Here is a 72,089-nt window from a genome sequence, read left to right as displayed (position 1 = left end):
TAGGTCCCATTACACATTTACCAAAACATATTTGTTACCAAAGTAAGTTCAACGAACTTAAAGCATACATTAATAATTTAAACTTCTCAATACAATAATACGTAGTTAAATCATAAACCGGTTATAATCATTATGACCCGACTAGTTACGTTTACACAAAACCGAGCATGGTGATTTGGGACTACGCTACCCAAATCCTAATCGAGTACAAAAAGAAAGATCTTCTAAGCAACCTAGCCAAGATCTCTAATCCCCAAGCTCACCCGAGCCGCCAAGCATGCGAACCTATAAAAATATCAACAACGAGAGGGTAAGCTAATGCTTAGTGAGTGGAAATATACTACATACATATATATGCATAAAATGGGCACGCCACAAAATATCAAATACCGCATACCGGAGCATCCAAGCATAAAGGCAAGCTAATACTAAGCATACCGTACGATCACTAAGCAACGAGCTAAAGATACATCAACAAAATATAAGTTCACCAACGACGATATGAACAGCGCCAATAAGCTACACCCGAAGGTTTAGCTTCACCACAACAATACATTAATATATATATATATATATATATATATATATATATATATATATATATATATATATATATATATATATATATATATATATATATATATATATATACAACAATACGACAAACATCGATGTTCACAACATCCATAGTACTCAAGATCTCATGGCTAGCCCAACGAATGGTATCGTCAAGATCGAACTTAAATCCCATTCGCCTATATTAATATGGTATCGTCAACAAAGAACTTTAAACCCACATATGAGGTATCGTTAACAACGAACTTTAAACCCTCATCAACGTCACTACAATAATCGTATGGCATCGTCAACATCGAACTTTAATTCCATACGTATGAGGTATCGTCAACAACGAACTTTAAACCCTCATCAACATCACAAATATACTCTAGGGTATGGTATCGTCAACATCGAACTTCAACCCATACCCCACAAATAAATAACTCATATACATACATATATAGTTATTCCACTCACAAGCCCATGTGATAATGTACACACGAAGTGTGCACCTCGCAAAAGGTGGTCAACCATAACGCACATCCGTGCCAATTGGACATGTACACAAGTCCATCAATTCCACATATATGTGAAGTGAGCTCTATAACTGAGAACCACTTCACCCGACCCGTACCCATCCTACACATACATATGCATATAGGATATTAACACTCACCTTGTCGCCTTGAAGAAATGCTTCCAAGTAATCCGCAACTCGTCAATGGAAAGTACCTAATCCATTATCACAAATTCAACAACACACTTAGATTGGATCTACAAACCAACCCAATTCGACATTTAGTGCAATTTCGATCCAAATGCACTTCCAAGGACAAACCGCGCCCAAACTACCCAATAATCACTAACACAAGTGATAATGGTCCTAATATGCCAATTAAACCCGAACACAAGTGTTAAACACTTAACGTTCTCAAAATTGCCCATAAACCCTAATTTTGACCCATAAGGTCAAAATCTCACCATTTACAAGTTTTGACACCAAAACATGTTTAACTCGGTTTTATACTTCAACTTAGTCCATTTTAAGTTTACAAACCTCATCGAATCGACATTCGGGTCATAATCATCAACAAACCCTACTTTTGACTCTAGTCAAAATTAGTCAACCACGAAAACCCTAAAAGTCTCCAAAACACCAATAATCACTAATGTTAGTGATTGTACACCATTTACAAGTCTTAAACATGGTTAAATCATTAACCGACCCAAAACCCGCCTTTAACACTTATAAACCCGAATCTTGGTGTTAACCTTCAATTAACAACTAAATGGGTTCTATCTATGAATCATACAATCAAAAGCCCCAAATTTGAATGATGAACACGAAAATGAAATTCAGAGTTAGAGCTTACCACTAGTATCACCATGTAGCTAAGAACGAGGAGAACAAACTAGTCAACTACCCCAAAGATCAAAACCCGCTTCTTCCTTCCCAAAATCCCACTTGAATCACTTGAGGATTTTAAGTTTTGAGAGGAAAATAGGAAAGAAAAGGAAAAAGAAAATAAAGAAAATGAATGAGTGGATGAGGTTAAAGCCTCAAATCTGGCTCAAACGTGAAATGACCAAATTGCCCTTGAACTTCATTTAAAATTACAAGAATCTGGTGCCAGTTCACACTGTATGCCGCGTCGCGGCCTAATTCGTCATGCCGCGACCTATAACTAGGTCTGGGATCATTTTATATCAAGCTTCTGATCTGGATTCTTTCAAAACGCCGCGCCGTGGCTGAAATGTCCCGTTCTTTTTGATTAAAAACGTTCCATATTAATTGATTTCTTTGCGAGGTTTTGACCTCTATATGAGACGTTTTTCAAAGACTGCATTCATTTTTAAAACAAACCATAACCTTTATTTCATAAATAAAGGTTTAAAAAGCTTTACGTAGATTATCAAATATTGATAATCTAAAATATCCTGTTTACACACGACCATTACATAATGGTTTACAATACAAATATGTTACATCGAAATCAGTTTCTTGAATGCAGTTTTTACACAATATCATACAAACATGGACTCCAAATCTTGTCCTTATTTTAGTATGCAACAGCGGAAGCTCTTAGTATTCACCTGAGAATAAACATGCTTTAAACGTCAACAAAATTGTTGGTGAGTTATAGGTTTAACCTATATATATCAAATCGTAACAATAGACCACAAGATTTCATATTTCAATACACATCCCATACATAGAGATAAAAATCATTCATATGGTGAACACCTGGTAACCGACATTAACAAGATGCATATATAAGAATATCCCCATCATTCCGGGACACCCTTCGGATATGATATAAATTTCGATGTACTAAAGCATCCGGTACTTTGGATGGGGTTTGTTAGGCCCAATAGATCTATCTTTAGGATTCGCGTCAATTAGGGTGTCTGTTCCCTAATTCTTAGATTACCAGACTTAATAAAAAGGGGCATATTCGATTTCGATAATTCAACCATAGAATGTAGTTTCACGTACTTGTGTCTATTTTTTAAATCATTTATAAAACCTGCATGTATTCTCATCCCAAAAATGTTAGATTTTAAAAGTGGGACTATAACTCACTTTCACAGATTTTTACTTCGTCGAGAAGTAAGACTTGGCCACTGTTGATTCACGAACCTATAACAATATATACATGTATATTAAAGTATGTTCAAAATATATTTACAACACTTTTAATATATTTTGATGTTTTAAGTTTATTAAGTCAGCTGTCCTCGTTAGTAACCTACAACTAGTTGTCCACAGTTAGATGTACAGAAATAAATCGATAAATATTATCTTGAATCAATCCACGACCCAGTGTATACGTATTTCAGTATTGATCACAACTCAAACTATATATATTTTGGAATCAACCTCAACCCTGTATAGCTAACTCCAACATTCACATATAGAGTGTCTATGGTTGTTCCGAAATATATATAGATGTGTCGACATGATAGGTCGAAACATTGTATACGTGTCTATGGTATCTCAAGATTACATAATATACAATACAAGTTGATTAAGTTATGGTTGGAATAGATTTGTTACCAATTTTCACGTAGCTAAAATGAGAAAAATTATCCAATCTTGTTTTACCCATAACTTCTTCATTTTAAATCCGTTTTGAGTGAATCAAATTGCTATGGTTTCATATTGAACTCTATTTTATGAATCTAAACAGAAAAAGTATAGGTTTATAGTCAGAAAAATAAGTTACATGTCGTTTTTGTAAAGGTAGTCATTTCAGTCGAAAGAACGACGTCTAATGAACCATTTTAGAAAACATACTTCCACTTTGAGTTTAACCATAATTTTTGGATATAGTTTCATGTTCATAATAAAAATCATTTTCTCAGAATAACAACTTTTAAATCAAAGTTTATCATAGTTTTTAATTAACTAACCCAAAACAGCCCGCGGTGTTACTACGACGGCGTAAATCCGGTTTTACGGTGTTTTTCGTGTTTCCAGGTTTTAAATCATTAAGTTAGCATATCATATAGATATAGAACATGTGTTTAGTTAATTTTAAAAGTCAAGTTAGAAGGATTATGTGACGACCCGGAAATTTCCGACCAAATTTAAACTTTAATCTTTATATTATTCCGAAACGATAAGCAAAGTTTGTTAAGTTAAATCTCAGGAATTTTAAACTGTGTTCATACATTCATTATAACCTCGACCAAATTCCGACGATTCACGAACCGTTATATATAAATAGATATGTATATGTATATATATATTATAACTTGAGAATATTAATTAAGTATTAAACGTATAATACTTTACACGAACGTATTTGTTTCAATATGATTTTCGACGAAATTAAAAAAAAATATATTAAATGATTGAATTATCAGAAACATTGAATTATGATTACAAGTCTCTGTTGAGAGGTCCACTATGATTTGAGAAAATCTATTCCTCTTAACGATATTCAGAATAATTTGTAAAGCTATTTATAAATAAAAACAAAAAATGTCATTTACGAAAGTTAGACAAAAGTTAGTGGAGAATTGGTTTCCATAATATTCTATTAATCTATTTTCAAACGTACAAAGACGTTTTCAGTTTAAAAAGAACTTTATTATTAAAATGTATATAACTTTTATAAATATCTAGAATCACTTTTGACAACTCATTACTTAACCAGTATAATAAATATAAAGATATTTATATTTTATTTCATTAAATATATATAATGATTTAAATTAATATTATATATATTTATACGCGTATTATATATACATAGTTTTTATACTTTTACTATACTTTAACTTTACCTTTACTTTACTTTTACTTTACTTTAACTTTAATAATTCACTTTAATAATTCATACTTTAATAATTCACTTTAATAATTCACTTTAATAATTCATACTTTAATAATTCACTTTAATAATTCATACTTTAATAATTCACTTTAATAATTCATACTTTAATAATTCACTTTAATAATTCATACTTTAATAATTCACTTTAATAATTCATACTTTAATAATTCACTTTAATAATTCATACTTTAATAATTCACTTTAATAATTCACTTTAATAATTCATACTTTAATAATTCACTTTAATAATTCATACTTTAATAATTCACTTTAATAATTCATACTTTAATAATTCACTTTAATAATTCAAAAATCTATTATAAATAGAATTCAATAGGTTTCATTATTTCATAGAAACTTGAAAATATATTTCTCTAAACTCTCTCAATCGATATATATATATATATATTTGCTCTGTATTATTTCAAGATATTATTAGTATATATAAAATATTACGACGGAGTGCTGTCCGAGTGATTTCAAAATAGTTTTTTTTGAATGAGTCGAAGCTAAGAAAATTATGGGTTATAGCTATGAAGGTGATGGGTATGGTTCATGGGTATGCTCGTGAGGTCAATCTAGTGTTTATCATCTCCGTTGCGTCTACGTACTTTCCTGCAATATTGAATCTCAATATTGATACGTTCGTGAATCCGAGGCCAACCTTGCACTTGTTAAATGACGTTATATGTATTTTTACTACGAAATACAGTATTGTGAGTTTCATTTGCTCCCTTTTATATATATTTTTGGGACTGAGAATACATGCACTGTTTTTATAAATGTTTTACGAAATAGGCACAAGTACTAAAACTAATTCTACGTGGGTTTAAACCAAAAATATACCCTTAGCTTGGTAACATTAAACTACTTGTCTATGTACGGTAGGCGCGAATCCTAAAGATAGATCTATTGGGCCTGACAAACCCCATCCTGACTATGGGATGCTTTAGTACTTCGAGGTTATTTTAAACACACCTGATCTGGCGTACTTCAGAGGGTAAAACATGAACGTTAAGGCTTGTTACCGAGTGCCTACAACTTATAGAATACTTTTATACACTTGCGAGTGTACATATATTTATAAACGGAAATCTTGTGGTCTATTAATATATTGAAATGATTGTTATGATAAACCTATGAACTCACCAACCTTTTGGTTGACACTTTAAAGCATGTTTATTCTCAGGTATTAAAGAAATCTTCCGCTGTGCATTAGCTCATTTTAAGGATATTACTTGGAGTCATTCATGGCATATTTTGAAAGACGTTGCATTCGAGTCATTGAGTTCATCAAGATTATTATTAAGCCAATTATAGTTGGATGTATTATGAAATGGTGTACATGCCGTCAACTTTCGTTGTAAAGAAAGTTTGTCTTTTAAAAACGAATGCAATGTTTGTAAAATGTATCATATAGAGGTCAAATACCTCACGATGTAATCAACTATTGTGAATCGTTTATAATGTATATGAACGGGTCCTTTCAGTTGGTATCAGAGCGGTGGTCTTAGCGAACCAGGTCTTGCATTAGTGTGTCTAACTGATAGTTGTTAAGATGCATTAGTGAGTCTGGACTTCGACCGTGTCTGCATGTCAAAAGTTTTGTTTATCATTTTTAGTTGGAAATCATCTACTTACCATCCTTAGGAAATTACCTGCTTATCATTCTTAGTCTAGACACGTCTTGCTGCATTGATTGCATGAATAGTGTATAGAAAAAAATTCATATCTTAGCGTATTTGCTAAATCATATTTTTCGTATCTATTACCGTAAACTTTGCCTGACATATTCCGTAAATTCCTCCGTAATCTATGAAATCTTTTGATCTATATATATAGATATTCTATGTAGATAGAATACCACCCGATAGCCGAAAAATCATTTCGTATCGAAAAATCCTTTATCAAATCGTACGAAATAGAATTCGTCATCAGTTCAAGTTCCTCAGATTCCGAAATGGAATCCCACTCAAGCTCCGAAAGCAGTGTGACTGGAATGGATCAACCAATCAGCCATCATCTATTCTGGATGAATTGGGGATGGGTTCGTAGCCTCCTTAATCATTGGAGACAAGAAGAAGGCGATCCTTTCCATCCACCACATTGCCCTCTTGGCAATGAACCTGAAGCACTTACTGGTGAACCTGTTCGAAACACCATTTTCTCTCTCATTTCCAGAGTATCTCGTCATGATTATATACTACACCAAATTCTAGATCTTATTTATCCGCTCGTCCGAATCGACAATCACCCCGGTGTAATAGAAGAAGTCAACGAGCTTCGCGCTCGGGTAGTGGCTTTGGAGAATATGGTGCAAAGGTTACAAACACCAGCAGCAGCACCAGCAACATAACCAGTACCACCATCAACAACATCAATAGTACCATTACCACCACCAATAACAACCGCATCGAAAACCTCAACTTCACAATCTGTCCCATGAGCATCGACGTCATACACCCTGTAGATACTAAGGAATACCACAACGATGAAGTATTGATTCATAACTTCATTGGGAAAACATTCTACGACGATTATGTAATTTCTAAAGTTTAGAAATTATCTATCCTAGCCTTAACCATAAATCAAGTGAGTTTAATTTAATATTAACTCATTAAATCTATATTACATCTGAAGAAATATACACATATATTTCTATAAAGACTGTAATAAAATTCTTTTGTACAAAATATTAATTGTGACATTTTTTAATGGGTAGGTAATACCCGAGAGATATATAAATTCACAATTAATATGTTACATTCTTCGAATCTGATTCAGCAAATCATCCATTATACTCCCTACTTTCACAACAATATACATTCTTTTATAGAAATCAAAACAACCATACTCATTCAAAATCTAATTACATATTCTGATTTTGAAATCGCCGAATTCAATTCAAGTTATAACCGGTATCATCACTCTTAGATTCTTACATCTTTCAAAGCTATACTTTAACTTCAAAACTGTGTTAGAACATCGTATGTATATTAACGATTATAATCTGTGTTCAAGCCCTTCGAAATACCTGAAGACACTTCAAATAATGAACAATCGAGATGATGATCCAACCACATGTTATCCACAGTTACGTACCTGAAAAACTCTTGAAACCAAAGTCATAATTTAACATGTATCCATGTTAGATCTTTTGGCATTTACTAGCTAAAATAACTTTTCAATCCCTTCTAAAAATAGATGGTTTTGTCACAGCTCCAGCAAACCAACTTCAATTGTTTAATTGAATAAGCCTTATTATAATGATTACCCCTTCATCATTATTACCGAGAAACCTTTCATATATCACCACATTAGCAGTAAACTTATTAACAACTTCATTGATCTTTGACTTTCCGAAAAATCTTTATATTTATCAAAACCCCATCATTTACTCATCTGCATCTTGTAACGAGAATTGCCATACGAATCATTGGAAATTAGCAATCAGTATTTTGAAATCTCGTAGCATGTCTACGCCAACAATTATATGTGTCTATCTTCTGGACTTATATACTTTGAATGTGAAATTTCTGAAAAACACCCTAAACTGCGAACTAGTTCTCGAAATACTGATGAAGCAGCAAAAACTATAAATGACCTTAACAGTAAAAGTTTGATGATAAAGAGTAGTGTGTTGGCAAAGCTCAGAAAAAGAGAAGATTTTGTACTGAAAAATACGGATTGAGCAAACCATGAAGAAGGCTGTGGATAAATCACAAGGACGAAATCTACCTTCAAAGAATCCAAATGATTCCGTGTCTACTGAAGTCATTATCGAATACCTTACTCCTGACTCTAAACCCTTACGGACAATATTCTTCATCATCCTCTGATATTAGAAATTTTAAGATATCATCGTATCTTTCATTATAAATATCCTCCATATTTCTGAAGATATTTCCATAATTATTCTTATCTAAAATCATTTACCTCTTCGTGCTATCTGTATTCTATCATAAAAGAAACTATTTTAGTTTCTAAATTCTGAAACATTCGAGTTTAAAATAGGAATATTCTTGAAGAAGTGTTGGGAGCTGAAGCATGAGTTAGTATAATATAATGACATTTGATCAACGTGATTATATTACAGTAATTCATGCTGAGTTTCTAAATGGAACATGATGATTCACAGATCATAACGTCATCATGTGCTATGTTACACAACTCTTGTATTCTCTTTGATCTCTAATTATCAAGAAAATATTTCTTGATGATTCGGCCTTTTTTGAGGTATTCTGGTAATTTGACAAGTCAAGATCGTGCCATTACAATTTCCTTCCTAGAACATTAACAATGCTCATTCCGAAATTTATATCTGCGAATTCTGGACCATTACAAGCGGTGCTTAATCGCAAGAAGAAGAAACGAAAGGACAAAGCTCCGAACTAGAAATGGGAGTATAAACATATCAAATAGAAGAGAACATTAACTGTGGATGACAATGATTATAGAAGAAGCAAGGACTTTGAAATATAAGGGAAGATATAAAACCCAACAACAACCCAGAAATCACAAACCGTATATATCAATGCATATAGCAATATAAAGACACGGGAGAACTAAAAACACTATAAAACCAAGAGTATAGTAGAAGTAAATAGATTCTTCCGGAGGCAGATGAAAAAGAAGAGCGACAGATATGAAAGTGAGGAGTATATCAAGAATCAGCACTGGATGAAGCATATTGACAAATACTTTAAAATATGAGTTGAGAAGGTGTGAGTTGTAAGAAAACAAATGAGGTGGATTTATAGTGAAATATCCGACAGAGAAATCAAAATGGATTATCGCAGTAATTCGAAGAGGATCATAATTTCCTTAATCGCCGAATAATCAAATCCAATATAGATTACAAAGATTTTCTTTTCGGAGATCAATCGTGATGACGCCAAAAGATACGACGAATCACTATTATCTTATTTCATACATTTACGATAACTTCACTCACACGCTTCGAGTAATCGAATTATTTTATCCATTCTTCTTGAACATGATAAAACTCTATAATCGTTATAATAACATTCTCATTGTTAGTCATGACGACCTCTATCAAATTTTGGGGACGAAATTTCTTTAACGGGTAGGTACTGTGACGACCCGGAAATTTCCGACCAAATTTAAACTTTAATCTTTATATTATTCCGAAACGATAAGCAAAGTTTGTTAAGTTAAATCTCAGGAATTTTAAACTGTGTTCATACATTCATTATAACCTCGACCAAATTCCGACGATTCACGAACCGTTATATATAAATAGATATGTATATGTATATATATATTATAACTTGAGAATATTAATTAAGTATTAAACGTATAATACTTTACACGAACGTATTTGTTTCAATATGATTTTCGACGAAATTAAAAAAAATATATTAAATGATTGAATTATCAGAAACATTGAATTATGATTACAAGTCTCTGTTGAGAGGTCCACTATGATTTGAGAAAATCTATTCCTCTTAACGATATTCAGAATAATTTGTAAAGCTATTTATAAATAAAAACAAAAAGTGTCATTTACGAAAGTTAGACAAAAGTTAGTGGAGAATTGGTTTCCATAATATTCTATTAATCTATTTTCAAACGTACAAAGACGTTTTCAGTTTAAAAAGAACTTTATTATTAAAATGTATATAACTTTTATAAATATCTAGAATCACTTTTGACAACTCATTACTTAACCAGTATAATAAATATAACGATATTTATATTTTATTTCATTAAATATATATAATGATTTAAATTAATATTATATATATTTATACGCGTATTATATATACATAGTTTTTATACTTTTACTATACTTTAACTTTACCTTTACTTTACTTTTACTTTACTTTAACTTTAATAATTCACTTTAATAATTCATACTTTAATAATTCACTTTAATAATTCATACTTTAATAATTCACTTTAATAATTCATACTTTAATAATTCACTTTAATAATTCATACTTTAATAATTCACTTTAATAATTCATACTTTAATAATTCACTTTAATAATTCATACTTTAATAATTCACTTTAATAATTCATACTTTAATAATTCACTTTAATAATTCATACTTTAATAATTCACTTTAATAATTCAAAAATCTATTATAAATAGAATTCAATAGGTTTCATTATTTCATAGAAACTTGAAAATATATTTCTCTAAACTCTCTCAATCGATTTATATATATATATATATATATATATATATATATATATATATATATATATATATATATATATATATATATATATATATATATATATATATATATATATATATATATATATTTGCTCTGTATTATTTCAAGATATTATTAGTATATATAAAATATTACGACGGAGTGCTGTCCGAGTGATTTCAAAATAGTTTTTTTTTAATGAGTCGAAGCTAAGAAAATTATGGGTTATAGCTATGAAGGTGATGGGTATGGTTCATGGGTATGCTCGTGAGGTCAATCTAGTGTTTATCATCTCCGTTGCGTCTACGTACTTTCCTGCAATATTGAATCTCAATATTGATACGTTCGTGAATCCGAGGCCAACCTTGCACTTGTTAAATGACGTTATATGTATTTTTACTATGAAATACAGTATTGTGAGTTTCATTTGCTCCCTTTTATATATATTTTTGGGACTGAGAATACATGCGCTGTTTTTATAAATGTTTTACGAAATAGGCACAAGTACTAAAACTAATTCTACGTGGGTTTAAACTAGAAATATACCCTTAGCTTGGTAACATTAAACTACTTGTATATGTACGGTAGGCGCGAATCCTAAAGATAGATCTATTGGGCCTGACAAACCCCATCCTGACTATGGGATGCTTTAGTACTTCGAGGTTATTTTAAACACACCTGATCTGGCGTACTTCAGAGGGTAAAACATGAACGTTAAGGCTTGTTACCGAGTGCCTACAACTTATAGAATACTTTTATACACTTGCGAGTGTACATATATTTATAAACGGAAATCTTGTGGTCTATTAATATATTGAAATGACTGTTATGATAAACCTATGAACTCACCAACCTTTTGGTTGACACTTTAAAGCATGTTTATTCTCAGGTATTAAAGAAATCTTCCGCTGTGCATTAGCTCATTTTAAGGATATTACTTGGAGTCATTCATGGCATATTTTGAAAGACGTTGCATTCGAGTCATTGAGTTCATCAAGATTATTATTAAGCTAATTATAGTTGGATGTATTATGAAATGGTGTGCATGCCGTCAACTTTCCTTGTAAAGAAAGTTTGTCTTTTAAAAACGAATGCAATGTTTGTAAAATGTATCATATAGAGGTCAAATACCTTGCGATGTAATCAACTATTGTGAATCGTTTATAATGTATATGAATGGGTCCTTTCAGATTAACTTTTGTTTGCGAACAAGTTTAGAATTAACTAAACTATGTTCTAGTGATTACGAGTTTAAACCTTCGAATAAGATAGTTTTATATATATGAATCGAATGATGTTATGAACATCATTACTACCTCAAGTTTAGTAGGTAAACCTACTGGAAGTGACAAGAAATGATCTAGCTTCAAAGGATCTTGGATGGCTTGAAAGTTCTTGAAGTAGGATCATGACACAAAAACAAGTTCAAGTAAGATTTTTACTCGAATTAAGATAGTTTATAGTTATAGAAATTTAATTAAAGTTTGAATATGAATATTACCTCGAATAAGAAAGATAACCTACTGTATATAACAAAGGTTTCTTGATCTTAGATGATTACTTGGAATGGATTAGAAAGCTTGGAAGTAAATTAGTAAAATTGAAGGGATTTTTGAAGTGTTCTTGAAGTGTTCTTCCTATGATGATTATAGCTTGATTCTTGAAGTGATTTTTGATGAAGATGATGATTAACTACTGGAAAAATACATTCATAATAGTGTGTGTGTGTGTTGAGAGAGAATTAGAAAGAGAATTGGAAGTGAAATGGAGTGAATGATGAGTGGTAATTGGTGAGTGGTGAGTGGGGTTAAAAGGAGTTCTATTTAGTTGACTAGCTCATGGTAGAAGTTAAAATTGATTAGTCATACATGACATAATCAAGAGTAGAATCCCATGCTAGTTCCTATTGGTATATACTCATAGTAAGTACATTTTGAAGCTGTGTATAATACGGGTAAGAATACGACTAGAATTCTTGATGAAAGAAAAGAATGGGAAAGTAACTGTAACCATTTTCGTTAAGTATGAGTCTTTTGATATATGTCTTGAAGTCTTCCAAAAGTATTTTAATATATCTAAATACACTACATGTATATACATTTTAACTGAGTTGTTAAGTCATCGTTAATTTAGTAGTCTTGTTTATATGTATATAACTCATTGTTAATATACTTATGGAGATACTTACTTATCATAATCTCATGTTAACCATATGTATATCCATATATATATCGTCATGTCGTTTTTACAAGTTTTAACGTTCGTGAATCGCCGGTCAACTTGGGTGGTCAATTGTCTATATGAAACATATTTCAATTAATCAAGTCTTAACAAGTTTGATTGCTTAACATGTTGGAAACATTTAATCATGTAAATATCAATCTCAATTATTATATATAAACATGGAAAAGTTCGGGTCACTACAGTGGCTCCATTTGTCGCACCGCGACACTCTGCTTTCCTTGATTCATTTTTCTCGCGTACTAACTTCAACATGCGAGTACGCCTTGAACCATCCGTAAACTAGTCGTATGCACACTTTACACCTATAAGTCATGTACGGGGAAAACGGGGTGTTACATTCCTTGGATCGAGCCATTATTTATGAATATGAACTGTAAATACCTTGGTTTGCATTCGAAATCACAGGTTATAGGTCAAACTTGGGTGAATCATATGAAAGTGATCATTTCCGTCGTAAAAACAACATCTAGATGATCATTTTTATAAAAATACTTACACATTGAGTTACACCATGAGATTTTTATATGTTAACATATTCATAAGAAATATCATTTTTCCATAATATAAACTTCCAATTCAAAGTTTAAGATGGTTTTTAATTATCCAACCCAAAATAGCCCCCGGTTGCACTCCGACGACGTAGATTCAGTTTTAAGGTGTTCTTTGTAAAATCAAGTTGTATCTTGTTAAGTTAGCATATCATTATGATATATTACAGGTTTTGAAGTGTTTTAAAAGTCAAGTTAGAAGGATCTATTTAGTTTGCGAACAAGTTTGAAATCATTCAAACTATGTTCTTGTTGTTATATATTCATAGTAAGATAGTTATATATGAATTGAACAAGATGATGAACCAAGGTTATACCTCAAGTATGATGAAGAAAGTTACTGAATAAACAAGATATGAACTTGTTCTTGATGACTTGGAAGATTAAGAAGTGAAATCATGAAAAGAAACAAAGGTTGTAAGTAAGTTTATATCTTGATTTAAGATAATTAACTTACATGAATTGAATCAAAGTTTAAACATAGTTTTACCTTGATTATGAAGCTAGAAACTTATGAAGACCTTGAAGAACACTTGAAGGTTGAAGATAAGAGAGTTTAGAAGATAATCTAGCTTGAAAAAAAGTTGATATGAAAGTGTATGTATGTGTATGTAGGCGTGATATATGCATGTATATATAAGGATTTTATGTTTTGATTTCTAGCTCATAAGTCTTCCTAGATGTTAACACTTGATCCCACATGTTGTTGACTAACAAAGGCTATTATGAGCAGATAATTGAGGTCCAATAATTGGTATTTATCAATAGTAAATACATCTAGAAGCTGCGTACAATACGGGTACATATACCCTAGGTATACGTGTAGAAATCTTGAGGAAACGGAACGAGAATCCAAATATAACTATCTTTTGTGAATATACTTATATTGTTTTATGTATTTAAGCCCTTTAAAAGTGATTAAATACGTATTTATACGATACTTGTATAAGCATTATAGGTAATAGGTATATATGTCCAAGAACGTTACATATAGTTACCGTTTTGAAAACTTAAGTTAGTAGTCTCAAAGTATACTTATAACTCAATGTTATTAGTACACAATGATATGTTAAACCATCCTTAGATCATGTTAAATATATATAAATACGTATATGTACACAATCATATAATTATCGTATGTTACATAGTTCGTGATATCATCGGTCAAATTGGACGGTCAAACGTTGTGTAAAACTCTTTTCAAAAACACAAGACTCAACAATTTGGATTGCTTATCATGTTGGTAATGTTTAATTTATGTAAATATTAATCTCATATGTATAAAATGATCAAAAAAATCCGGGTCGTTACAGTAGCCCAGACACCAAACTTCTACTGGATAATTTGTGAATATCTTTGAAGTTGAGATGTGAGAGTCTCTTGTGCCATAACCACTTCAGGTTGTCTACTGCATTTGAATAGAAACAAGTATCAGTTGTTGTGACTGCTGTGTTCATGTCAATTTGATACATGTTTTCATGACGTTTTGCAGTCAGCAGTGGCTTCCCTATCTTATCAAAAATAATGCCAATTTTCCTTCTGAATTGGACTATCTTATTCTTACTTGTCAGTTGGCTTATGCTGAGTAAATTATGTTTGAGCCCAACGACATATGCAACAATTGAGAACGTGACATTCCCATTAGTCAAAGTACCAAAAGCCTTTGTGTAACCCAACGAATTATCTCCATACAAAATAACTGGACCATCCTTTTCTTGATAGTCCATCAGCAGGGACTTACATCCGGTCATATGTCTCGAACAACCACTATCGATATACCAGATTTTCTTGTTTTGAATGTCCTGCAAGGTAGCTAAGAGATTAATTTTTTTTGGGAACCCATCCAAGGATGGGTTCTGGAAGGGTCATCTTTGATGATCTCTTCCTGTCTGCTGGTTTGCTTGAAGAAGCAGCAGCAGATGGGGTTGAGGTAAAAGGACACTGGTTGGCTAAGTGAGACTTGCTGCCACATTTGTAGCATTTTCTCACATTTGGTATCGGTGACTGGTCATACACTGAGTAAAGAGGTGCAGTAAGATCGGGTCGATTTTTTGTTACTGCCTCAATTAGCTGGTCAAACTTGACTGTCATAATCTCAGTGATAGACAGCTCATCATTTGAGTCCACTTTTGCTTTTCCCTTAAGGGCAGCTTACTTCTTAGAACCTGTACCATAGTCATGACGTATTGCTTTGCCTTTATCATTTGACGAGCCAGCGTGGGAAGTTACTGGCTTGTCTACTGAAGCTGATGAGCTAGAGGAAGTTTTTCCTACTGCTTTGGACTTGCCAGTATTACATTTGACTGGCTTGTCTACAGCTACTAGTTTACCAGTAAGTTTGTCATCAGCTGGCTCAGCACAATTGGAACTCGAACACGAAGGGGAATCAGTTGGTTTAATTTTTCTAAGATTATTTTCAGTGATTTCCCTTTTGATACGTCTTTCTTTTGAAGTCATGTAGTAGATTCTTGAGGGGTCAGTAGTCTCATCAATTGAGGTACTAGCTTCTCTTGCTCTAACCTCATCCTCCAAAATCTCTTTAATGGCAGGTGGTGGGGACACAGTAGCAGGTCTAACAAACTTATTTGTCAAGACCTTTTTACCCTTAACTATCTTGGCAAAAGTATTTGGCAAGACAGCTTCAGGATCTGTTTCAAGAATTGGGTCCATGAAAGTAACTTCTGTAATAGCAGCAGCAGCATAGTCACCAGCAAAGAAAGCTTCAACTTAGGCAGGCACCTGCTCGTTAACACACTTTTCTGTGCGTTGAGCAAATGTACACCACAAAGCGACAACCTTTTTAAGATTATCCAGCTAGTTCTTGACTTCTGCTGCCTCAACGTGAAGAGACCTTAAAGCAAAATTTTGTTTTTCAAGTTTTGAAATATCATCTTTCAAGATTTTAATTTCATCATTTTTGCACTTAAGTTTCTCATTTAAAGATTTGTTGTCAGTTTTCAAAATTTCTTCACGTTTGCTGCCTCTACATAAGTCAACTCTTAGGTAGTCAAACATTTCGGCTTTTTCATCATCAGTATAAGTTCGAAAATTATCAACCTTATACATCAATTCAGTTTTCCATTGAGGTGAATCTCTGTTCTGATCAGCTTCCCTCATATCAGCCAAAAACTTACTACCACTATCATCCTCATCAGACTCCTTGACCTCCTTGGCCATTAAACACAGCTTCTTTTCTGGAGCATAACCAGCACCATCATCATCAGTATCACTATCAGAGGAAGACGACGAGTTGGTTTCATCCCAATCATGATGCTCAGCAACTAGAACCTTTTCTGGCTTTTTACCCTTCTTATCAGTCTTAGCACTTTCCTTCATCTGAGCTTTCATAGCTTTGTACTTGTTCTTGTACTTGTCAGCTTTTGAGAAAGAGTTAGCATGTGAAGTTGAAGGTTTCCTGGACATGCATTCAGCAACAAAATGTCCAACCTTCCCACAATTAAAACACTCAGATTTAGGACCCTTGACTGACTTGCTGCTATACCTAACACTCGGTTTCTTACTCCCTTTGTATGACTTGATGGTTCTATTACGATTGAACCTTTTGAACTGCCTAGCCAGCAAAGCCATACCTTCAGCAAACCCTTCTGCATCACTTTCATCATCACTGCTTTCTTTAGACCCAGTACCACTATCCACATTACTCTCAGCTGACTCTTCTTCTACCAACAACTTTTGAACCAGTAAAGCCTTTTGAGCTTTCTTTTTAGCAGCAGCAATAAGAGTAGTATCATCTGTCTTAGAAGATTTTGAAGTGGTGGGGGCAGACCTAAAGTTTTCTTTCAAGTTAAATTCAAATTTAGCCTCTGCCTTCTCATGGTTCCAAAGTGAACTGTAGAGAGAAGACATGTTAAAGTTCTTTAAGGTCTGAGTGGTTCTTAACGGGTCAGTAACAGATTTCCATTTAGTAGGCAGTGAATCTATGAATTTGTTTACTTGTTCAAATTCAGTATAGGTGACATTCAAAGTGATCTGGTCAGCAATCAAGGAGTTAAACCTAATGAAGGTTTGCTTAAGGGTTTCATTCTTGTAGGCAAAGAACATTTCATATTCTCTTTTTAAAGCAATCATTCTGTTCTGCCTAACTTCTCCCATACCCTCATAAGTAACATCTAGATAGTCCAACATAAGCTTGGCATTTTCTTTTCCCTTAATCAGTTTGAACAGAGGGCTAGGCAAAGTTATAGCTAACAAGGTTCTGATTTTAGGGTCAAGTCCAACACGACGTTTATCCTCAGCATCCCATCTAGAAGGGGTGAGAATAACCTCTCTGTCAGGAATAGCAGGAGTGTCAGCTGTGGCAGGAGCACTACCAATAGTCTTAGTGGGTACAAATGGACCATCTGTGGCAATACCAGGCATGAGTGGGTCAATAGACTCAAGGTGAAGCATGAATCTTGCCTTCCAAGTTTCATACTCATCTTCATCAAATTTGGGTGGTCTATTGGATGAGCCATTTTCAAGGTAAGCTGTATTTGAATATGCAGCCATGAGAGAATTCAGATCCAAGATATTGATTATCAAGACTGAAGCTCTGATACCAGTTGTTGGTCCCTTGATAACAACAGGAGTATTGTAGAGGGGGGGTGAATACAATTTCTTTTAAAATAACTTAACAGTTAAATCGATTAGTATTCAAGCATGCAAATAAATAGAGTCACAGGTAATTTTCAACTGTTATTCTTTATTGATTGAATCATAAAGAATTACAACTATCCTTGGCGGAATGATAGTTGGTTGATACAGATTACCTAGATTATAGCTAAGAGGTAAACTAAAAGCTATTACACGTTTTTAACTCTATAAAAATAAACCCACACCACTAGTTATTACAATAGTGGATACAACAATTTATAGTAGTCCTATTAACCATGTAATGATTTTATTGTCCACTGGTACATAGGATGTCTGTACTTGTGGGGACAACAACATCAGAGAGCATGCTCTCTTCTTTCCTCTTTGGTAGCTATTTGCAGGAACACCCCAATTCGGTTTGGCACCACTATTTGATTAAACAAATAGAATGTTCTATTCCCTAGGTGATGACAAAGTATAACCCATGTCTGCACATGCGTTAAACTTCTGCATTCCCACGTGGTCTTGTAAGGTCACTTGTCAGCCGCCGACGCGTGTCCTTTTCTATTCAACTTTGTCTTTGACTTCTGTTGAATAGTACCATTGATGTAGACCACTCAGGAAACTACTATGCTTATAATGGAGCATAGCTGTCTTGTGTAGTAAGCTGCTTTCCAGCTGTGCTGGTTCTTCATTGCTGAGTCACTTCATGTTCTTGAATTGCTGAGTACACATCCTGTGCTGATTGAAGAACACTGTCTACCTTGTGCTGGTAGACTGAGCAGCAAGCTAAATACTCAACACAGCAATATCTACAATATCTGCTGTCTATACATAAACAAACTTGTGCTGACTGCACATAACATTTTAGTGCAAATAAATTACAATTTTGTCATAATTAAATCCTTAATTATTTTGGGGACTCAACACTATCGTTTACTATATATATTCAATGTAATACTCGTTGTGAGTTATTTAAATATCTAATTGTAATAGTTAATATTATAACTTATTGTATATTTTCAAATTAAGTTATTCAAACAAAAACATTTTAATAATCAATTCCTATTGTATCGAAAAACGTTTTTCGCACGATTGAAAATAGATCAATCGAATATTATGAAATTCAATTCCCCACTAACGTTTGTCCAATTTTCGTTATTTGACACTTTGTTCTCATATGTAGATCACTTTACCAATTATTCTGAATATCGTTAAAAAGAATATATTTCTCAAATCATAGTGGACCTCATAACAGAGACTCGTAATCATACAATGTATCTGATAAATCAATCATTTGATATTATCTTCTAATTCCATCGATAATCATATTGAAACAAATACGTTCATGTACAGCATTACACATTTAATACTCTGTTAACTTTTCAAGTTATAACATATATACACATATACATATATACATAAATAATCATATCCATTTATATTTTGGTTCGTGAATCGTCAAAATTTGGTCGAGGTTAAATGAATACATGAACACAGTTCAAAGTTTTTGAGATTTCAACATTACAGACTTTGCTTATCGTGTCGAAAACATATAAAGATCAAGTTTAAATTTGTTCGGGAATTTCCGGGTTGTCACAGTACCTACCCGTTAAAGAAATTTCATCCCGAAATTTGATCGAGATCGTCATGGCTAACAGTAAGAATGTTTTCCTGACGAATATGAGCTGATAAATAGAGTTTTATTACTGTTGAGCTATATGGATAAGATAATTCGACTACTCGAAACATATGAGTGAAGCCATCACAAAAGAGTGAAATGAGTAAATGAAGGTTCGACTTAACCAGTGACGTAGTTACGGTTGATTTCCGGAGTTTAAGGGATTTTAGAAGGAAATCTTGGAAATCTTATAAGATCTGATTTCTTCGGGATTTAAAGAAATTAGGATCCTCTTTAATTAAATGCGATAATCTGTTTTGATTGCTCTGTCGGATATTTTACTATAAATCCACCCCCTTCGTTTCCTTACAACTCACACCTTCTATTCTTTCTCCCCAATTCATAATTTAAAGCATTAATCAATATGCTTCATCCAATTCTGCTTCTTGATATATTCCTCACTTTCATATCTGTCATTCTTCTTTTTCATCTACCGCCGGAAGAATCTATTTACTTCTACTATACACTTGGTTTTATAGTGTTTTTAGTTCTCCCGTGTCTTTATATTGCCATATGCATCGATATTTATGGTTTGTAATTTTTGAGTTGTTGTTGGGCTTTATATCTTCTCTTATATTTCAAAGTTCCTGCTTCTGCCTTCTATAATCATTGTCGTCCACAGTTAATGCTCTCTTCTATTTGCTGCGATTTATACTCCAATTTCTATTTTGGATCTTCATGCTCTGTTTTCTCTTCTATCTATTAAGCATAGCAAGTAATGGTCCAGAATTTGTAGTTATGGAGTTTCGAATGAACATGGCTAATGTCCTAAGAAGGAAATTGTAATGGCACGATCTTGATTTGTCAAATTACCAGAATATCCCGGAAAAAACCGAATCATCAAGAAAAATATTTTCTTAATATGTTCAGAGGTTAATTAGAATATAAGAGCCGTGTAACATGGCACATGATGACGTTATGATCTGTGAATCATCACGTTCCATTTAGAAACTCAGGATGACTTACTGTAATATAATCACGTTGATCAAGTGTCATTATATTATACTAACTCATGCTTCAGTTCCCAACACTACTTCAAAAACATTCTTATTTTAAACTCGAAAGTTTCATAATTTAGAAACTAAAATAGTTTCTTTTATGATGTAATACAGATAGTGTGAAGAGGTAAATGATTTCAGATAAAAATAATTATGGAAATATCTTCAGAAATATGGAGGATATTTATAATGGAAGATACGATGATATCTTAGAATTTCTAATATCAGAGGATGATGAAGAATATTGTCCGCAAGGGTTTAGAGTCAGGAGCAAGGTATTCGTTAATAACTTCAGCAGATACTGAATCATTCGGATTCTTTGAAGGCAGGTTCAGTCTTTGTGATTTGTCCACCGCCTCCTTCATACTTTGCTCAATCCGTTTTTCAGTTCCAAAACTTCTCTTTTTCTGAGCTTTGCCAATACACTATGCTTTATCATCAAACTTTTTACTGTTAAGGTCGTTTACATTTTTTGCTGCTTCATCGGCATTTTTCAAAATTTCGAGGACTAGTTCGCAGTTTAGGGTGTTTTTCAGAAACTTCACATTCGCAGTATGTAAGTCCAAGAGATAGATGTTATAGGTACACATATAACTGTTGGCGTAGACATGCTGCAAGATTTCAAATTACTTATTGCTAATTCCTGATGATTCGTATGACAATTCTTGTTACATGATGCAGATGAGTAAATGATGGGGTTTTGATAAATATAAAGATTTTTCGGAAAGTCAAAGATCAGTGAAGTTGTTGGTAAGTTTATTGCTAATGTGGTGGAACATAAACGGTTCTCCGGTAATGATAGCGAAAAGGGCAACGTATATATCAAGGTTATAATAAGGTTGTTTCGACTGAAAAAGTCGAAGTTGACTTGCTGAAGCTGTGATAAAACTGACTACTTTGGAAAGGAATTGAAAAGTTATTTTAGCTAATAAATTCCAAAGGATTTGACGCGGGTACGTGTTAAATTATGACTTTAGTTTCAAGAGTTTTTCAGGTACGTAACTGGGGATAACATGTGGTTGGATCATCAGCTCGATTGTTCATTGTTTGAAGTATCTTCAGAAATTTCAGAGGGTTTGAGCACAGATTGTAATCGTTAATATACATATGATGTTCTAGCATAGTTTTGAAGTCAAAGTATAACTTCAAAAGATGTAGGGATCTAAGAGTGATGTCTTCTGTTAATTCTTGACTTGGATTTTGATTTGTCAAAATCAGAATATGTAATCAAATTTGGATGAGAATGGTTGTTTTGATTTCTATGAAAGAATGTATATCGTTGTGAAAGTAGTGAGTATAGTTGATGATTGCTGAATCAGATTCGAAGAATGTAACATATTAATTGTGAATTTATATATCTTTCGGGTATTACCTACCCGTTAAAAAAAATTTCACAATTAATATTTTGTACAAAAGAGTTTTATTACAGTCTTTATGAAAATATATATGTGTATATTTTCTTTAGATGTAACATAGATTTAATGAATTAATATTAATTTAAACTCATTTGATTTACGGTTGAAACTAGAATTGAGTAAATCCTAAAACTTTAGAAATTACAAAAGTATTTCTTCAATGATATTGAAATTATGAATCAATACTTCGTTATTTTTTAATGCATGATGTTAGTTTTCGTGAAATTTTTGTGAACTTCGCAAGGTACGAATGATGTTATTTGAAAAGTTTCGAGTACATCAATGATGAAAGTGTAAAATCAAACATATATTCGAATAATACACTTGATTTATTATGATTTGGAATTTATTGAATTGAGACAGAGATTGTAATTAACGATGGTTAAGTTGCGGACGAAGGACGTACATTATTGCATATTTGTAATATGAATTAACCGAGTAGTTAAGATTCACACATAATAGCTTAGTACGGAAAGATTTATTATGGTTTAAATATTTATATATATATATAAGATATACATATAAATCTTTCGGTGGAAATGAGTTAATACTTCATAACTCGCTGATACAATATACTCGTTGTTGATTCGTAATGATGTCCACAGTGATTCTTGAACTGACGGAGTTTGTGAGGTTATAGGTGCTGCTGATTCTGACGATGCTGACGGCACTGACTGTGCTGGTGATGCTACGGTACTGTTGATGCTGTTGGTAAAACAAGTCTAGTTTGTAAATCACACACCATTCTTGTCAGGGTTTCTACTCTTCCTTCTATCATTTTGGTTCACTCAACTGATTTATGGCTAGGGCTAGAATAGATAATCCCTAAGACTTTAGAGACTACATAATCGTCGCAGAATGTTTCTCCAATGAAGTTATGAATCAACACTTCATCGTTTGTTGTTGTTGGTATTCCTTGGTATCTACAGAGCATATGACATTGGTGCTTGTGGGACAGATTGTAAAGTTGAGGTTTACGACGCGGTTGTTGTTGGGGGTGATAATGGTACTGTTGGCGTTGATGATGGTGGAACTGATTATGCTGCTGGTGCTGCTGCTGGTGTTTGTAACCTTTGTACCATATTCTCCAAAGCCACTACCCGAGCGTGAAGCTCGTTGACTTCTTCTATTACACAGGGGTGATTGTCGATTCGGACGAGCGGATAAATAAAATCTAGAATTTGATGTAGTATATAATCATGATGAAATACTCTGGAAATGAGAGAGAAAATGGTATTTCGGACAGGTTCGCCGGTAAGTGCTTCAGGTTCTTCGCCAAGAGGACAATGTGGTGGATCGAAGGGATCACCTTCTTCTCGTCTCCAATGATTGAGGAGGCTACGAACCCATCCCCAATTCATCCAGAATAGATGATGGCTGATTGGTTAATCCATTCCGGTCACACTGCTTTCGGAGCTTGAGTGGGATTCTATTTCGGAATCCGAGGGACTTGAACTAATGACGAATTCCATTTCGTACGACTGAATAAAGGATTTTTCGATATGAAATGATTTTCCGACTATCGGATGATATTCTAATTACATAGAATACCTATATATATAGAGCAAAAGATTTCGTAGATTGCGGAGGAATTTACGGAATATGTCGGGCAAAGTTTACAGTAACAGATACGCTAAGATATGAATTAGCAGATATGCTAAGATATGAATTTTGTCTATACACTATTCATGCAATCAATGCAGTAAGACGTGTCTAGACTAAGAATGATAAGCAGGTAATTTCCTACAAGAGATGATAAACAAAACTTTTTGACATGCAGACCAGGTTCAAGTCCAGACTCATTAATGTAACCTAATAACTACTAGGTCGAAGTCCAGACTCACTAATGCATCCTAACAACTACCTGTTAGACACACTAATCTAGACCTGGTTCGCTAAGACCACCGCTCTGATACCACATGAAGCGACCCGTCCTAATCCATAAGGACGAATACAATAACATATGGTTACATTGCGAGGTATTTGACCTCTATATGATATATTTTTACAAACACTGCATTCATTTTTAAAGACAAATTTTCATTTCATCGAAAGTTGACCGGCATGCATACCATTTCATAATATCCATCTTATAAATGACATAATCTGTCATTTACTTAATAATAATCTCTATTGAACTCAACGACTTGAATGCAACGTCTTTTGAATTATGCCATGAATGACTCCAAGTAATATCTTTAAAATGAGCAAATGCACATCGGAAGATTTCTTTAATACCTGAGAATAAACATGCTTTCAAGTGTCAACCAAAAGGTTGGTGAGTTCATTAGTTTATCGTAATCAATCATTTCCATAATTTTAATAGACCACAAGATTTCATTTATTCAATAATCATACACTCGCAAGTGTTTAAAATTCATTCATATGGATTGAACACCTGGTAACCGACATTAACAAAATGCATCTAGAATATCCCCAAACATATAAACATCGAAGTACTAAAGCAGTTCAAATTCTCTGACTGGGGCGTGTCAAGGCCCATAGATCTATCTTTAGGATTCGCGTCAATTGGTTGCAATTATAATAAACACCAATTCTTAGGCTACCAAGTTCAACAAGGGCGATATCCGGTATAACAATTCAACCATAGAATGTAGTTTCAATTACTTGTGTCTATTTCGTTAAACATTTATAAAAGCGCATGTATTCTCAGTCCCAAAAATATATATTGCAAAAGCATTTAAAAAGGGAGCAAATGAAACTCACAATAGTGTATTTTGTAGTAAAAATACATATGACGGGATTGAACAAGTGTAGGGTTGGCCTCGCATTCACGTAGAACCTATTTTAATTATATATATATATATATATATATATATATATATATATATATATATATATATATATATATATATATATATATATATATATATATATATGTATATATATATATATATATGTATATATATATATATATATGTATATATATATATATATGTATATATATATATATATGTATATATATATATATATATATATATATATATATGTATATATATATATATATATGTATGTATATATATATATGTATATATATATATGTATGTATATATATATATGTGTATATATATATATATATATATATATATATATATATATATATATATATATATATATATATATATATATATATATATATATATATATGTTGATCAATATCTGTCTAACAATTTAAGTCAAACCATAGTGTATCACAATCCTAATGCTCGAGATTATCATGCAGAAGTTAACAAAAGTTAATTTGACTCAAAATGATTTCCAAAATTTATACGTGTTTATTATATAACTTAAATATAGTCGTTTTATATATATTTAAGTATATTTATCAGATTTCATTAAAGTAAATAATAAAATTCATTTATTAATAAAATTTATATATAATAAAATATATTTTTACATATATTAAGTAATAAAATTTATAAAGTTCACTTAATATCGTAAAACTATAGTGGTAGGTATTATTAATGTAATTATATTACGTGTGGTAAAAATATCTTCGTATCACATATATTCATTTGATAAAATAATATTGATAATAATAATAAGTAAAAGTTGTATTATTTTGTAATAATAACAATAATTATTATTATTCTACTAATAATAATAACAATAATTATATTTACTAATGATGATATTAGTTATGATAAAATGATAATTCTAATCATGATAGTTTTAATAATAACGATACTTTTAATATTAAAAGTAGTAATAATAATATTTTATAAAAATAATAATTCTATTCAAAATGATAATAATAATAATACTAAAATGATAATAATAATGATATTTTATAATAACAATGATATTTCTATTAAATGATAGTTTTAATGTTAATAATACTTTTACTAATAATAATAGTGATAAAATTAATGAAAATGATATTTTATCTAAATCAATAACTTACAATATTTTTATTTCATCATGATACTTATACTCATTATTTCCTAATTGATTCGTTTAATAGCTTTTAGTATTCTTTTATATCGCATTCATAATAATAATAATAATAATAATAATAATAATAGCAATCATAATAATTAGATGATACTAATATTAGTTTTAATGATAATGATACTAATAAGTATTATATTAATATTAATGAAAATACTAATAATTATAATAATAATGATAATATTAATAATAATTTTGAATGATAATAACGATAATAATAGTAATGACAATAACAATTTTTAATAATAATACTTATATTAATAATGATAATATTAATAATAATAATAATAGTAATAATAATAATAATAATAATTACTAGGTAATAATAATAATAACGACGATAATAACGATGATAGTAATAATCATTTTAATATATTAAAAGTAATAATAATTCAGTTGACTATATCTTTAAATCCGTTCCTCGAAATCACACGAGTTCTAAATGAAAAGTTATTAATTTTTCGCCATCTTTCCAACGACATGCATATCCTATACCTTATCTCAGTAGCATATGTATCAAAATCATGATTCATCAAAACTATCTAACGACTAAATTAAACATACATGCATGCATAATCATATCTACTCGAGCACTAGTCAGGGATACACTAATAATATATAAAAGTTAAGTTATGAGTGCTCACGTATCAATATTGAGATTCAATATTGCAGGAAAGTACGTAGACGCAACGGAGATGATAAGCACTAGGTTGACCTCACGAGCTACCCTACGAACATTACCCATAACCTCCATAGCTATAACCCATAATTTCCTTAGCTCTATCCCGCTCTCAAAATTCATTCTGAAATAGCTCGAACATACCCACGTCGTAATATTTTATGTATAGTACTAATAATAATATTAATACTAATAATAATAATAATCATAAGATTAATAATAATTAATAATAATAATAAATAAATTAAATTAAATATTACGGAGTACATGTATTGAGATAGAGAGTTGAGAATGAATGAATCACAAACAGCTCGAACTCGATTTATAGGCATTTAACCCACCTAACCACCTCATGCGATCGCAGGAGAATGTGAGGGTGGCCTCATGCGATCGCATGAGCCACATATCCAATTCATGTTCGTTTATTTTTACTTACCGACACCTTATTATGATTATTATATATATTATTTAATATATAATATATTTAATCTTTAGAATTAATTAAATATTATATTATATTCTCGTGCATAGTTGATTTGTAATTTTTACACCGATGTGTTGTACGTTGACCCTCGACTTAAGTACCGGTTCTGGTTTTTCGAACGCATTTTCGTACGCTTAGAAAACTGGTACTTTACGTTTCGTGTAATGTACCTTTATCAATAACAAGACTCAAATCAATGAAAAATTATCTCACTCAAAGTGTAACTTATTCATTTGAGTGTTTTGGTCATTTGCTTCTATAAATCGACGTCTCGTTATTTACCAATATATATTATAATAATACTATTTTAAATTCAAAATGTTTTACGACCAAGTTAATATTATATTTTATCACTTTGTAAAATATAAATATATTTTCATTTAGAAATATAACTTATATATTTTAGAAATATTTATTTACTAACATAATATTTTTTTCAAAAACTAATTATATTTCAAAGTTTAATATATATAGATTAAAATCGTTTACACAATAGATATTATTATATCACCTAACGTTTACGCTCTAGAACTTAATTTGATATAATTCATTTATGCGCCAATGTTTATTTTAATTTCTCAATCGTTTTAATTAATATATTTAATTATCAGTCGAATCAATAAACAAGTGTTACTATCATTTACTATATATATTCAATGTAATACTCGTTGTGAGTTATTTAAATATCTAATTCTAATAGTTAATATTATAACTTATTGTATATATTCAAATTAAGTTATTCAAACAAAAACATTTTAATAATCAATTCCTATTGTATCGAAAAACGTTTTTCGCACGATTGAAAATAGATCAATCGAATATTATGAAATTCAATTCCCCACTAACGTTTGTCCAATTTTCGTTATTTGACACTTTGTTCTCATATGTAGATCACTTTACCAATTATTCCGAATATCGTTAAAAAGAATAGATTTCTCAAATCATAGTGGACCTCATAACAGAGACTCGTAATCATATAATGTATCTGATAAATCAATCATTTGATATTATCTTCTAATTCCATCGATAATCGTATTGAAACAAATACGTTCATGTACAGCATTACACATTTAATACTCTGTTAACTTTTCAAGTCATAACATATATACACATATACATATATAATCATATCCATTTATATTTTGGTTCGTGAATCGTCAAAATTTGATCGAGGTTAAATGAATACATGAACACATTTCAAAGTTTTTGAGATTTCAACATTACAGACTTTGCTTATCGTGTCGGAAACATATAAAGATCAAGTTTAAATTTGTTCGGAAATTTCTGGGTTGTCACAAATCAGCTGCAGAGGCTGCTGTTTCTGGTGGCAACAGCTGTAATTGACAAAAAAAAGGTGACGGCTGCACCTTTAGGGTTTGTGACAGCAGCTGTAATCAATCAGAGAAAAGATGACAGCTGCACCTGGATTGAAATAGCAACAGACCTGCAATCTAGAGCAGTTGTGATTTGCTAGGGTTAAAACCTGTGATTGATCGGCTAGGGTTTAGAACCTGAAGCTCTAGATACCAGTTGTTATGCTTTAACCTGCACTTGATCAGAGTAACACACAATAGCCGAATAAAACACAGAAAGAAAGAACACGAAACGAGAATTATAGTGGTTCAGTTTCGATGTGAAACCTACGTCCACTTTGGAACTAAAGAGTATTATTAATTTGGAGGTGATGACAAGTACATACAATTGAGAGACTATTTATAGACAAGGATTAGAATAAACCCTAGTCTCAATAAACCCTAAACCGGCCTAACAAAATTAGGGTTGGCCAAACCCTAACTTAACCACCAAGTAACTAGCTGCCGTTTTATTTAAACATAGACCAAAGCCTACACCTTAACAATTAAAATGACAAGGTAATAATAATACCGTAGATCAAGCATATATTTTATGAGGGGAAAACATATCCTTGAGTGCAATGAATAAGGGATTTTTGAGAACTACATAATTTAACACTTCGGTTCGTAAAGCATAACCCAAGTTGAGATGAAGATCTTAAGAGGTGGTTAAATGTTGTGTCCTCCAGTCGAATAATCGGAATCATGTGACGACTAGGGAAAAAACCCTGTATAACCATACAGTAAAAACACAAAAGTTGTCGATCGTGTAGACGATCGTAGTAGATCAAGTCGTACACACAAGAGTGAAGTTGTACGAGGAGAAGAAGAAGGTCCTTGATGTAGGTTTCTAACCTATATTATATTTGTATGGAATAAATTAGGGTTTAAGGTAGGTTGCAGGCCAAATCAACGTACAAACCCTAATAAAAAAAACACCACATCATCAAGTCCCCTAGTTAAGAATGATAACTTTATCAAGTATCAATACGAACTCCTCATTATGCTACGGAAGAACAAGTTCACAAAAAGTTGTGTGGACAGCTGCGCGTAAAACCGCGTGGACAGTTTCAAAACTACAAATTGCTACGCGAAAGTAATATATTTTAAAGGCGCATAAGTATTATATTTTTTGTCCACGACGGTACTCGAACTCATAACCTCAAGGTTAATGAGTCTCCTTGATACCCAGTGGGCCAGAAGACCTTTGGTAATTCAAAGTCTTCTTTAACTCTTGTTATTTACTTTATTGTTCATCTTAACCCAATTATGGGCTATGTTTGTTTAGTGTTGTTCACTTGGTAATAACATGAACCGTAGTTTGGATTAACAATTATTTCATGAGTTTCAAAATTATTTCATGAGTTTCAATCACTTGTACGGTTTAGCAATTTTATGTCTAAGCAAGAATCGTTGATTATCTAGAGAATTAAGATATAAGTGTATGCGTAGGTAAAAGGTAGGATTCATGAACCTAATTAATCCGATAACTTACCCCTACTAGTATTTTTCACATGTTAATCTAGGTAGTTAATATATTATTGAATACAAACCAGCTGAAAATAATAGATTTGCTAGTATACTTCTAAGTCTTGGAATCTAGTTGAGCTTTACAAACTTTCTGTATCTATCTAGTATATGAAATGGGCGATTTGATGAACCTAGTCTAGTTAACCACTTGGTTTATAATTATCAAACTAAATCTTGTTTTGACATCTATCTTACTAGATGGTCTGACATAGTGGATAAGTGTTTGAACTAAAGTACAAGTTGTCCAAACCATTTTATTATTCAAAGATGAAGCGGGATTACGAAAATCCAAGTGAATAATTCTTTTTAATATCTGCTTTATTCGTAATCATTTTCTTGGTTTTTTATTGTTGTTTATTTCTTTTAAGTATTGAAATCAAAATTCCCAATTGCCTTAGTTTAAGAGTCATTCGGTCCAGAATGCTACATGAAGAACATAAGCCCAGATGATGGAACGGAAAGACTTAGGATTTATAAGATCATAACATGAGTGATTCGACAGAATCAACCCATGTGGTTAATGTGCGATAATATTTAGTGGTTAGTTTTGCTTATAATTTAAAGATGGATCATCACCCATGAGCATGATAGATGTCCCGATAATCATGCTATTGTTAGTTAGAGTCTATTGTATCGAATTGGTAGAAATTGTCACTTGTCTTTTGGTGTTAAGTTATTGGTTCTGAACTTGTACTTTTAATGTATTTCAAATTAGTTGTGAATAAGAAATGAAAGTGATGGTCATTATTTGATGTTAACTCAGCTGATGAGAGAAATTGATTTTGGAAATGGGTTAAATTGGGTCAAATTTCAAATTGGGCAGAAAATGGCCCCAACGACCGTGGGTATGCCGTATTTGTACGGTGAAGGCATTTTCTGAGCCAAATGTTCATAGTATAAATAAATATTCATTCTGGACATAAATTACGCTGAGTCTGTACAGTGGCTTAAAAAAAATTGCCACAGTGGCTTAAAAAAAAAATTACCGTTTTCTGGGTGTCAGCTTGTTGTCATTTCAGTAAACAATAACCGAACATCAAACAAAAGCATCATCTCTCAGTAATAATCATGGGCTGGCCTGCACAGCTATGCAATACATCAAAGCCTACCAAGGCAAATGTGATGATGTCAGTGGGCCCAACGCCAAAAAACCCGATGATGCAGAATTCAGCGGATCTTTTGCATCTAACTGTAGCCATACTTGTCCCAATGACAGGCCGTGTACTCAGGTGCTGATCAGAACATATTACTCCTGTTAAAGCATTCTCAGAAATACTTAACTTTGAATAACCGAAGCTTTTAGTATAATTTAAAATACTACTTGCACTGAGTTTTGAGATTTGAGGCTTTTTTCTTACTTTTTTTTATCTAATTTCGTTGATGAACGAGTGTATATCGATTAATATGTGTTTTCTATCTTTATAGTGTGATTTTACATCTTAAGGAGAATTCATTGACACTTTAATCTAATTATAATTGAATTCGAACCGAATTCTATTATTGGTATAAACTTAATTTCAGTTTGGTTTTCGAATTGAGTTAAGTAAATTTGAAAACTTGGATAACTCGATTTGAACAAGTTGACAAAACCAAACCTGACCCAGTGAAAAACTGCAAACCTCTTCTTTCAGATTATATGCTCTGTTAGAAATCGGGTATGAATTGACTGCCGGATTCGTTCTTGAATCGTGTAATCACTATCTCTATAAAGTATTTCGACCCTACGATTGCCACGGTTGCACGAAATCTTTACAGGGATCAAACAAGAACGCAATCAGTGTTTTGGACAACGAAATCACTGATCAAATTGTTAAAGAATATGTGTGTGTTTCTGTTGGTTTTTATGAATGCAGAATAAATGAACAAAGACGTTCATAAACTGTTTATAGGAAAACAGTTAAACCGAAAGGGTGTAACCCTTCAGTTTTGGCGGGAAAATCGGTTATACCAAAAGGCATACCTGTTCACTGACACTTATTCGAACGCAACTTTTCTACTTAACGAATAGTGCAATTTCTGTTGAGGTTTCGGGGCGCTGCCCCGAGCCCCGCGAGGGGCGCTGCCCCCTTGACCCCTGCCCGCTCACCTGTGAGCGGGACCCCAGCCAGGGGCGTTGCCCCTTGGACCCCGCCAGGGGCGCTGCCCCTTGGACCCCGCAAGGGGCGCAGCCCCCTTGACCCCCGCATTTTACGCGACAGTTAGTAGCCAACTCTTACGGGCGTGTACTCCACACTCTCCGAACCCGTTGGTAAGTATAGCTAGCTAACACCTGCATTCAAGTAAATCGCAACTAACTAAAATGTACGTTGGATGACACTAAAATCACCAACAAATCCCCCCCATTTTAGTGTAATCCTTGATTTACTAAAATAACTAAACACACAGAACAAACTAATGCATAAATGAAAATGTTTCAGAAATTGAATTTCCACTTAGTATAATATTTACGAGAATTCGAGTATCAGGGTGTTTCAGAAATTGAACCCTTCCACTCGTATGAAAACTATAAAATATTATACACATCAGTTTCTACATATCCCTAAAACAATCTTGACACTATTATAAGCCATGTGTCCCAATCCTTCAGTGAACATATTGGCAGCTAAGTCCAAGGCTCCATTGAAGCGTCAAAACTTCATGCTCACATAAGTAGTCCTTTTACATCTTGCACCTGCATATGCAATTTTTCAAAAGAACTATTAAGAAGAATAACTTCAACCTAACTCAACTTGCAGGTCTAAACACATACTTTGGGATCAGTATATTTATGTGTTTCAATCTTCAGAAAGTAAGCTTACCTCATTGAATTCAGCTTCTAGCGTTGTACTAGAAGGGAATTGGGCGTCTCACTTTGGAAGATTTATGTGGACTTCAATCCCACTCCAATAGCCGACTTGTGCACTAAGTCTCGGGCTAATGCTTTAGTCAAGTGATCCGCTAAATTTTGTTGTGATCTAACGAAACTTACGGATATCACTCCATGTGAAATCAGCTCGCGAACCATACTGTGTCTAACACCTAAGTGTCTAGACTTTCCATTGTACATTTGGCTATAAGCCTTAGCCAAAGTAGCTTTACTGTCACAACGGATGGAAATAGGAGATATTGGCTTCGGCCACAAAGGAATTTCATGAATTAGATTCCTTAACCAATCAGCTTCCTTACCAGTTGCAGCTAAAGCTACAAATTCAGACTCCATGGTTGAATTTGTAATGCATGTTTGCTTCTTAGAAGCCCATGAAATAGCACCTCCTCCAAGTAGGAATATCCAAACAGTCGTAGATGAATGATCTTCGACGTTGGTTATCCAACTTGCATCCGAATATCCTTCTAAAACTGAAGGGAACCCAGTATAAGTGATACCATAATCCATAGTACCCTTCAAATACTTGAATACTCTAACCACAGCACGCCAGTGAGTAGCATTTGGATTACTAGTAAACCTACTAAGTTTTCCCACTATGAAAGCAATATCTGGGCGTGTGCTTGTCATAGCATACATCAAGCATCCAATTGCTCGAGAGTATTCAAGCTGTGATACAGCTTTACCCGAATGGGGCATAAGCTTCACAGTTGTATCAACGGGAGTATTCAAGGGAGAACATTGATCACACTTAAACCGTTTCAGAATCTTCTCAATGTAATGAGATTGTGTGATCGTGATACCTCTATCATCCCTTTTAATCCTTATGCCTAGGATTACATCCGCCACTCCCATGTCCTTCATGGAGAACTTCGAAGATAAAAACTCCTTTGTTCTATCAACTTGATCCTGGTCAGTACCAAAGATCAACATGTCATCCACGTATAAGCAAATGATCACACCTTTTCCGGATTGATCGAATTTGCTATATACACACTTGTCAGATTGATTTAGTACAAAACCATTAGACAACACCACATCATCAAACTTCTGATGCCACTGCTTGGGAGCTTGTTTCAGCCCGTACAATGATTTAACCAACTTGCACACCTTATGCTCTTGACCTGGCATAACAAACCCTTCTGGTTGTCTCATATACACTTCCTCTTCCAAATCACCATTCAAGAATGCTGTTTTGACATCCATTTGATGGATCACTAGATCATACGTAGCAGCAAGTGCTATTAACAATCTAATAGTAGTGATACGAGCAACAGGAGCATATGTATCGAAATAATCAATACCCTCCTTTTGTTTAAAGCCTTAGATAACCAATCTAGCTTTAAACTTATCAATTGTGCCATCGAATTTCATCTTCTTCTTGAAGATCCACTTGTTTCCCAAAGGTTTGCATCCTGGTGGTAAATCTGTTAATACCCAAGTATTATTCTCCAAAATAGAACTCATCTCGTCGTCAATTGCTTCTTTCCAAAAGGCAACGTCACGAGATTTCATAGCCTCATCAAAGGTTCTAGGATCATCATCTATACTGTAACAGTAAGAATATTGTGACTTAACACAATCTCTCGATCCTTCAACTAGGTAAAGTTGAAAGTCAGAACCATACGACTTGGGTGTCTTAGTTCTAGAGCCCCTACGAGGTTCTAGTGACTCACTTGAAATTTCTTCCAGGTTAACTCCTTGTGTAGTCTCATTTGAATGAGAAATCACGTCCCTTGGTCTAGGTATTGATGTAAAACGGGATTCATCAAATATTGCATCTCTTGATTCTATAACGGTGTTAATCGAAATAAAATCATTAGGTTCTATCACATAAAACCTATAGGCTTTGGAATGTTCAGCATATCCCAATAAAGATGCAATCAACACCTCTTTCACCCAAAGTTTTTCTTTTGGGTTCGGTTAATCTTACGATTGCCCGACAACCCCAAACTCGCAAATAATGCAAGTTTGGTTGTTTCTTGTACCAAAGTTCGTAAGGAGTCATAGTTCCTCTTTTATTAGGAACTCTATTCAAAATGTGACAAGCTGTTAACATGGCTTCTTCCCAAAATCCGTCACTCAAACCAGAGTACGTCATCATGGAATTAACCATTTCCTTGAGAGACCTATTTTTCCTCTCCGCTACACCATTTTGTTGTGGTGTATATGGAGCTGTAGTTTGATGAATAATCCCTACAGATTGGATATACATTGGATCATAATACTCACCACCTCTATCGGTGCGCAACGTTTTAATTAAACCATTTTGTTGTAATTCCACTTCAGTCTTATAGATTTTAAATTTGTCTAAGGCCTCATCTTTAGAATGCAAAAGATAAACATAGCAGAACCTAGACGCATCATCTATAAATGTGATTACATACTTCTTATTTCCTAAGGAAGGTATAGCATGAAAATCACAAAGGTCACTATGAATTAGTTCTAAATTCAAAGACGTCCTGTTTATGGTCTTAAAAGGTTGTCTCGTGATTTTATGGTCTTAAACCGAAAGGGTGTAACCCTTCAGTTTTGGCGGGAAAATCGGTTATACCAAAAGGCATACCTGTTCGCTGACACTTATTCGAACGCAACTTTTCTAGTTAACGAATAGTGCAATTTCTGTTGAGGTTTCGGGGCGCTGCCCCGAGCCCCGCGAGGGGCGCTGCCCCCTTGACCCCTGCCCGCTCACCTGTGAGCGGGACCCCAGCCAGGGGCGCTGCCCCTTGGACCCCGCCAGGGGCGCTGCCCCTTGGACCCCGCAAGGGGGCGCAGCCCCCTTGACCCCCGCATTTTACGCGACAGTTAGTAGCCAACTCTTACGGGCGTGTACTCCACACTCTCCGAACCCGTTGGTAAGTATAGCTAGCTAACACCTGCATTCAAGTAAATCGCAACTAACTAAAATGTACGTTGGATGACACTAAAATCACCAACAAATCCCCGATAAATAAACTGCAATTATCAATAGACGTTTACTGTTGATATGATAATTGATAATTGCCTGCTGATATTAGCATCGAAAACAATTTCTAGGTATATAAGATGTAGCATCAACATAGTTACATTTTTAAAGCTTAAAAAGCTCTACACTTCAAAACAAGTGTAAGTACTAATAAAAGGGCAATAATCCCACCAGAAGAACCCCCAACTCTATAAATCCAGTAAGGATCAAACCTTGTAAGGCTATGATCCAAATAACAAGAAAAAGCTGCAACGATTATTAAAACTAATAAAACAATAACCAAGTAAGTCGACACGCTAAGAAGGCGTTGCTCCTCAAGCTCGAATTCTTCAAACGTTTGCGGCTTCTTATCGATGAAAAGTGGTGAGATGACACCAATGACTCCTAAGATTATAGCCACCAATTTCTCACTTGATGAGTGCCTTCTTCCATGTCTGCTGCTTGTGCCTTCATGGTTCATTTGTAATTTATCAGAAAGTATTTTTTGTTTAATTTAATTATGGATGTATAAACAAGTAAACAACCACATCTATCTTTTTATGTGTGGGAACTTGATTCCAAAGATAAAAAGGTACATCAAAACAATAAACTTTATATGAGATGTGGATTCGCAATTCCATTGTGAAATATGGCAAAAAAGTTGCGAACTTTTTAGATCTGTATTAAAAAGATTGAAGCTTGTTTCTTAAGTTCTAAAAAAACGAGTGGATATGAATACTCATTAGAACACCGTAAATTCTACTTTGATTGAAGTAATGTCTTGTATATTAGAATATGATGCTAAAAACTATTGTCAAATTAGTCTTAAACATGTCAATTTAGGGTATCGTATATATATGCAACGGGTCAAATAAAAATCTCCAAGTGTGTTTTGTATAAAATATTTGCAGTCACTTTTGCTCCAAGAATTTTCAAGTCGAACAAATCGACCAGAACATAGAAGGAACCTAAGCATTGGAAATCCCAACGTGAAGCTATTCATGAATTCATCGATACATTATCTAGTTCTAAATTATTAATTTGATAATGTTCACAAGCAAAGATGTTTGTTTATTGAAATGAACCTAAAAATTTCGTAGCATGATATATGCAAAATGAGTTTTTATACCTTATAACATATATTAATGTTAGAATAAATAACCTAGTCAAAGTTTACATGAAGGGGATGTAGCTCAGATGGTAGAGCGCTCGCTTAGCATGCGAGAGGTACGGGGATCGATACCCCGCATCTCCAAATTCCAACTTTTTTTATAGATTTCAATTCGTAGCAACACTTGAATTCTTGAAACCCAATAATCATCTCAAAATCCTTGTATGCTACACAACATACATGTAGCCCTTTTTTGTTACAAAAAACGTAAGAAGCTGAAATGCTCATATAATTGAAAAATGAACAAGTGGGTCTAATTACGATTATATGAGGAGACACACAAGAAATCGTAAAGAATTTTATTGAAGTTCTTGGCTTGTTCAATCTGAGGTACATGTGATGCCTTCTTCATTACCTTCAATGTTGCATTCTTCCCCAACATTCTAAATCAGCACAACAATTAAATGGGAATTGATATTTCCAAACTTGTTTTTGATAAATTCACACAAAGTCACTAAACTACCCTTAATGATGTGTTATATAAAATTTTTATTTTAAAATATTGGAGGGCATAACTGGAAAGTAACAACAAAAATGTGTGGATCTATCAAAAATATGTTTGGAAATATCACCTCCCCAATTAAATCAATCTTCAAAATTAAAACATACACGACAAAATAAAAAAAACAGTTGTTTAGATGATTAAAATTACCGCCAATTTCTTTATTCTTCCCCAACATTCTAAATCAGCACAACAATTAAATGGGAATTGATATTTCCAAACTTGTTTTTGATAAATCCACACAAAGTCACTAAATTGCCCTTAATGATGTGTTATATAAAATTTTCATTTTAAAATATTGGAGGGCATAACTGGAAAGTAATAACAAAAATGTGTGGGTCTATCAAAAATATTTTTGGAAATATCACCTCCCCAATTAAATCAATCTTCAAAATTAACACATACACGACAAAATAAAAAAGCAGTTGTTTAGATGATTAAAATTATCGCCAATTTCTTTATTTCTTCCATGCCATATTCTCATCAAGGTATGTAAGTAAGAAGATGTACAAGAATTATGATATAAGCTAAGGGAAAGAAGGCATACTCTTTGAGTTCTTTTGCCATATCCAACAAAAAGATGTTATCTTGATCACCCCATATGATTAACACTTCCTACATTTGACAAAAAGAAGAAAAAAATTACTAATTGATAGTTAAGAGAAATTAACACTTGCATAATTTGTTACGTACACAATTTTAATGTTTTATTTTCATAAAAAGGCTTAATGAACAAGAACCTGTTGAAGAGGGGAAATCTTAGGCATATCATGGTGACCAAGTGCCAGTCCTTTTAGCAATTCCAATTTCTCTTTTCTGTTTTCACAATACAATTTCTGCAACCAAATGTACACAATTACTCTTTACTTTTACTACTACAAAATAAAAGTTGCAAGTGTTGTTAATGGCACTTGTCATATCATCATTTTAATGAGTCCGTGTTTTGATTATTAAATCATTTGTAAATTTACTTTTGAGTAGTCTTCCATTTAGATTCCACTTAAAGCAGTCACTTAGACCACGGATAATGGTGATTGTGATGTGGAGTGGATGAGGTGTATTTTTTGAAATAAGTCAGTGACTGGACCATGACAGGGAAGAGGAGGAGTTGTTGTGAGGGCTTTTTTCAAATGATGACAATAACGTGACATTTGTTTTTTAAATTTTTTTGTTTGTTTTTTGTAATTAGTTTTTATTTATTACATAAGATAAAATAGTGCATAAATTAAAAAAAAAAAAAGGTACTCCGTACATAAATAAATGGGCATTAACATTGCAAAATTTCAATAAAAAGTGTTACATAATTTAAAATCTATAAATAAATAAAAGGATTAATATTTAGTTCATAAATTATAAGTAAAATAAAAGTATTTATTTATTTTGTAAACTACAATCTTTGTTTGCAAACTACCATATACTTTAAGGGGTAAGTTGTATTTTTTATATAATTCCCAAGTTGTAATCGTCTTCTGTAAGACCCTGTTTTCATTTTCAGCTAAGTGGGACGCCGTCCAAGATTCGGGACGCCGTCCAGCAGTGAAGCATTGGACGCCGTCCAATACTTGGGACGCCGTCCAGATGTACTGACGGGCCAGCTGTTTTATTTTGTTTTTAAAAGGGGTATTTTGGTCAAATCACTTGGGTGTCGGTTTAGAGCCCTCAAAACTGATCTAGATCCATTTGTGGATCACATTTCATCCACACAAACACTCTCATCCAATTCTAGAGAGAGAAAGGGTTTAGAGAGAGAGAGAGCTTGATTTGGAGAAGAAGGAGTTGGATTCTCACCAAAGCTCGGGTTTTAAAGTTGTTCATCTTGCTCCTAGCTACGTTTTGGTAGTAGTGGTAAGTTCTAACTCCGAATTTCATTAACTGATTTGATATTCAAGTTAGGGTTTGAACTTGATATTGTGAGAAACCCATTTTAGACTCATGAAGTGAGTTTAGTGATGCTAGTAATCAGGTTTTGTAGTGTCGTTGGTGGATTTTGGGTTGGTTGTTGTTTTGGTCAAGTTCAAGACTTGCAAAATGGGTTAATCACTAGGTTTAGTGATTATGGATGTGTTAAAACCCATTTGGGTGTATTTTGGTTGACTAATTTTGAAATGGGTCAAAATTAGGGTTTGGTGTCAAATTGGGTAAGATAAGCGTTAACACTTATGATTTGGGTTAATTGACGATTTAGGGCCATTTTCACTTGTGTTAGTGATTAATGGTTAGTTTGAGCGCGGATTGTGCTCGGAAGTGTTTTTGGGTCAAATTTGCACTTATGGTGTTTTGGGCATAAGCTAGAGTGTTTAGCTGTGAATTATCTAGGTGATTCACGTTGGACGATTAGGAGCTCAAGCCGGAGTTGCCTTTCTTGTAATCGAGGTGAGTGGAATATTTATACATGTGTGTATGTGGTTTATTTACTTGTACGCGATGTGGGCCTTAGGTGCCACATCGTGAGTATTGGTGTCATGTCACAAGCCGGTGACTTATTGATAGTATGCGTGATGAGAACTACAAGTCGGTAGTGTCTTGGTGGGTGATTCACAAGTCGGTGACACCCTATGGTGATTCACAAGTCAGTGACACCTCTTGGAGGTTCACAAGTCGGTGACCTCGTATGTATTGGCGGGTGATTCACAAGTCGGTGACACCCTATAGTGCTTCACAAGTCGGTGACACTTATTGGTGGTGCTTCACAAGTCGGTGACGCCACATGGCGTTCACAAGTCGGTGACCCAATGGTATTGGTGGGTAGTTCACAAGTCGGTGACACCCTTTGGTGATTCACAAGTCGGTGACACCTTATGATGATTCACAAGCCGGTGACATCACACGAGTGTGACTCGACGTTATTGGTCGACTACAAGGCTTAGTACTATAGCGGGAATGGTTGGTATGTTTATGTATTGTATTGGTTTAGTATATTATTGTGTTGAGTTATATACTAACGTTGTTGATAGTTGTATGTGGTATTGCTAGATTGCTTATACGCTCGTATATGTGTTATGTGTTGGGGTATGCGTGTAGGTAAACTATATATGTATGTGTATAAATGTTTTACTCACTAAGCATTAGCTTACCCTCTCGTTGTTTACATTTTTAGGTTCGGAAGCGGATTTGGCAAGGGTATGCTCGGGATTTAGTTGATCTCCCCTTTTGATGCTTGCTTGGATTACTTTTGGATTCGACCTAGGATTGGGTAGTTTATCCCCAAACATCATGCTCGTAGTTTTTTGGAACTTAAACTCATTTGGGTCGAAACTCGTATTTTTTTTGTATGTATTTCGTAAAACGGCCGATGTGGGCTCGATGTCGTAAAAATTGTTTAATAGTGAAAACTTCTTAGTTTTACTTAATATGAGGTGTTGTGATATTTCGTTTCGTTTAAAAGTATTCGGAAACGTGTTTTCAGTTCGCGTGAAATGGGAATTTTGGACAGCAGCTGGAAGACCATTTGGACGCCGTCCAGATTGCTTGGACGCCGTCCTGGCCTTCACAACTGGAAGCCGTCCAGAAGAACTGGTTATAAAAAAAATAAAAATTTGTTACGTTTTCGGTTGGATAACGGGTTGAGTCGTTACAAGTGGTATCAGAGCATGGTCTAAGGGATTTAGGTGACTTGAGATAGGCGCCTAGACTTAGACTTTTGTGTGTGCTAATATGCGGGACTTGTAGGATTACGGGTAGGTTCGGGTTTTAGTTAGTGCATTAGAGAATAGGTGAACTAGCTACGTGTTGATTATGTTGTTACTAATCATGTTGTTTTGTGTTGAACATCTAGCGAGATGGTTGTTGTATTTACGAGTTTGACATGGCATGTGAGCGTAATAATGCTTCGCGACTATTATTATGGTTGCAAGCCAAGTCAAGTGAGTAATGTACAACAACTATTGAACTAGATGGGGTGTACGAACGATGATATATTTATTGATTGTGAATATAGATAGTGGCGGTGTATGTAATTTATTCGTGTTGCATTCCTAACCGAGTTCATTTCTTAGAATGAAGACGAGGAACGGACATGATAACGATGAACAAGGCGAAGACTCCGAGTTCACGGCTAAGGTTGAGGCCATCTTTAACCTTCAAAAAGCGGAGTTTCTCGAGGATGTTAGAAAGGTTTTCCAGGAATCGGTTGATGGGCAAGTAACCGAGTTAATCAACGAACGAGTGAATGCCGCGATTGAAGAGGCATTCGATTCTAGAAACATTTATCCTCGTGGTGAAGGGGGTGATGGTAATGGGGGACGTGGAAGGCGGGACTTCAATTACAAAAACTTCAAGGATGCTCAACCCCCTATGTTTAATGGAGTGAGGGATCCGTTGAAGAGTACATGTTGGGTTCCCGAAGTCGAGGGGGCCTTCCGTACTAGTGAATGTCCTCCCGAAAAGAAAACAAGATACGATTCTAGTATGTTATGTGAAGAAGCCAAGATGTGGTGCGATGACAAGATTCAATTGTATGGTGAAGAACAATGTATGAGCTTGTCATGGGAAAAGTTTAAAGAGGAGTTCTTTGATGAATACCGAACTCAATACGACCTTAATAAAATCCAGGACGAGTTGCGCGATTTGCGACAAGGTTCGATGGACTTGGTTACTCTCAAGTCTACTATCTTGTCAAAAACTCGTTTTTGTCCGGAGTATGTCGGTGATGACCGAATGTTGATGCAAGATTTCTATCGTACTTTGAGCGACGAGTTGAAGGGTAAGATTAGTCGGGGAATGGCTAAGTCTTTTGAAGAATTATTTGAGTTGGCTCGGGGTTTCGAACCGGAGGCCCCGAAGACAAGTGTTTCCGATGTTAGTAAGCGGAAGTTCGAAGCGACGAGGTTTTCGAACAAGAAAAGTAAGAGTGCTACCGAAGGTGTCGGAAGCATAAAGATGAGTGGCACGGATGGTTCTAAATTCGCGTGTTATAATTGTGGGCAAACGGGACATAAGTCTCGTGAATGTCCGTCGGGTAAGGTCACATGTTTTAAGTGCCGGAAAGAGGGACACCGAAAGTCGGAGTGTCCCGAGTGGAATAGACCAAGCGCGAAGGTCTAACGACGTTTGATTCAGGTACTATTCGATTTTTGTACTATCGTTATGAGGGTGACTATTAGGTAATAAGTAGGTTTATCCATGTGATGTAGTGGCTAGCTAGGTCGAGTTAGTCCATTGCGGTTTGGTTAACCGGGTGAATTTGACTAACCGAGTTGGGTTAATCAATTAGATGATAGGTGTTAATCGAGGCGGGTTAACCGGGTGAATTTGACTAACCGGGTCGGGTTAATCAACTAGACGTTAGGTGTTGACCAAGTCGGGTTGACCTAGTGTGTTTGACTTAACCAAGTCGGGTTAATCAATTGTTGTAAGGGGTTTGACCAAGTCGGGTTGACCTAGTGTGTTTGACTTAACCAAGTCGGGTTAATCAATTGTTGTAAGGGGTTTGACCAAGTCGGGTTGACCTAGTGTGTTTGACTTAACCAAGTCGGGTTAATCAATTGTTGTAAGGGGTTTGACCAAGTCGGGTTGACCTAGTGTATTGGACTTAACCAATTCGAGTTAATCAATTAGATGATAGGTGTTGACCAAGTCAGGTTGACCGAGCGTGTTTGACTAACCGAGTCGGGTTAATCAATTCTTGTTAAAGGTTGGCCGAGGTAGGTTGACCGAGCGTGTTTGACTAACCAGGTCGGGTTAATCGTTTTGGTGTTGGAGGCTTAACCAAGTCGGGTGTAACCGTGATTTGATTAGAGGGTTACTTGTATTGCTCTCCTTAAGGGTTAGCGTAGTAATGGTATGCCGTTCGAGAGGCGTTTACGTTGACCATGTATGTGTGCGAGTAGAGTCACGGTTGTTGACTATCTGTGATTGTGTGTAAGTAACCGTGTTAACGGTTGAGACGGTGCGAGTTAGGGTGTAAGTCTTGGTGTTCCAAGCATCTCCTTGAGTTAAAAGGTAAATAGGCTAATTGTGCGGCCTAGGTGGATAGTGACTAGCGGGTGTCACTAGAAAGTTGTGGGCATTGAGCCGTAATGTTCGTTGGATTTGTGCGACCTCGAGTAGTCAAGTGACGTATGACACCGAGAATGGACCCTGTAAGGGTCGAGCTATTGAGACTCGGTGGTAGTAATGGGAGTTGCATAACACTGCGTCAGGTGCCTCCGTATACCTGCTAGTGGAATGCTTCACTCCGGTGGTGTGATTACTTTGTACTTAGGTACCGGTGAGAAACCCGAAGGTACGATAATGGTTTATTGTGATGATTTGCGGGCGTAACATTTGACCGATTCGAAAAGGTCGAGGTTCGAGTACCTTGTAGTAAGTCCGCGGAAGATTTTTGAGTATGACCAACGTTGGTACTGGTCATGTGTGTTATGGCATGTCGATATTCCGCGAGATATTATCATCTTGACGGTGATAGTGTGGGGTTAAAACCCTAAGTGGGGGAGTAAGTACCCGGAGGGTACGGTAGTGCCTCGGTTTGGTAGGCGTGTTTGTGTAATTTGTCGGAAGTCGCCCCGTTTTGTGAGGTAAACTAGGGACGTAGAGTGTTGATTTCGACTATCTCGTGTAGAGATATGTTAGTATAGAGCACGTTCGAGAGTGAGTTCCTTAGAGTATTGAGGACTTGTACGTGCGAAAGGAGTGAAGATCATCTTTAATGGGCGATCGAAAGGATGTTCACCGTTGTAACGACCCGACTTTTTTGACTTGCTTTTGTGCTTTGTGCTTTCACGAAACTGCGTATTTGTGTGTACTGAGCTATATTATACTCTGGGATCTTACTACATGTGGATTACTTTCGTTTATATGTTTAAACGTGCCTTTAAGTACGTAGGGTACTTAACTTGATCCCCGAAAGCCCTTATGACCGTTGGTGTCACTTGACGTTTAGAACGAACTGCGTACTGTGTACAAGTTTAACTTTGGTCATAATCGGAATATTATGACTACGAAATACTAATTGTTATTTTATAATAACAATTACTTGGGTTTTTGGATGCTTAATTACGCTTAGTAATTTACTAGAGCACACTAGTTAGTCTTGTTGGACTTTAGCCCACCCTACACTAACTAGTGGACTATTTAATTAGCCCAATTATTATTAGTCAGTGACTCATATTAATGTAAGACAAATGTCCATTTATTAGAGGGAACATACTAGCATTTTTGTTAACCATTATCCTTAATGTTGCATGGGATCCTAACATAAGCACCAACTTTAGACAACCATTAATCAAAAAGCAAAAAGGTGTCCCCCTTGTCCCCCCACCAAACCCACGGCCACCATCCCCTCCCCATACCCTCACCTCCTATAAATACCATGTTTATCCCATTCATTTCACACTTGATTTCATTTACAATTTACACACACTTACTCTCTAATTCTCTCTCTAGTCTTTCTCACTCTAAAAAGTGTAAGTTTTAAACTTTCTTCTTCTTCTTCTTCTTCTTCTTCTTCCCTTCTCATTCACGACATCATCATCATCATCATTGGATCTAGCTCTTTAGCTTTTAGATCTTGTTATATATTGTAGATTCAAACATATATTTAAATCCTTCAAGAACATGGAAGATTCAAGCTTTCTAGCTTTGAATCTTCACCTATTTTGTAGATCTAAATCTTGTAGCTTTTAATATCTTTATTTTATTGTAAAGATTCAAACTTGTGTTTGTAATCTTCATGTAACTTGAAGATCTAGCTTCATGCTTCAAGGATCTTCAAGAACAACCAAGATTCAAGCTTTCTAGCTTTGAATCTTCATTTCTTTTGTTAGATCTAGGTTTTCTAACTTATGATCTCATTATTTTGTTATAAAGATCAAAACTTGTGTTTATGATCTTCATGTAACTTGAAGATCCAAGCTTTATGCTTCAAGATCTTCAAGAACACCAAAGATTCAAGCTTTCTAGCTTTGTAATTTTATAACTTGTGTGAAAAGGATCCAAGCTCTCTAGCTTAGGGTTCCATTACTTTGTTTGATCAAATTTGTGTTCATACTTGTTTGATTGATGGAAAGTTTGTAGCTTTAGTTGTAAATAGAACTTGTATTTGTGTTAAGACTAAGAATATGATGTAACATTGGTTCATCATCCTTCTAAAACTCTTAAGTCAGTTGTATTCTTACTTGATCTTAACATATTGTGTGTTGATGGTTGAATCTTGGTCAAAGTGATGCTAACACATCAATGAGTTGTACACTTGAAGCTTACACGCATCAAGGATGAGAACCGTGATGAGCATCAAGCACCAAGAAACCCACCGGAGCACTTGTTTTCTGTTTTTCGGGGTCTGATCAGACTCCTGGACTTATGTAAAATTGATTTTCAGATAGTTCGTTTCGAGTAGATGACTTTTCGTTTAGGCCTCGCCTTAATCCGATATACGGTTTAGGATTTATAGCCTTCTGAAAGTCACTACGCCTTTGTAACGTTGTGCTGAAATTTCTGACCTACTCGCACTTAAACCGTCGCCATGGTCAACGAAGACGAGTTAGGTTCTGAAAATTCGTCAGCGGTTAAAGGACTCACATACGGAGCCATGGCCACTGACTACGCGTCTTTTCGATTTGTATAGAGGTCGTAACAGCTGTCCGAAGTCAGCCTTTTGTTTCGATCTCTATTCTTGTTAAACTTACCTTAGTTTTGATGAATGATGATGATAATGATGATGTTGATGATGACACATAAACTTAATTCATGCATTTAAACTTATGGGGACAACATACTGACCTATTGACCTTTGACTTAGGTTGACGACCTTTCGGACCGACTTACTACCTGCATACGTTTCATATCAACTTTTACTACTTATTCACTGTGAGTTATAGCATCCCTTACTACTTTTTACTATTTTTGGACTGAGAATACATGCGCTTTTTACGTTTTACATACTAGACACGAGTACTTAAACTTTATATATGTGTGTGTTACAAAACGGCACAAAGATTCCCCTTAGCTCGGTAACGTTTAATCATTGGTTTCCTAACCGTGAACGCGAATCCTAGATATGGATCCATAGGGTTTGACAACCCCACTCGGGCTAGTCGCGCTAGCAGACAACGGGTGTTTAATATTTCGAGGACAAACGCACTCGCCAAGTGCACTTTTAGGGGGTGATATACATACGTTAAGTCTAGTTACCGGGTGCCCACGGTTAAGCATATACTTCTCATACAGATTTAAACTGCTGATTGAAGCACTGAAATCTCGTGGTCTACATTACTTTACTGATTACAAACTATAGCTCACCAACATTCGTGTTGACTTTTAAGCGTGTATTTCTCAAGTGCTTAGACGATGTTGCTTCCGCTGTTAGAATTGCTGTCTTGGTGTTATAGACTTGCTGTTATGGACCTGCTGTGTTAGATTTCCGCTGCATTACTTAGAGATGTCTCAATCATAGAACTTTTCTTTTGCATTCGTAACTTATGTTATTTTCAAACAATGGTTTTGTAACGACCTTTGGGTCACGTACTTATGTTAACGCTTCTATTCATAGGAAGCACGTTATATTTTATAAAACGCTATCTTTTTATGAATGCAAAACTGGTTTTCAAACAGCATATAGTGTTTGACCTTGTAATGATCCTGTTGTTGATGAACCGTACACGATGGTTTTGTACGGGGCGTCACAACCGAGTAATGGTGGACGAATTTTGGGAATTGTGGGGTTACGTGTCGGTTGGAGTTACCGAAATGTTGTAGGAAATTCCATCACTGTGTGCATGGTGCGGATGACCCAAACTAGTTGACGGTTGGCGAAGATACTCTGAGTTGTAAGTTAGAGTGTGCCAAGAGATCATGGAAGATCGTTGCGTGAATAGAACGTTACATTCCAAAGAAGTGGGACTTATAGGATGCAATGGCGGTATCAAAAGGGGCCAAGCTTGTGTGAGAACTCGAAAGGTTGAGGAAGGTGTACCTTCTTTGTTCGCGATGAGGTTTAGATCGCGAGAACGCGATCCGATTTAAGTGGGGGAGAGTTGTAAGACCCTGTTTTCATTTTCAGCTAAGTGGGACGCCGTCCAAGATTCGGGACGCCGTCCAGCAGTGAAGCATTGGACGCCGTCCAATACTTGAGACGCCGTCCAGATGTACTGATGGGCCAGCTGTTTTATTTTGTTTTAAAAGGGGTATTTTGGTCAAATCACTTGGGTGTTGGTTTGGAGCACTCAAAACTGATATAGATCCATTTGTGGATCACATTTCATCCACACAAACACTCTCATCCAATTCTAGGGGGAGAGAAAGGGTTTAGAGAGAGAGATCTTGATTTGGAGAAGGAGTTGGATTCTCACCAAAGCTCGGGTTTTAAAGTTGTTCATCTCGCTCCTAGCTACGTTTTGGTAGTAGTGGTAAGTTCTAACTCCGAATTTCATTAATTGATTTGATATTCAAATTAGGGTTTGAACTTGATATTGTGAGAAACCCATTTTAGACTCATGAAGTGAGTTTAGTGATGCTAGTAATCGGGTTTTGTAGTGTCGTTGGTGGATTTTGGGTTGGATGTTGTTTTGGTCAAGTTCAAGACTTGCAAAATGGGTTAATCACTAGGTTTAATGATTATGGATGTGTTAAAACCTATTTGGGTGTATTTTGGTTGACTAATTTTGAAATGGGTCAAAATTAGGGTTTGGTGCCAAATTGGGTAAGATAAGCGTTAACACTTATGATTTGGGTTAATTGGCGATTTAGGGCCATTTTCACTTGTGTTAGTGATTATTGGTTAGTTTGAGCGCGGATTGTGCTCGGAAGTGTTTTTGGGTCAAATTTGCACTTATGGTGTTTTGGGCATAAGCTAGAGTGTTTAGCTGTGAATTATCTAGGTGATTCACGTTGGACGATTAGGAGCTCAAGCCGGAGTTGTCTTTCTGTAATCGAGGTGAGTGGAATATTTATACATGTGTGTATGTGGTTTATTTACTCGTACACGATGTGCGCGATGTGGGCCTTAGGTGCCACATCGTGAGTATTGGTGTCATGTCACAAGCCGGTGACTTATTGATAGTATGCGTGATGAGAACTACAAGTCGGTAGTGTCTTGGTGGGTGATTCACAAGTCGGTGACACCCTATAGTGATTCACAAGTCAGTGACACCTCTTGGAGGTTCACAAGTCGGTAACCTCGTATGCATTGGCGGGTGATTCACAAGTCGGTGACACCCTATAGTGCTTCACAAGTCGGTGACACTTATTGGTGGTGCTTCACAAGTCGGTGACGTCACATGGCGTTCACAAGTCGGTGACCAATAGGTATTGGTAGGTAGTTCACAAGTCGGTGACACCCTTTGGTGATTCACAAGTCGGTGACACCTTATGATGATTCACAAGCCGGTGACATCACACGAGTGTGACTCGACGTTATTGGTCGACTACAAGGCGTTAGTACTATAGCGGGAATGGTTGGTATGTTTATGTATTGTATTGGTTTAATATTTTATTGTGTTGAGTTATATACTAACGTTGTTGATAGTTGTATGTGGTATTGCTAGATTGCTTATACGCTCGTATATGTGTTGGGGTATGCGTGTAGGTAAACTATATATGTATGTGTATAAATGTTTTACTCACTAATCATTAGCTTACCCTCTCGTTGTTTACATTTTTAGGTTCGGAAGCGGATTTGGCAAGGGTATACTTGGGATTTAGTTGATCTCCCTTTTTGATGCTTGCTTGGATTACTTTTGGATTCGACCTAGGATTGGGTAGTTTATCCCCAAACATCATGCTCGTAGTTTTTTGGAACTTAAACTCATTTGGGTCGAAACTCGTATTTTTTTGTATGTATTTCGTAAAACGGCCGATGTGGGCCCGATGTCATAAAACTTGTTTAATAGTGAAAACTTCTTAGTTTTACTTAATATGAGGTGTTGTGATATTTCGTATCATTTAAAAGTGTCGGGAAACGTGTTTTCCGTTCGCGTGAAATGGGCATTTTGGACAGCAGCTGGAAGACCATTTGGACGCCGTCCTGGCCTTCACAACTGGACGCCGTCCAGATAACTGGACGCCGTCCAGATGAACTGTTATAAAAAAAAAAAAACTTTTGTTACGTTTTCGGTTGGATAACGGGTTGGGTCGTTACATCTTCTTCCATAAAGTTGCAGGTATGAACCCTAATTTTTTTCTTTGCAAATTACTCCATCAAAATTACTCTTACGGAGTAGAAAATAAAAACCAGATGCTCATTTGAACTGGACCAATCAACCTTCGCCACATCGCCTTGCCGCCCCTCTTTTTTCTGCGTGATTCCGTGACAAACGCCGGCGAACATACGCCGACAAACGCCCATTTTCGACGTTTGTAGAGGCGTTTGTGTGGACATGTGGATGGCATCCGCCCAGATGCCGCTGCGTTATCTGTGGTCTTATTTGAATAACTCGGTGACTTACTAATTGTAGAAATAGGATTTTTTTGTAAGTAATAAACTCTTAAATAATACAATTCAAAGGATTAAGATCCTTTCAATTAATTATTAACTTGATAGGTCAAGTTGTGTAGTTTGTGAGAAAGAAAATTTAGGAGAATAGTTATTATATTTTTTTAATTCATTTTATCTAACTTTTTTATCTTTCACGTTTCAAATAACATGATCTATCAAGTAATTTTTCAGGAAAAGGTGCGGAAAGGGAAAGGAAACAACGGAGGTATACGAATCGGACCTAAATGGAAATGACATGAAAAGTATTTTTAAAACCTAGCATTGAGGGTGTTACGACAATATGTTAGAGGAATGGGAAAGAACTCATAATAGTGTGATATGATTTATTCTCGAAAAAATCCGAACAGTTACATTCAGTTACAAGCTACACGCAAGTTGCCCATTATTCGTGGAGATTTACCCATCACAGAGATGGATAGAGGAACAACACGAACTTCATATATCCGTTTCCATTCGATCCAAAAACACTATCGAACGATATTTATTTAATTATTACCATATTAACTATTAGACAAATTCTATGAATAGTAACAAGGGCATTTTTGTCCTTTCGCCTCTTTTTTTCCACATTTCTTTTACTTTCCAAAAAAACCCCACACTTTTTTAAAAAATTAAAATCGACCCCCCAAACAGGGGGTAAAGTGCCAAACACATATTTTCATAAAAAATCTGAAATAAACTCCACCCAAATATTCAACGGGTCATATATTCTCGCTCGCAACGAGTTAAATTTTTCCGGAACCATCGTTAAACTCGAAATAATTTTAGGAATACAATGTCACTAACTATGCGTAAAACGGACGCTTTTTTAAAAAAAAAACGCTAAATATTTGAGGTACTTTTCATACACGTTGATTTTGCGTTAAATTTTTAAAAGTCGAAAATTCAATTGCGAAACGTTGAGATGCACATGTATTGTTAACTTAAAATAACATTTAAAACTTTCACGGATTATACCTTTTAGTTCGACTCGAGTTGCGCTTCAACGACATCATCGTTAGCCACGAAATAATTTTACAAACTAAACGCAATAAAATACATTGAAAAACGAACCCCTGGCGCGAAGCGAGGGTTCGTAAACTAGTTATAACTTATTTAGAAAACTAGCCATATAGACATAACAACTTGTTAAACCATCATATCTATACTTATGATTATTAATTATTACTCGTATTAAATTATTAATGTGCGACATTTCCTTTCCTTAAACTATTTAAGATTTGAGTTTAGACTTTGGTGGGTGAAGGTACGTCATAACTAGGGCATGCAAATTTTACGTAGAATGAGAGAATTGACTAAGTCATCAATGGCGATGGATAACAAGTGAATGACATCATTTGTCATGGATGGTTAACTCAATGGCTAGCCATATGGCAAAGACCTATATATATATATATATATATATATATATATATATATATATATATATATATATATATATATATATATATATATATATATATATATATATATATATATATATATATATATATGTTGATTTATATATACTTTATTGTAAACGATAAGTATAAATAATTTTATATCTTAGTAGATTTATATTTCAGCTCGATTTTACTTGGATTATAATTAAAGTGAAACCGAACTGTCGTCAGTTCTAATTTCCCTAATTATTTTCGTGTCAAGCTGGTCCCAACTCATTTCAATCTTGTTTTGGAGCGTAAATAATGCTAGTCATAGGTAATAGGAAGGACTAAGTACCAATATTGTAGGTATAAAAATAAAAAGTAGATATAAATAGTAAATTAGTAAATTAAATTAATAATAATAATAAATATACTCCGTAGTAAATAATACTAATTGTCCTACGTAAATGTTTTACGGAGTAGATATGTAGAAACTTAAAATCTTAAAATCTACTTTCATAACTAAATTATTGTACAAAAGTTTTAAGTCATATAATATCTACAAATCATATTCATTTTTATATTACTTCTTTTCAGACCGATGTTGACATGTGAAGCAATAATATAAAATTAAATAAATATTATTATTTGTAACGCATGAAAAAGACTAAAATACTTTAAAATTGAGCAGAAATAGACTTACATCAATGAAATCGTTGAGAAAAAAATCCGGCATATAAACACGATTGAAATTATACGCAGCCAAACGCATCAACGTCCGTAACTGCCCGGCCGTTTCCGGCAGCATCAACTCTTCAATTTTCTCAACATTTGCTCTTTTCAGCAACTCTCCATTATCACACGGTCTCATATTCACTCCAGAACTTGCGATCACTACTTTTTCGACTCTCTCCGGCCACATCTCAGCCAGTCTGTACGCCACGAAACCGCCGTAACTTGTTCCGACTACCGAGTACTTTTTCACTCCGAGTTTTTCCATTAGTTTCGCAATTGCATTCGCTTGAAAGATCTCTGATCGTTCTGATGATTTCGTTGTTGATTCGCCGAAGAAGACTAGATCGGGGATGTATACGTCGAAATTAGGCGCCAAAAATGATACCTAATTAAATATTTAACTAATTAATCAACTAAACTTGTACAGTTTAATTTAATTACAGGAAAACAAAATCGAACTACATCAATCTGTTATAATCTATCGATGAACATTTAACAAATTAAAATACGAGTCTAATCAAATCAGTAATCGGAGTAATCAGTTTATAGTGTAGCATTTTAATTACTAACAGATACTGACCTGTTGTCGCCACTGCCAAACGCCGTGAGGACCGAATCCGTGAATCAAAAGTAGCGACGGCTTACGACGGTCGTTATTTTCCGATGGAGAATTGGCGGGAGATGAGGACGGTTTAGGTCCCCAAAAGTGGATCGTAGTGTGAGAATCGACGTCGATTGATTGAGAGGAAAGGCCGGAAGCAGTGAGGGAGCGACGGAGGAAGGAACCGTACAAGGAGACGAAGCTAAGGCAAGAAGTTAACATTGTTGTAAAATGAAATGAAATGAGATTTTGGGAGGAATTAAAGGAGGTTAATATGTTGGTAAACAAACTCTGGAAATGGTATAGAAATATGAGTGGAAAATAATGGTTGCAACGGTTTTAATTTTCCTGTATAATAAGTAGTACGTAACCTGATTGATACGTACTTGTTTTTTAATTATTTTCTCGTTTCCAACCATTATAAGACCAGTGTTGTAAAAAACTCGATTACTCGTCGATTAATTCCCGATTAATCTTTTTTAAGAGTAATCCGTTCCGATTTCCAAAAATTATTTTAATTAAATAGTCAATGTCAATTGATAGATCAAAATCGAATTTGGTAATCAAATTCAGTCAAAGTAAAAAATGGTTAATATTTTAAAATAAATTTAAAGTAGAATTTTATAGTTTTGAAGCAAAATAAACAATTTTAGACAATTATGTTAAAAATTATCTTTATATTTATGGTTTTTTTATAGTTACACATATAATTTTTAAAATATAATATTTAAATGTATACAGTAAAATCCGATTAATCCCCTAATAGCGAATTTTGCAACCTTGATAAGGACCGTTAATTTTTTTTTATTGAGTTATATTATCTTAATAAATATAAGATATAAGATACGGAGGTATGTAATAGATTAGTTAATAATTTAAAAAATTGTGACCTAAATGTAAATTTACATTTATTTGAATTTTATTTATTTAGACACGTCTTATTTAATAAGTCTAAAACGAACACCTATTAGTGATTTTTGACATTAAGTTTCATTTTATTAAGTTTATTAAGTGAAAATCAAACATGGTGTAACTCTAGGATCGAATCAAAGAAACCGGAAATTAAACCAAATTCAAATATAGTTCTAGGTTCCATTTTTAATTGAAATTCAGTTTTCGATTATATATATATTTTAAATTGATTGACCCAGAAAACCAATTCAACGAATAATATATTGAATTATTAATATATTGATAAAAGTTCGAATTTAAAATCGATTGGTTACGATTTTTATTTTGGTTAAATATGATTTTTTAGATTTCGGTTATAACCGAAACCGGACTGAATTCGAAGTTATCGGTTTGTGTTAATATTGGTTTTGAAGTTGAATTCGTTATTGGTTTTACCGCTAAAATTTTTAAACCGAAACGAATAATCGAAGATACTGAAAAACAAATAATGACCTGTTGTCGCCACTACCAAACGCTGTGAGGACCGAATCCGTGAATCAAAAGTAGCGACGGCTTACGATGGTCGATATTTTTCGACGGAGAAATGGCGGGAGATGAGGATGGTTTTGGTCCCCAAAAGTGGATCGTAGTTTGAGAATCGACGTCGATTGATTGTGAGGAAAGGCCGGAAGCAGCGAGGGAACGACGGAGGAAGGAGGCGTACAAGGAGACGAAGCTAAGCCAAGAAGTTAACATTGTTGTATAATGAAATGGAATGAAATGAAATGAAATGGGATTTGAGAGGAATCAAAGGAGGTTAATATGTTGGTAAACGAACTCTGAAAAGGCATAGAAATATGAGTGCAAAAATAATGGTTGTAGCGGTTTTAATCTTCTTAATTTTTATTTTAATTTTCTCCTAAAAAATATCATTAAGTCACTAACTTAGTAACTTGTACGGGTATGCATGGTATGCAAGTCGGTTCTATCAAATCTAAAACAAGATTTTAGGGTAGTTTTATCTTCTCTCTGGTTGTTAGAAGATTTGTGTGACGATCCGGAAATTTCCGACCAAATTTAAACTTAATCTTTATATAATTCCGACTTGATAAGCAATGAATTTTAATAAATCTTGAACCTCCGAAAAGAGTTTTACACAAGCTTTTGGTCACCCTTTTATTTCGACAATTCACGAACGTCATAACTTGATTTAATTGTTTAATTGTTTAATTATTGTGTATATATATGGATTTATATATATTTAACTTGAAAATATGATAATTAAATATCTCATTAAGTATATTAACAAAGTATTATATATATATATATATATATATATATATATATATATATATATATATATATTCATACTACTAATTTAAACTCAACAATATATATATGTTACTATTTAAACGAAATTAACTTATGTTAAAATGTATTTACATATAATGTATTACGAGTGTAAATACATCCTTACAAGTATATTGAATACACTTTATAATATACCAATACATATAAAGGATAGCTATACTCGTATTTCCATTCAATTTCCTCAAGAATTCTACTCGAATTCATACGGTATTTTTACCTGTATTATACACAGCTTCTAGAAGTATTTACTATTGATATATACCAATAGAAACCTGCAATTATTTGTGTAATATGTCATCCATGACCTAATCAATTTAATATGTCATGCATGACTTAATACAATTTAATTTATCTTAGATATTTTCACTAAAAGCCAAAATTATAAGCTTATAAATAAGGACCATTTTAACTCATTTTTACTCCACATTTTCTTAAACTAAAAACACACTCTTGAATGCTCTCATATCATACTTTAATCTCAGCAACTTTCCTCTTCATAATCAAGGTAAAATACTTCTCAAAATTCTTGTTCAATTCCTTGTATAGTTGCTATCTTATTATACTTATAAAACTTGTAAAAACTAGAACTTGTTTTGGTGAACACCAAGCTTGTTTGAAAAACTAATCTAATCTTTCTAACTTAACTCTAATAATACTTATTTATATGTATTATGATGTTATATTAAGTTAATATAAGAACTTATAACTTGTATATATGAAAAACACCTTGAAACTTAACATATATCCTTTAATCTCCATTCGGTAAAAAGCGGGCTGTTTTGGGTTGGGAATTAAAAACCTATCTTAGACTTTGAGTTCAAGGCTAAGACTTTGGAAATATATTAATATATATAAATAAGACTTCCAGTATTTTTTTCATGATTTTAGACAAAGTGGAAGTATGTTATCAAAAATCATATATTGGGTGGATGCCGGGATTTTTCCAAATCTGTCCACCGACACAAAAAGAGGGTAAATCTCTAAAAATTAATACTTGGGATGAACTTTTCGAATTGGTTTTGTAAAATTTACTTCTTAATGAATCCATAGCAATTTGATTCACTTTAAACGGAGTTGTAATGAATATTTGACGAGCAAAATAAAATCTGCTAAAATTAACGTTGAATGGACGAAATTTATATTATAAAAACTATATTAACCATATCTTTGTTAACTTATCCTATATCCTATATATATTTGGACATGTTATCAGTAGTATAACAAAATATTATAATCTTGATTAATTCTGTGATTGTATATATGTATAATAATATTCTTGGTACGTCCTAACACAATAAGTATACAATACGTTTTGATAAATCCTAAGACAATACGTACACAATACGTCTTAGTTAATTCTAAGACAATACGTATACAATACGTCTCTGGGTTAATGCAAAGACAATACATATACAATACGTCGTGGGGTAATTCTAAGATTATATATATATATATATATATATATATATATATATATATATATATATATATATATATATATATATATATATATATATATATATATATATATATATATATATATCGATTATTGGACTGTTGGACTTTTCGGACTATTTTGGACTACTAACAAAGGACTACTAACAATGGACTACTAACATAAAATGTTAAAAATTATTATATAAGTATTCTATGAACTTGCTTTATTTTATTCATATGTCGTATTATTATCTGAATCGTTATTATTGTTATAGGTTCGTGAATCCAAGGACGACGGTCATATTTTTAATAAGTTGAAAACTTATTATTAATATACTTTTACTACAGTGAGTATATAGTCTCATTTCTAAACTCTAAAAATATTTTGGGATGAGAATACATGCATTTTATGTTTTACGCTATGGACACAAGTACTTAAAATATATTCTACGTTGAGTTGTACCACTTTGCATATTTTTCCCTAATAGCTTGGTAACTAATATTTACATGTTGTAAGAACATGTAGGCGCGAATCCTATTGATAGATCTATCGGGTTTGACAACCCCAACCAGGCTAGTCGCTCTAGTATCGTAAACAGTTGCATAGTACTTCGTTTTTACTACACTTGGTACAGTGTAGGGAGATTTCATAATAAAGGGAATATGCCAATTTAATTGTTAAGTATGGTTACCGAAGCACTCAACAACTTATAGAATACTTTTATACACTTGCGAGTGTACATATAATTATAACTATAAAATCTTGTGGTCTATATTTATATCAATGCTAAACCTATATATCTCACCAACCTTTGTGTTGACTGTTTACGCATGTTTATTCTCAGGTCCTTAAGAAAGTCTTCCGCTGTTGCATTATCTGAGCAAGCTGTGCATGGAGTCTCATACTTTTATTTAAATAAAGTGTTGCATTCAATAAAAAACTTTGTCATGTATTATATTCGACTGTTACGTCACGTGTGTAGTGTTTGAAAATCGATGTATTATGGGGATTATTCCTTAAATAATCGCCCAATTGTTTAAAACATGCATTATGTATAATAATGGTGTGCTTTTTATGAAACGAATGCAATATTTTCTAAAACGTATCATATAGAGGTCAAATACCTCGCTATGAGACCAATGAATATCGTACTGCGTTTATAGTAATATGGACGGGTCGTTTCAATTTGGCTTGCTAAAAATACATTTGTTCATGATTCAGTTGCTATGTCTTCTGAACCAAGTTGGTTCGATTATGTCCGGAGTGTCAGTTTGTAGTAAAAAATTAGACCGAGGACCGGACGATGTATTTTCGATTCAGTTTAGTCTGGTTATCTTTAGTGTTAATTTTCGGTTTCGCTCTGGTTCGATCCAGACCAAAGAGTCAAAACGTGTGGACCGAGGAATGGATCGAAATAGCTCGATTCAGTTCGGGATCCGTTGGGTTCCTCATTTTCGATTCAGTTCTTCGGGTTTTTCGAACCGTGCACACACATATGAATAGAAACTATACTAGAAAGTTTTCATACAAATGAAAGATTCAAAAACATTACTTAGCATGCTCAACAGTAGCAGCAAAAGTACAAAACAAAGGACTGAACCAAATAAACCCTAACAAAAACACAAACCTATCAACATAAAATAAACTAAACAATGTAATAAGACAAAAAAACAACAAACAAAATTAGGCTCTACAATTCTAACCAAAAAACCAAACGACGGAACCGAAATCATTAATCAAAATTATCAAAATCATTCACAAAAAGTCGAACCTCTCCGCAGCCAAACTAGCCATCTTACTTTTAGCATCCGGTTTATCAAGTTTCCCTCTATTTTGACAAAAACTCCAGACATGCCCGATCTAGAAGAGAACGGATATTCGAAAGTCAAATTCATAACGACATCACAACCAACTGAAACAACCGCATCACCGTTCACACCGTGACCATCAATATCGACCCCTTAAGAAGACGAATCCACAACATTCGGAATCTTCAAGCTATCCTTCTTCTTACCTTTGAACTACGGGCCGTCAATCTACGAATCACCAAAATCTTTGAACTTCTTACCTTTAATTTTCTTATTATAAAGGTAAATAAAATAAATATAAATATACCTATAAATACGTAACATGATTGACTTATTGAAAGACGAAATAATTATACTATTAAACTACTAGTAAGAATTATATTAAACCACAAACCAATTTGCGTCTTTTTTATAGTATTACTTTTTACATTATTGTTTCAACGAGGTAGGAAGCCTGCACATTGAAATGAAGAGTAATATTTATTTATGTATCAAATTAATTATCATAAATTAAATACAAATTAATTGTTCAATTGGACAATATCAAATAGTTAAACATACAATCCGTATTTAAAAACGATTTTAAAAGTCACGTTTTTGTTGTTTGCATTATTAATTATACGTTTGCTAAATTTGATAGAAAAAGTAATTGTTCAATGTAAAAATAAAATAATAAAATGTTAACATATATGTAGTAACTTGTATCTAAAAACGATTTGAAAAGTCATCTTTCAGTTTACATTATAAATTAAACGTTTGTTGAATTCAATAGATAAAAAAAGAGTAAATAAAGAAGAAAAAAAGATATTAAAGTTGTTAAAAGGAAAAATATAAAAACATAATAAAAGAAGGTACTATTCACTTGAGTTTGAGTAAATAGGAACAAGTTTTTTAGGTTAGCCGCGCGTTGCGGCGACAAACCTCTTATCTTTTTTATATATATAACATAATTAGCCAGCTTTTCGTTGTACACAACCTATCTTTTAAAGTAAATACCTAAACGTTAATAACCATAAAAAAATTAAAGAGAAAGTATGTTTCAAATAAATAACTAAAATAGTTAAAATTAACATAATTTGAATATTCTTTATAATTAGAGTAGTAAAATGTGGGAGTAGAAGAGAATATTGTAAAGAAAAAGAGGAGGTAAAGTAAAAGATTTAAAAAAATATATATATATATATTAAGAAAAAGTGGTAATGAAAAAATAAATGATGTCATGTACAAATTATAAGAAAAGTTAGATCGAAAAAAGAATTTAAAAATAATAGAATGGGAGTGAGAGGACTTAATTAAAAAAAGTCAAGGGGTGCATTATAAAAAACTTAATAAAATGGGGGAATAATGGGTAAAAGTAAAAAAAGAATAGAAGGAAAAAAATAGCAAGGAAGAGCTGGGGCTCGAACCCCTGACCCGTCCGTATATAACTCTCATGCTTAGCTAATAAGCCGTCAGTGCTTTTGCTTTCAATTCATATTATGTAGTATTTAACCCTTAACATCTTGGTTTTAAAAGAACCCAAGCACACCCGAAGTTTTTACCCTCGGGAGTGATTGTTATTACAAAATGGTCCTAATTCAATAGTAACTTTTGTAATTTTATAATTGAATGTGTCAACACAATTTATATAATATAATATAATATAATTATAATATAATATAATATAAGAATAATACAATTTTTTAATACTAATAAGTACACAATATATAAATTCTTATTACTATATATTTCTATCCAGTGAAAAATTTAAATTTACCTAATTAATTTAAAATTAATTCCACTTTTCGAATTTAATTTTCAAGTAAGAAAGTATGATAAATTTGATCAAATTTTCCTTACATATTTGATGTAAATAATCAATTTCAAAGAATCTAAAAATAAATAATCCCTACCTTTTACAAAGCGTAAAGCATATTGCTGACATGTCAGGCCGCTAATGACCCCACTTATTACGGTCCACGTGTAATTAGCTCCGTTAATTACAATTAAATCAATTAATAACCAAACAAATACACGTGTCCATGAAAGAGTCGATCATATCAGTGTTACAAACATACTCGCTGCTTCACCACACACTTCCTCTTTCTTCCAAACTGAAAAAAACCCTAATCTTCTAACCGTCGATTACGGCTTACTGCCGCCGTAAATCATCACTCCGGTATCACTAATTAATCCGTTGCGATTTTATCATCTTAACCGTATCAATTTCATAAACTATAGCCACTTTTTTCCCAATTGCCTGAAGGGTATTCCTTGCGTCGTATGGTGTTGCAGAGGACGACGATAAAAACCTAAATTTACGAATTGAATAATCAAGGACAAACTGATTAGGGTTACTTACGGAGTATTTGTAGATCGATTAGGGTTCCGACCTTCAAATTGAATAAAGAAAACGAAATCGGCATCCGAATCAATCGTTATTCTGGTAATGAATGACGATGAACTGCCGGATTATTTAATCTATGCATCCAATTTCATTATTATCAACAACCTTCATCAACAATCGGAATAACTGCAAAAAAAAAAAAAAAAAAAAAAAAAAAAAAAAACCGACGATGAATGGTTTATCACAGAGGTAATGTTTTCATTTTTATATGTTTGATTTACATTGCTTATTTAGTTTGGTATGAAATATCAAACAAACAGATTGTGTTTGTTAAAAAAGATAATTGATTTACATTGATTAATTTTTTTTATATGTTGTTGATTGTTTGATGTTTGATTTATGCTCTGTTCTACAATGTCTTTGCATATGTTGGTAGTGATTTCGTTTATCCGCGGTAGTTTTTTTGCATTTATTCTTTCGCTATATGCATCGGTAACAGTTCAGAATGGGTTATGGGTTATGTGTAATTATTCACAATAGTAGTGATTTCGTTTATATGCATGATTTCGTTTTTCATTTTACAAAATGGGTTATGGGTTATGTGTAATTATTCAAATTAAGTATGCTCATTTTGTTGATGGATTATGTTGCTTTGTTTTATTTATATGTGCAGGACAACAGTTCAGATTTTGAAGGGCAAAGTACTACGTGTGCGTGCTTATGGTTCATCTTTTTTACATATGGAATGAATATACGGTCTTACTTCAATCTATGGATATGAATCTTTATTTAATGGTATGTATATATACATGTGATTTCTTAATGGTTTGTTATGCCTGGAAATTTACAAGACACGTTTGCCGAATTTGAATCAAACTAAAGTACTGTTGCTTTTATACAGGCCCTAAATCAGGGACCAAAAGGTCATGTTGTTCCAACCGAATCGTTGAACCTTGCTGAATTCGTTTCTTTTGAGCAAAAAGCAACCCCAAATTGCATGCATCTTTAAGTTCATATCAATACACCAATGCTCTCTATAAGTACCACATGAAATTGAAATCCATTTTTAATATTATTTCTAGAAGTTTGAAGATAGGCAAATCATTTAATAGGTCAAGATAAGTGGCATTTTGGTACAGATGAAATGGGTCGGGTTGACCCCGAAACACAAATTGAGTAGAGAATTTTACGCTAAATTGAATTGTTCATCATTACCTCTAGATGCTAAGTACATGATTGAGTTAGCTAATGGTAAACTAATTAAAGCCGATAAAATTTGCCGTGATTGTAAAATAAATTTAGCCGGAGAAACATTTAAAATTGATTTGATACCCGTAGAATTAGGAAGTTTTGATGTAATAGTCAGCATGGACTGGATGTCTAAAATAGAAGCTGAAGTTGTGTGTGCCAAGAAGGCAATTCGCATTCCTTGTACGGATAAAATGCCAGTAATGATTCATGGAGAGAAGGGTAACTCAAAGCTAAAACTCATTAGCTGCTTGAAAGTCCAAAAGTGCTTGAAGAAAGGTGCTATGCTATCTTAGTACATGTTAATGAAGTCGAAACGAAGGAAAAAGAGACGAGCATCAACGAAGTGCCCGTGGCAAGAGATTTTCCCGAAGTCTTTCCGGATGAATAGCCGGGACTACCTCCATTTAGATCTGTAGAATTTCAAATATATCTAGTACCTGGAGCTGCACCAGTCGCTCGCGCTCCATACAGACTTGCACCGTCTGAGATGAAAGAGTTACAAATCCAGTTACAAGAATTACTGGACAGTGGATTCATTCGACCGAGCATTTCACCGTGGGGAGCTCCGATTTTATTCGTCAAGAAGAAAGATGGATCCTTCCGAATGTGTATAAATTACCGCGAATTAAACAAGTTAACTATCAAGAATCGGTACCCATTACCGAGAATTGATGACTTGTTTTATCAGCTGCAAGGATCACGTGTTTACTCCAAAATCGATCTAAGATCGGGTTATCATCAGTTGCGTGTCAAAGAAGAAGATATTCCGAAAACCGCATTTCGAACACGCTACGGTCATTATGAATTTTTAGTCATGCCGTTCGGGCTGACAAACGCACCAGCTGTATTCATGGACCTCATGAATCGGGTATGCAGTCCGTATTTGGATAAGTTTGTTATCGTCTTTATTGATGATATTCTTATTTATTCCAAAAATGAACAAGAACATGAGCAACATTTAAGGTTGGTGCTGGAACTGTTGAAAAAAGAACAGTTATACGCAAAGTTTTCTAAGTGCGCCTTTTAGTTAAAGGAAGTACAATTCCTTGGTCACATCGTTAGCAGTCAAGGAATTCAGGTCGATCCCGCGAAGGTCGAAGCCATTGAAAAATGGAAAACCCCAAAGACTCCGACGCAAATACGCCAATTTTTGGGTCTTGATGTGTAACGACCCGGATTTTTCGACTTGCTTTTGTGCTTTGTGCTTTCACGAAACTGTGTATATGTGCGTACTGAGCTAGTTTATGCTCTGGGATCTTATTTAATGATTAATTACTTTGGTTAATATCCTACAACGTGCTATTAAGTGTGTAATCACTTAACTTGATCCTCGAATGCTTTTACGACTGTTGGTGTCTCTTAATGTTTGAAATGAGCTATGTACTTGGTATACGTTTAACTTTGGTCATAATCGGAATATTATGACTACGAAATACTAATTGTTATTTTATGATAACAATTACTTGGGTTTTTGGATGCTTAATTACGCTTAGTAATTTACTAGAGCACACTAGTTGGTCTTGTTGGACTTTCTACCTTGTTGGACCTTAGCCCACCCTACACTAGCTAGTGGACTATTTAATTAGCCCAATTATAATAAGTTAGTGACCCATAATAATGAAAGACAAATGCCCATTTATTAGAGAGAACATACCAGCATTTTTGTTAAGCATTATCCTTAATGTTGCATGGGATCCTAACATAAGCACCAACTTTAGACAACCATTAACCAAAAAACAAAAGTTGGTCCCCCTGTCCCCTCCTAAAGGCTACAGTTTTGGAGCCTCCCCACCACCCTCATTTCCTATAAATACCAAGATGTTTCCTCACAATTCACACTTGCTCTCATTTACAAATTACACACACTTACTCTCTAATTCTCTCTCTAGTCTTTCTCACTCTAAAAAGTGTAAGTTTTAAATTTTTCTTTCTCTTCTTCTCCTCTTCTCATCCACGACATCATCATCATCATCATTTAATGGATCTAGCTTTTAGCTTTTGATCTTGTTATATCTTGTAGATTTGAAACAACCCAACCCGTATTCCATACGATATTTTTTTTTAAATAACAAGCCATTAGCGCCCAATTAAACGGTTACATGTAACCCATTCAAATAATATCACAATTAAATGTTTACAAACGGCACGAAGGCCCTTAACCAATGCAATACAAGTTTGACCCATTCACAATGGTAGTTTTAATCCAAACAACACCTCGAGCATGGTTTGGGGCTAAACTACCCAAAACACTAGGCCAACTTCAAAAGCTTCAACAAGCATCACCAAGGAACACCTAGTGCCCAACAACCCCTTTTCCCCTATCCGCACCTGCAACTAAAAAGATAAACAACGAGAGGGGTAAGCTAATGCTTAGTGAGTGCAACAATTATATGAATACATATATAACCTACTTACTTGCAATCACTTATGTTTTTACCGCATACATGCTAGCAATATAAATAATCATACCATCACAAGTATAATAACTAAACTTCCAACCACACAAGCTAGCATAACGTTAGCATATAACTCGAACAATATAATATGCTACAATACAACGCACAACCATGGTTAACCAATCGAACGAGGGAACGGTAGTTAAAAGATCGTCGGAGTTCATAACAACCATTAGTGCACTTAAAACGTCGTACACTAACCCCACGGGTGGCATCTTAACACGTCGATACTTCACCCCGGGTGGTGCCTTAACACGTCGACACTTCACCCCGAGTGGTGTCTTAACACATCGACACTTCACTCATTACATCTCTCGGAGTGGCATCTTAACACGTCAATGCTTCACTCCCGAGTGGTGTCTTAACCCGTCGACACTTCACTCGCCATGTGAGAAGTGGTGCCTTAACACGTCGACACTTCACAACTCATACCACACAAATAAATACATCATATATGCACGCATATAATTATTCCACTCACCTTATCACGTCGGTGGTGATTTATTACTCCCGAATGCTTCAAGCAAGGTACCTAATACATAAGTACACATTCAATACACAACAAGTGGAATTAACCACCTTACTCACTCTTGAGCATTTAATGTCCTAACCGCATTAAATGACTCATACCCACCAAACCGCCCATTAATGGCCATGACTCATCATAAATCACTAAAAGCAAGTGAATAGAGCCTACTATCACCAATTAACACAAACTTAGGGTATTTCATACCCATTTCATCCAGTTAGGTCAACCATGACTCATTTGACCCATTTTAACACTTATACCCACAAACTTGGTCAAACTTAACCCCTTAACATGCTTTCATCATTTACAAGTGTGTTAGTGACTAGCAACTCAATTTAACACTTACAAAACCCCAATTACATGAACAAACCCTAGGTTAACACCGTTTGGGTTTTCTTACATCAAATTAACCCAAATCCACCCATTAAATCCCCAAATGGGTCTTACAAGTCCCAAATTGTGATGACCCGAAAATTTTTGACTTATTTAAGCCAATTCTCTATACGATTTATTATTTTAACACGCTAAACAAAGTCTGTTAGATTGAGTCTCAAAATTTTAGAACTGTTTCATATATACAATTACCTTTGATTACTCTCGACGATTCATGAACAATTATATGTAAGTATATATATATGTACAAGTAAAAACGACTTTCCTACAGTAAAACCCTATTTGCTACAGTAAAAATTAATTTGCTACAGTAAAACACTATTTGCTACAGTGAAACCGTATTTTGCTACAGTGCTACAGTGAAAACGAGTTTGCTACAGTGATTTGCTACAGTGAAACACTATTTGCTACAGTAACACTATTTGCTACAGTAAACACTATTTGCTACAGTAAACACTATTTGCTACAGTAAACACTATTGCTACAGTACACTATTTGCTACAGTACACTATTTGATGTCGACGAACTAGCAAACAAAAACAGAAAAGGCGGCCATGCGATCGCATGGCAAAAACACTGAAAACTCATGCGATCGCATGAGCTACAGTAAATCGAAAAGTACTATAAAAGGTCAGTTTTGCTCGACGATATTTTTCATAAATATATCTGTAATAAGTTTTAATTTATAATTATAATTATAATTATAATTTAAGTTTAATAATAATAAAGTATATTCGAGGGTGTTTTAATTCGGGTTTCAAACCGCTTTAAGCTAAGGAAATATTGGGTATTGTTCGGGGTATTGTTCTTGAATCCAAGGCCAACCATACAGTCGTCTACCATCATTACGTCTACGCAATTTGCCAACAATATTGAGTCTCAATATTGAACTGTGAGTTATAGATCCCTTTTTAAATACTTTAAATATTTTTGGGCTGAGAATACATGCAATTTATTTTAAACGCGATAAGACACAAGTACATACTAAATTCTACACTGAGTTAAACCGGAAATCCCTTAGCTTTGGTAACTAGTAGCTGCCAGTACATAGGATATGGACTGGTGGGCGCGAATAATTGTATATGGATCCATAGGGCTTGACATCCCCGTCCGAGCTAGAGCGCTAGCCTTTTAACGGACGTATGTTATTTGAGTTTAAGACACGTTGGTTTGCGCGTATTAAAACGAATGGGGTAATTATCACTATAGCGTTAAGTTTAGTTACCAGGGTGCTCTGTTACGTAGAATCTATTGATAAACTTTTGATGAAATCTTGTGGTCTATCTTTATATATGTTTATGACTCGAGCAATTAAACCTATAACTCACCAACATCCGTGTTGACTTTTTAGCATGTTTTATTCTCAGGTCCTTAGAATGCTTCCGCTGTGATGTGCTTGTTGCCTGCATGGAGTCTCTCATGCTTTGTACAAAGTTTATTGCATTCAAAATAAAACTGCGTTGTGTAATAAATAATTGGACTGTGATGTCAACCTGTAAATTAAAGACTTATGTATTTTGGGGTTTTGCTTATACCTAAGCACTCGCCCACATGTTTATAACTTTCTATGTTTAGAAAGTCACTTATTTTAATGAATGCAATATTTTATCAAAACGTATCATATAGAGGTCAAAACCACACTGTGGAATCAATGATTAACGTGCCGCGTCAATAGCGATTTTGACGGGTCGTTACATAAATGGCCAAACCCTAGCCATAAATTAAATAAAACTCAAAATACGGAGTTAAGACTTACTAACACTATCCACTCATAGCTAAGAACGAGGAGAACAACTTTAATTCTTGCTCTAAAGATCAACTCTAAATTCTTCACTCTCAAATCTCACTTTGAATCTAAGTGGGTTTGGTGTTTTGAGAGAAAAATGGAGAAGAAAATTAAAAAGAAATGAATTAAGTGGATAAGATTTGGGGCCATATGGCTGGTCACATGTGTAAATTACCAATTTGCCCCTTAAAACCCCTTAAATGAGCTAAATCCAGAATCAGCCCAGCAGGACTGCCGCGGCGCGGCCCCATTAGTCGCAGCGCAACATATAAAGGGAAAACCGACCCTTCTTAGCACGCCTCCTGACTTTGGTTTGCTTGAGATGCCGCGGCGCGACCAGAAACCTCGCGGCGCGAGAATGCACAAGATTTTTGACCTGCATATCATGACTCCTGATTCTTGTTTTGGGTTCAACATCGCGGCGCGGCAAAAGCCTTCGCGGTGCAGCGATAGCCTAAGGCTGATCAGTTTTTTCGAAAACAAAACTAAATATTGATTTCACGACTCGTATGCCCCAAACTTGCTTCATATGTACATCTAGACTTCACCACGAAGCCTCACTCGACTTAATACCTTCCTAAGTCAAACATATCCTTATACATGTATTATATATATACATATCGTACACATCGAAACAGCACTTAAGTCATTTAATCACATGGAAAATGAAATATAATCGTACAGAAGATTAAGTATGTACCTTAATCTATGTATGTGAACAGCGGGATGTTACAACTCTCCCCCACTTGAATCGGAGCGCGTCCTCGCGATCCAAGCCGCATGACAAGCCGGAAGATAGACCAAAACAAACTCTTCGGATTCCCACGTAAATTTGGAACCCTTTCAATGTCGCCATTGCACTTTGAAAGTTCTAACTTCCTTGTTTTGCAACATCTTAACCTTCTCATCAAGAATTGTAATCGGCTCTTCAACATACTCTAATTTGTTGTTCAACGCAATCTCATCTAACGGCACCCAAGTCGAGTCATCCGCAAGACTCCTACGGAGATGGGAAACATGAAACGTGTTATGGACCCCCTCAAGCTCTTCGGGAAACTCTAGTCTATAAGCAACCTCACCAACACGTGCCAAAACCTTGAAAGGACCAATAAACCGAGGAGCTAACTTTCCTCACTTTCGAAACCGAATAACACCCTTCCATGGCGAAACCTTAAGCATCACCATGTCACCTTCTTGAAATTCAATCGTTCGTCTACCTTTATCGGCATAAGATTTTTGTCTATCTTGTGCCGCCTTAAGTCGAGCCCGAATCATCTCAATCTTACTATTCGTCTCTAGGACCAAATCGGTACTCCCAATTTCTCGTTGCCCCACTTCACCCCAACAAATAGGAGTTCGACACCTACGCCCATAAAGCATCTCATAAGGTGGCATTCCAATACTAGTGTGGTAACTATTATTGTACGAGAATTCCACCAATGGTAAGTGCTCGTCCCAACTTCCACCAAAATCAATAATACACGCCCTTAACATATCCTTCAACGTTTGGTTCGTACGCTCGGTTTGACCGTCCGTTTGAGGATGATACGCCGTGCTCATTTTCAATTGAGTACCCATATCTTCATGAAACTTATTCCAAAACCGAGACGTGAAATGAGTATCTCGATCCGAAACAATAGATATAGGAACCCCATGTCTCGATATCACCTCCTTGATAAATAACTTGGACAAAGTCTCTGACGATATCGTTTCCCGAATGGGAAGAAACAAAGCACTCTTCGTCAATCTATCGACTATCACCCAAATCGTATCATATTGGGTTCTCGCCGTCTTTGGTAACTTTGTAATGAAGTCTATGGTAATGTGCTCCCATTTCCACTTCGGGACTTCCAACGGTTGTAACTTACCGTACGGATTTTGGTGTTCAGCTTTAACTTGAAAACTTGTGACGCATTGTTCAACATACTTAACAACATCACGTTTCATGCCCGGCCACCAATACTCCTTCCTTAAATCAAGGTACATTTTCGTCGCGCCCGGATGAATGGAATACTTTGACTTATGTGCTTCATCAAGTAGCACCCGTCGGTAATCACCCATCTTAGGCACCCACACTCTTCTTTGAAAAGACAACAAACCATGCGGGCCTAAAGTAATGAACTCCGTTTGTCCCACGATTCGTTCCTCACGCTTGTTGTGAACATATGCTTCTATTTGAATCTCACCAAGCTTTACAAGGAAATCGTTAGAAATTATCATGCGTAACGATCCTACTCGTATTGCAGGATGTTGACTCTTTTGACTTAGTGCATCTGCGACCACGTTCGCCTTCCCCGAATGATAAAGTATTTCACAATCATAATCCTTTACCACATCCATCCACATACGTTGACACTAATTCAAATCTCGTTGATCAAAGAGATGTTTCAAACTCTTATGATCCGAATAAATCGTACACTTGACACCATACAAGTAGTGGCACTAAATTTTCAACGCATGTACCACCGCCGCCAATTCAAGATCATGAGTCGGGTATCTCTTTTCGTGTTCCTTTAATTGTCGAGAGGCGTAAGCGATGACTTTGCCTCTTTACATTAGAACACACCCGATTCCATTTAACGAAGCATCACAATAAATCGTCATATCTTCAATTCCTTCTGGTAATACCAACACAGGAGCTTGACACAATTTCTTCTTCAATAATTGGAAAGCAATTTCTTGCTCGTTTTTCCAATTAAACCTCACGTTCTTCCTTGTTAACTTCGTCAAAGGAGAAGAAATTTTAGAAATGTCTTGGATAAACCGACGATAATAACCGACCAATCTGAGAAAACTTCGGATTTCCGTAGGCGTAGTCGGTCATCCCCAACTCTTCACCGTCTCTATCTTCCCCGGATCTACTTGAATACCATATTTGTTCACAATGTGGCCAAGGAATTGAACTTCCCTTAGCCAAAATTCACATTTGGAGAATTTAGCATACAACTTCTCCTTCCGCAATGTCTTCAACACTTCACGCAAATGGTGTCCATGTTCCTTCATACTCTTAGAATAAACAAGTATGTCATCAATGAACACGATTACCGACTTGTCCAACATAGGTTGGCACACTCAGTTCATTAGATCCATGAATGCCGCCGGTGCATTCGTGAGACCAAAATGCATAAAAACAAACTCAAAATGCCCGTAACGAGTTCGGAAAGCCGTTTTCTCTATGTCTTCCTCACGGACCCGCACTTGGTGATAGCCGGACCGTAAGTCAATCTTAGAAAAATACGTTGCACCTTGGAGTTGGTCAAACAAATCGTCAATCCGAGGTAATGGATAACGATTTTTGATAGTCACTTTGTTCAACTCCCGATAATCGATGCACATCCGCATACTACCATCCTTCTTCTTCACAAATAAAACCGGAGCACCCCATGGCGAGGAACTCGGTCGAATAAAACCCTTTTCAAGCAACTCTTGGGTTTGATTTAACAACTCTAGCATTTCTGTCGGTGCTAAACGATAAGGAGTCTTAGCAATGGGGGTAGCCCCCGGAACCAACTCAATGCGAAATTCAACTTGTCTTTCCGCCGGAACACCCAGTAACTCATCTGAAAAAACGTCTTCAAATTCGTTAACCACCGAAATTTCATGAATGGGTGGTGGCTCATCACGAGTATCAACTACATGGGCAAGAAAAGTCATGCCGCCACTAACAAGGAAACTACGTGCCCGTGCATAAGTGCATATCGGCACAAGTCTTCTTTGCTTATCGCCGTGAATAATCAACTCTCCCCCACTTGGGGTCTTCACACGAATAAATTTATCATGGCATGCAATATCGGATCTATTACGATCGAGCCAATCCATACCAACAACAATATCAAAATCGCCCAAAGTCATTGGAATGAGATCGATTTTAAATGTTTCGGTACCAAACACAACATTACAATTTTTACACACATCAACCACTAGCACCGTCTTGCCATCCGCTATTTCGACCTCTACCGGACGGCTTAACTTAGCTAACGGTTTATTAAGTTTAAGCACAAATTTTGGAGACACAAACGACAAATTTGCACCACTATCAAATAGAATCCTTGCCGGATTAGAGTTAACCATGAAAGTACCTGAGACAACTTCGTTAGATTGTTCGGCTTCATCATTCGTCATCAAATAGTTGCGACCCCTAGCCGTACCCGCCGCTTTCTCTAGTTGCTTAACATTATCATTGCGCAAATCGGGACACTCCGGCCTCTTATGCCCTTCTTTACCGCAATTAAAACAAGTGAGCTTGGTTGTGGATGATGGTTTCGGGCACTCACGAGCCATGTGCCCCCTTTGCCCACAATTATAGCAAGCATAAGTAAAATCTCCAGAAGCACCCTTCTTCACACTACCGATACTCTCGGAGCCCTTCTTGTTCTTCTTGTTTGAGAAATTCGAATGACTAGTAGCTTCAAACTTTCTCTTGCCAAAAGTAAAGGCACTCTTTCTCAAGATGAGCGACTCGAAACCTTTGGCCATATCAAACAACTCATCAAAGCTTTTCACCACGTTTACACTAATCTTTTCTTGATAATTGTCATGCAAGATTCGATAGAAGTCTTCCTTCAACATTTTATCATTCCCGACATACTTCGGGCAAAATTGGGTTTTTAACAAGAAAACGAATTTGAGAGTGTTCAAATCCATCGA

At 34.6% G+C, this 72,089-nt stretch overlaps 1 protein-coding gene and 1 non-coding gene across 3 annotated transcripts; one reads left to right on the top strand and one right to left on the bottom strand.

Annotated features, from left to right (window-relative positions):
* Window positions 1–36,457: 36,457 nt before the first annotated feature.
* LOC139890710 (uncharacterized) lies at window positions 36,458–53,496 on the bottom strand. 2 transcript variants are annotated; one of them, XM_071873621.1, is made up of 5 exons: window positions 53,173–53,496; window positions 52,561–52,977; window positions 38,804–38,899; window positions 38,611–38,678; window positions 36,458–36,858 (listed from the first exon to the last, which is right to left on the bottom strand). In XM_071873621.1, exons 1-5 carry the CDS (start codon window positions 53,413–53,415, stop codon window positions 36,819–36,821), a joined length of 864 nt encoding a protein of 287 aa, XP_071729722.1. In that variant the 5' UTR covers window positions 53,416–53,496; the 3' UTR covers window positions 36,458–36,818. The 2 variants fall into 2 exon arrangements, with proteins under 2 accessions (XP_071729722.1, XP_071729721.1); XM_071873620.1 differs by lacking the exon at window positions 36,458–36,858 and adding an exon at window positions 37,781–37,944.
* Window positions 37,573–37,645, top strand: TRNAA-AGC (transfer RNA alanine (anticodon AGC)). The gene has a single exon. It is a non-coding gene; the product is annotated as a tRNA-Ala (tRNA).
* Window positions 53,497–72,089: the final 18,593 nt, after the last annotated feature.

The sequence above is a fragment of the Rutidosis leptorrhynchoides genome, chromosome 2, assembly GCF_046630445.1.
Source record: "Rutidosis leptorrhynchoides isolate AG116_Rl617_1_P2 chromosome 2, CSIRO_AGI_Rlap_v1, whole genome shotgun sequence".
NCBI classification, from domain to species: Eukaryota; Viridiplantae; Streptophyta; class Magnoliopsida; order Asterales; family Asteraceae; genus Rutidosis; species Rutidosis leptorrhynchoides.
The sequence above is the reverse complement of the archived record's forward strand: the minus strand, read 5'-3'. Positions and strand labels throughout refer to the sequence as shown.

What these genes read in the sequence shown, in the direction of transcription:
- LOC139890710 (XM_071873620.1), bottom strand. Translation starts at nt 53,415, where the DNA reads ATGTTAACTTCTTGCCTTAGCTTCGTCTCCTTGTACGGTTCCTTCCTC. An exon ending in TTCTCAACGATTTCATTGAT is followed by an intron (nt 38,900 to 52,560) that starts GTAAGTCTATTT and finishes ATTTGGTTGCAG; the next exon opens with AAATTGTATTGTGAAAACAG. An exon ending in ATGGCAAAAGAACTCAAAGA is followed by an intron (nt 37,945 to 38,610) that starts GTATGCCTTCTT and finishes GTGCTGATTTAG; the next exon opens with AATGTTGGGGAAGAATGCAA.